The sequence below is a fragment of the Zeus faber genome, assembly GCF_960531495.2.
Source record: "Zeus faber genome assembly, chromosome: 9".
Lineage (NCBI taxonomy): Eukaryota > Metazoa > Chordata > Actinopteri > Zeiformes > Zeidae > Zeus > Zeus faber.
The window spans coordinates 13,168,048-13,240,136 of NC_137197.1; positions in this window are offsets into that span (position 1 = coordinate 13,168,048).

Genomic DNA, 72,089 nt, shown 5'->3' on the forward strand with positions numbered 1-72,089 from the left:
CAACACACTATTTCAATCGGTTTTGTTTGGAGAAACGCACAGCGGATCGCGCGCCACAGCCTACAGTCTACAGTCTATCTACCGCATACCTTTTTTTTTAAGAAAGAAAGACAGAATTGTTTTTTAAATTCTTACATTTCCATTGTCTGCAGTTCCCTCACAGACAGTTGGTATTAATTCCTCTGTCTTTTAAAAGATTTGTGCTGGTCTGTAAGCCAACAGAGCAGTTCCCAGCGGCACTTGTTATTCTGGAGTTACTCATATAGAGGGGATAGTTCTAATTTTACTGAGGCCCTAAATGACATACTAAAGGGCTGCAAATCTGAATGCTTTATTTCATCACAGGTTTGCCGAAATAGACAGCTCACAATAGTGAGTTGTCTCATTTCACAGATTGTATGTTAGACATCACAGACTCGAATGTATCCGCACAAGCACTGAAAAGGTGAATTTTTCACAATAGGTCCCCTTCAAATGAACAATTATAATGACTATGTGATAGTTCTAACATGTACAACAAGTATCAAACACATTTAAGTCTCAAAACCTGCATGTTTGGGAGAGTGGGGTGGTGTGGGATCAAAATAAAATGTCTGCCTTGTGCATTTCCATTTAATCCTGGCACTGCATTTATACACACACACAAGCACACACACAGAAAAGCCCTCAAAACACACACATACACATTAGAACACACAGTGTATTGACATACACAAAGACAGACACACACACTTACAACAAATTGAGTTGCTGGTTTGTGTCCACCTTGGTTGTTTTGCCAGAACTATGTTGGTGCTGATGAAGTGTGTATATGTGTTCGTGTGTGTACTTATGTCTGTGTGCATGTGGATGTGTAGCCTGATTAAAATTATAACAGGTCTCCACAGGTGGGACCCTTGGGGCCAGCATCTGATCCAACAGGGCATAGAAACTTTACCTAAAAGACAGGGGTGTAGAATGTGGTGAGTGAAAATTATGTCTTTTTTGTTTGTTTGTTTGTTTGTTTGTTTGTTTGGTGTGTGTGTGTGAGTGTGTGTGTGTGTGTGTGTGTGTGTGTGTGTGTGTGTGTGTGAGAATGCCCTGCAGTGATACTGTAATGAGGCCCTCATGAGAGGAAATTAACTGGCAGTACGACTAGTGACAGGAGCCACTGTCGCTTCAGACGCCATCGGAATGATCACATAGTGCCATTGTGTGTGTGTGTGTGTGTGTGTGTGTGTGTGTGTGTGTGTGTGTGTGTGTGTGTGTGTGTGTGTGTGAGTGTGGGTGTGTGTGTCACTTTTAATACAGCATCTTTATTTGCCAACAGATCTAAATAAAAATCGTATTACAAAGGGATAGCAGAGTGGCACTACTTCACTAGTAGAGTGACACTACTTCCAAAGACATTCCTCACACACTTTGGAATCTCCAAGGTGAGATATGAATCTGTGTGTGGTTATGTGTAGAGTGACCCTGTAATAGCCTGGCTTTCTAACCATGGTTATCGTCCTGTCTCATACCTCACAGGGACCTGGGGATACCGACAGATGGCAACGGAATGATGACAAGTATGGAATGTGTTTGTGGCAAAGTATGCAAGAACCCATGTGGCCTGAAGATCCACCTGGCCAAGATCAAATGCATGCAAATGGTGGAAACATCACAGCACGCAGAAGTCAGTCTTAGTTATACACAGGAGTAACCTAACAGTGGCCAGAACCTCAAGGTGGCCCAGTCTCCAACAACTTGCAGAGCATTCAAATGACCCAATCTCCAAACAACAACCCCCGTCATCCTCACACTAGTAGCTGAGAAGATTGGTTCTGAGATGAGGCCCCATATGCTGTACCATGAACAACGGATTAACAAAGATCCATTGACTTGATTGGCAGGGGCTGAATACCTTGTGTGGCATTTCAAGGAGGTGAGCAAGGAGGAAAGAGGACATCTCTAAGAGCTGCACAGTATCCTCAGGAATAACCTGAATATGTTGGGGAGGGCAGAGTGTCTTCAAAGTCAAAGGAAGGATATGAGACAAAAGCCCTGGGCAAGGAAGTTACCACTGGCATCATCACCAAGTCCTTAAGGCCATAGCAAATGGGGCTGAACGATTTGGAAAAATAATCAAATTGCGATTTTGTTAGACCAATATTGTGATTGCGATTTAGAATGCAATTCTATTTTAATGTCATTATCTTCTGTATTTTTCACTAAACACATTTATAAATCATTCCTATGCCAGTGGTACTCCTTTCCAGCTCACGAGCCACATTTATAGCCAATAGCCAAATTTCTGAAACGTCCGTTTCATCTATCAAACCATTATGCATTTTGCAATAAGGCCATTAGTTATATCTTATTAAGGAATGAAAAGCATGATGTATGCAATAATTGCAATTTATTATAATAACCATTACCATATTATTATTACCGTGTTTTTATTTTGCCATTACAACCACAACTTTATTATGTATTATTATACACAAATTGTGTACAAATGTATATAGGTAGACAGGAGATGGCAAACCGGAAGTTAGGTAGAGAAAGCGACGAGCCGACTCTCCTGCGCATGTCTGCTGCAGCTGAGTGATGAGTTTTTGCGTTGCAGAGGTAGATGCCATGCTCTCTGGAATAGCACACTTAAATTAAGTTAAATGGCTTAAATAAAAACTGTGGATTGATATAAAAGTTGATTTTTATATTTGTTAATTGCATGGAGGCTGTTGTGGTACTTGAGATGCTTGTGGCTGGCTTTGAACATGGTGGTCTTGCATGGCACAGTTTGTCCAGTGGTAAGTTGTGGCTCCAGGTTATTACTTATAAACGGTAATAATGTAATTTAATATGAATAATTTATAGTAAAATTGTCAGTGGAAACCAGGTGATCAGCCATTGATCACTCGATTGATCACAGTTAACAGATCGTTGATCATTACCAGGAAACAGATCTCTATAGATGTGTTCTTTCTCGAAGCCCTCATAGGTTTATGTGTCTAATGGGAAATTCAGTTTTGAATACTGAATACTGCAGACAATGTCTGTAATATTCAGTATTCATGTCTTTGATTTATTGAAATACGCTTTTGGACACTTAGACACTTTAAAGAGCCACAACTAGTCACAAAAGTGCTGCATGCGAATTTGATTCATCGTTCAGCCCTGATAGCAAATACCATCTGTAGTGGAATTAGCTACTGCAAGTACCTCTATCAAGCAGAGAAGGCCCTTGTCTTTGTCAGAGGTTTGGAGAAACCAACAACTGCTGCTAGGAACAGCACTGGACTGAGATCTAAGAGTTTACCTTAGGAGGCAACTTAAGCTCTCAGTTACTGTCATAGTGACATCCATGAGGCCAGATGAGATGCTGCTGTCTCAACCCACCAAGCAGATCATCCTATTGGAACTCACTGTCCTTTGTAATGCCCACATTGAAGCGGCCAATGGTGAAATTACCCAAGCGGGTGGAGCAGTGCCAACAGTGTAATCATATTGAAGTGCACTTCAGAGGGTTCAATAGGCAGCCCCTCTGCAGGGCCTACAAGCTGGGCATCACAGGGGCCAGAAGACAGAGGGCAACCAAAAGGTCCTCGAGATCGATGTCAATCAAAAGGTGTGACACATGGGGTTGTGGCGCTACTTGTTATAAGCAAGACTTGAATAATCCTGTGGTCTACACTCTATCTCCAAACAAATTCACCGCAATCTAGCACAATCCGGATTTTCTGTTTATAAACAGACAAACCACTTTCGGGTCTTGGAAAGACAAGGAATCAATCATCTGGAGCACATTTTTGAAAACAACTTGCTCATATCCTTCTTAACCTTAACCCAATGATATAATATCGGTGGTCACAGTTTCCTGCAATTCCTTCAATTACAGCAGTCCCTAAAAGTTAAAATCTAATTAACAAACATCCTACAACCACCTCTGATGATTGAACATCTGACTGATATAGGTAATTTAAAAATAAATTTTCCAGAATATACAAACTTTTTTTTAAAAAGATGACACTTTATCTTTACCTACCATAGAATGGGAAACAGACCTTGCAGTTTCCACCAATATCAACCTATAGAAGCTTATTTGCAACGCCTTTTCTATGACCCGCAATTCCAAAATGCAACCCACCCAATGTACGATTTTGCACAGCGCTCATATCATCCAACACAAAATGTTCAAAATGGATTTTGTGGATAGAGACATTTGCTCTCATTGTTCTCTTACCAGAGATATACCAGAGATGACTTCGTTCATGCCATCTGGCTCTACCTACCTATCCCAACATTCCGGACCAAAATCACCAAGAAGCTATCAACCCTTCTGGGTCACAGCCTACAGACTCCCTATCTGTATGTCTGACCTCTCTTCAGTTGAACCACCACTCAGACACCACCAACCCATTTTGATCGCCTTAATTATTGCCAAGAAAATATTATTACTTTCCATATTAAACTGGAAAAACAGAGATAATCTGCTCCTGCGGCTGGCATACGTATGTTTGTTTGATGCCTGGTTGCGGGTTTGGGTCTTGGGTCGGGGGGGGGGGGGGGGGGGGGTGCCGGTTGTGGGTTCAGGTCTTGGCCCCGTGGTTGGCGTGTCTGCGTGGAGGTGGTGGCTCATCGTGCCGGGGCTGGTTAGGCGTACCGTCTGGTCCTTTGTAATGGCCACATTGAAGAGGCCAATGGTGAAATTACCCAAGCGAATGGATCAGTGCCAACAGTGTAATCATATTGAAGTGCACTTCGGAGGGTTTAATCGGCAGCCCTTCTGCAGGGCCTACAAGCTGGGCATCACAGGGGCCAGCAGACAGATGGCAACCAAAAGGTCCTCGAGATCGGTGTCAATCAAGAGGTGTGACACATGGGTTTGTAGTTCCGTCTGGTCCTGTGTGTGGGTGTGTTCGGCATGTGCTCCCCATGTGGTCTCCTTTGGTGGGGGACGGACTCCTGTCGTTGCACCTGGCTGCCTGGGTACCTGTTCTCTAGTGATCTGCACAGGGCACTCGTCGCTGGGGGGTCGGACTTTGGGTAGGGGGCCCTCTGCCGCCCTCTGTTCTGTGGTCCGCATGTGCGACGGCTGGGGGCTGGTCAGGGGCCTGATGGGGGCGTGGCGTTGCCCAGCATTGGCAGAGGTGCATGGCGGGCCGCTGTGTGCCCGTGGCTGGTCGCTGTGGGTTGGGTCCTGACATCTAGGTACCCTGCGCTGAGCACACTAGTCTACGTGGATAGGCGGGTGTCGGTCTGTCGGAGTGAGACCTGGCTCCAGGTCCGCGGTCCGTGCCTGGTGTCCACAGCCCGGGTTTTATGCATGCACCAGCGTGTTGTGCCTGCACATGGGGGTGGGTTGTATGTATGCGCCTCAGTGGTACATGGTCTCCTTGCGCTCCGGGACTGGGCGTGGATGTTGCTCGGCGGTCTTCCGGCTTCTCTGGGGGAGGGGGGTCTTCTGGGGCTGCAGGGCGGGGTGCTCTGGGCTTTCCTGCAGCCGTGGGGTGTTTGTACGGCCACGGGCCTCAGGGGTGACTTCGGGGCCTAAGATATAAAACTGGCCTAACAATATGGAACCGACCTGCGTGTGAAGTGTCCACCGGTGAGTGTATGGGACTTATCACACACACACATCACACACACACACACACACACACACACACACACACACACACACACACACACACACACACACACACACACACACACACACACACACACACACACGCACACACCACCAGCACCTGCTTTGAACATACCCCAAACACCCTCCTGGTTACATCCTTCTCCTTTTTTCCCTCCTTTACTGCCATAACTTTTACAGGAAGAGGCCAAGTGCCAAATTGCTGTTCCAGTTATCCTGGACTTAATTAACTTTGTCTTTTCATACTTTTTGTCATCTGATGTTTATGTTTTTCCATGTACATGTTTTTGTTTGTTTCTATCTTTATGTTTTTCCATGTCCATGTTGTTGTTTGGTTCTTTAGTATGTTTATTTATTTCACCGTGGTGATTGTCACCCACTTGGAGAAGTAATGCGATTAGTTTTTTAAAGACCAAACCATGGTTAGATGGTTCTCCCAAGAGGGGGATTGGTGGTGGTTCTGTGTAACAACAAAAAACTCTGCTGTTGTCTACCTACAGGTCATCCACAGGACAGAGTTATTGCAGCAGTTCTTGATGAGTTCTTGATGAAGAATGAATAAAGAGTTGCATTGCAGGTTGAGAACTTGAACTCCACTTGCAGACTAACTCTGTCCTAGATGCAATAGCACAAATACTCTGTGTTGGATGCCCAGCATGCTGACAGCAAGAGTTGAGAAAATAAAAATAAATTAAATAAAAAGACTTGAATATTCCCGGCCAAGTAATCTATGGGAGGGTGTCTGTTATTGAAAGACTCAAAAATCCCTATGACACTAGGTCCCATCACTGATGATGTGCATGGCAAGATCTATGCTTCTAAAATGATGCTTTTATATATTGACATGTGGGATTTTCCAAGATGCTGCTGCTGCCTTTCGGATTCCTTATTTAAAACATCAACACTGGGGAATGCATTCAAGGCCACTAAGATGGTACATTTAATCACATTCACAAGTTGTCTATGGACATTTACAGTTATCCTTCCCAGTAGTCATTTTTAGAATGTAGAATTTAGTGGTTTTAGGGTGACCGTATCATTGTCAATGATATGTGAATAAGCACAACAGAACAATGTAAAAAAAACAAAAAAACGAAGGTTTTTATTTTGCTTTTCATAATGGAGAAACTAAGGCCCAATCCTTTAGAAAACTATTCATCGAGACAGATTGACCTTTTCATTTCATCCATTGATTAATGTCATCCCGAGAGACTCAACCTCAGACCTTCCAACGAAGGAGGCAGCCAGAGTAGGTGAAAAGTCAAAAGGATAAAGGGCACATGCATTCTTTTTTCTCCCTTTCTTTTCCCTTGTCCTCCCTGTCACTCCCCTTACACTCATCCTCATCCTACCTTCATCAGGCTTAATGTCAGATGAGAAGGGATTAGTTCTGGTAGAGAGAGACGTGACTATTGTCGGCTGGCATGTGCATGTGTCGTGTCTATGTGCACGTGCGTGTGCGTGTGTGTGTGTGTGCGTGCGTGCGTGTGCATTCACTTTCCACGGGTCAATCAGGATTGTATTGAGTGAAACCTGAGCGAGAGATAAAACTACCTTTTGCGTTCATCTAATGTTCCGCTCCCATAAAATATCACAAACAATAAAATAGTTGGAGAGAGGGAGAGGGAGGGAGAGAGAGAGAGAGAGAGAGAGACTACTAGAGACAAACAAATGAGTCGGGGAGTAAGATCCAGAAGGAGCAGAAACGGGAAGAGGCAGATCCTGGTGAGAGTGCCATTAATGGGTGATTTGGACACAGAAGCAGAGCCATTTGTCAAGTCTATCCCCATGGTGAAGTAAAAAAAAGAAAAAGAACAGGTGGGGTGTGGGAGAGGGGGAGAGTGCATTAGAGCTAAACAAAGGAAAAATCCAAAGAAAGGAACAAGGAGAGAAAGCGGGAGAGAGGGAGGCAAAACGAAAGAGAGGCAAATTGAGAAACGTAGACTTTATCCGCTTGTTCTCTGCTGAACAGCAGAACCTGGACCCCAGCTGATCGCAAAGCAGAGCTCCTCTCCGTGAAGCTCTCCTGTTACGTCCTCTCCTTCTCCTCATGCTATTCCTCCGCCTTGGCTTGCTGTGGTTCTCTACGCCCCAATGCAGATGTGGGCATGAAGCTGATGTGAAACACAACCTAACAAAAGACATCGCTTTTAAAACCACAAGTTAAAATGTTTTTCACTCTGGTTGTGAAAGGCAGGAGACATATATATATATATATATTTCTTTTTTATTATTATTTTTTTTTTATTCATGTTGAACCTCTTAGAGACCAAAAAAGCTGACGTTCACTCTGCTTGACTTTAAAGGTTTCCAGCTGGAAAGTTTCTGTTTACATCACGCAAAGTGAGGCACGGATTTTGCTATTGTATATTAGAGACACCCAGGTAGGGTAAACAGTGTGATTTATTTACCCAAATTACTCTAACCAAATGTTTCTGCCCTGTTACTATAGATCATGTCTGAAATGGGAATGTGGACCAGAACATTAAGCCCCCAAGCCCCCTCTGGAAGAGATCTATGCAGAGGTTAACAATATTGCACCAACCCAGCTTATACAAGTGTATTCTGAAATCTGGATTGCATGTTTATAGAAAAACACAATTGCAAATGATCTTATTGTTGTAACTGACCACCTCGGGAAATTATTTTGTAATTGTGGTAATAAATGAACTGATCAAATGGAATTCGTGACCCATGCCGTAATTACACGCATGCTGCGTTCGGATGCAGAAGGAAGATTGAAGGACGGTGAAGGTTTTTCCTCCGCAGTCCTCCGATGTTCCTTCCGCCGCACTCCAAATTCATCATGTCATATAATCATCCTGCAGTCGTGGTATCCCGTCCTTTATTAGTCACCTTGACTTTTAGACAAATTAATATGGCTACTGCTGAAGGACTGGAGAGTGATTATCTTCAGTCTTTAGTATGATGGGAATCTGTGCAATTCTAGCAGCTGTGAAATGGAATGTTGAATAGCACACGTTGTGGAGGCTGAAATATATCTATCCAGGCTCTTGTCATGATATAGAAGAACCAACCCTGATAATCTGAAATGGTTTCTATTCACTGAATTCATACACATAATAATCAATGTGTGGACTTCAGCAATAAAGTCGTAAATGCTGATGGAAACCATTGGGCTGGGGTTGTTTTCGGTTCAAACCATTACCACATCACCTAGTCTAGGCACCTTCATAGTCATGCAGTACCCACACTGATTGTTTTCTGATAAATCTCTATTTCTGCTGAATCCCGCCTTGTATCAATGGTTCAGGCTGCTGCTGGTGGTGGTGTAACGGTGTGGGGAATGCTTTTGTGGCCCCTTCATATCAATTGAGCATGGTTTAAATGCCACAACCTACCTGAGTATTACCGCTGACCATGTGCACCCCTTTATGGCCCCAGTTTACCCCTCTTCGAGCGGCTACTTCCAGCGGGATAACGCACCGTGTCACAAAGCACACATCATCTTGAGATGGATCCACCAAAGTGACATTTAGTTTTCGTGTACTCCAACAGCCGCGGTCTCCAGATCTCAATCCAATAGAACCCCTTTTGGGACGTGTTGTGGAACAGGAGATGAGTATGAATCTGTCAAATGTGCGGCGCTATCATATCAACATGGAAGAGAATCTCCAAGGAATGTTCTCCAGCACTGTGTTGAATTCATGGCACACGTAATTCACACTGTTCTGGGGACATGGGGCGGTGGAGGGGTGTCCTGTTATAAAATTGGACCTAACAAAGTGACCACTTGTGTACAGTGTATATATAGAGTGTAAACATTTCAGAACATTCCGCTCAGTCTCGTGCACAAGCACACACGTGTATAGATACATGCATAGCAATGTATATTAAAATGTTTACATGAATGACATGCACATGGGACAAGGTATTACAGGGAAAAACAAAGAATAGATGCAATCAAAACTCATGTACTTTTATCCATGCTTACTTACGCATGTATACGCTTAATGACAAAAAAGAAAACACACGAAAAAAGCGCGCTTGTCACACACACACACACACACACACACACACACGCAGACACACACGCACACACACAAACGCGCGCTCCTCGTCCCTGCTGATAAGCACTAATCGCCTTAGCTCCTTATTATCAAGCAAACAGCAGAGCCATAAAACGTGAAATTAAATCCTTTACGGTCATTACAAGAATATAAAGCACGCTGTGCATCGGCAAGTATTGAGAGGCAGCACAAGGCACAGACGTACGTTGTCTTTCAGCACAATCGAGGCAGCAGCTGCTTTGCGTCCAAACCTTTTAGTCCAGCATTTATATGGGTCATATTCATGTATGTTCAGCTGAAAATGGAATCCAATGAGGATTTCAATGATTTCATAACTACTCATAATGACAGATATTTCCATCTTTAAACATCTATATTTTTTATCTACATATCTATATTTTATTCATTGTATTATAAACTATGGCAACAGTGTTTTTTATTATGATCAATAAACACCGCCCTTTCTGTCCCTTAGGAAACTCATCATCGTGGAGCTTTTCCAACATCATCTTCCAATCGTTGTTCACATCGCATTGTAATTGCAGCACCTGCAAATACGCCCTATAATAAATCCCCCCAAATCCCCCAGCAATGGATTGAATTCCGACTTGGCTGAAAACTACTTTTGGTGTTTCGGGACATGGAGGAGTGTCCCTTTTCCGACTGGATGCTCTGTAAAGGCTGCGACTTTGCCCTAATTTCCCAAGGTTAAATAGGTTCTTTGACTTGTGGTAGGTTGCTGATTAAACTGTAACAGCTATTGTAAGCCTATTACAGGATTGCTAAAACCGCTGTGTGTTTAACCACTATCTTGTATGTCAGGCACGCAAGCAGTGAGGAATTACAACGGTGCTGAAGCCTCGGGGCCGTGCGCCTCCACAAGTCCCGACTTTTCTGTTATTACTATTAGTGGAGCGTCACGATCCATCACGTGCACACACCATGCATTTTAGGTAAATGGCAGGAGTTCCTAATTGATAATGACATGGAAATTGAGTGATATTATAGTGGCTTCCCACACGGATGTCTTGTGTGTTTGCTGTGCGTTATGTGTGTCAATTTTAAGCAAGTGACCGAGAAGCTTTGTTTAAACAGCCTGCCACCCAATTAATCCCTTTTTTCAGGTAGAGTATCTGTCCTTTGTGTCTCTGTTTCTGTGGGCACGGATGTCCAACACATCACATTAGCGTTGGCTTATTTCTCACTTTGTTTAAATTCTTATGGAAATTTGTAATGGATACGGTGACGGACTAGGATCCAAGGACGGCCCTGGCATTTGCAAAAGAGAGGCTCTATTTTCAAACCCTGCACCAACCCCACCCAAATGTTAACATAAAAAGCTTGAGATAGCGGTTTACCAGATAAAACGGCAAGTGTCGCTCCAGGTTTCATTTGAACATTCGTCTTCTCCCAGGAAATTCTGAGCATCAAACAAGCGTTCATTTCCTGCATTCTGGTGAATTTTTTTTGCACCAATTTGTGCCTTTTCTGAATCAATTTATGGTGGAAATGTCTTTGTATATGTAAAGAAAAGCTTCTTTCAAAATAACACTGCAATGCCTACCTGCCTGCAGAGCACAAATCTTGCACGACAGCCCACACACACACAGCGCCACTGACAGGTTGTGATCGCTGTCACTGCGATCATGTCATTTAGGAACCTGCGTCGACTAATGAGCATCAAGGGCAGGTAGGCTACCTACTGCAAATTATCAATAGTTAAAATGATTAGAGTCTTTGTCACGGCAGCCATCAGTTCATCAAGTGCTCATCGCCGTTTGAAGGGCACTTGGTGAGCTGTGCACTCACAAAGTCACTCACACACAATGCGCACGCGCATGCCCAACATCTTCGCCCAGTCATTTTTAATTGATAAAGTGGCCGATACGCTCAGTCTATCCTGTCCCATTGTGTTCCTCGGATAGTTTTTAATTTGTTTTAATTTGTAGAATCAGCGCTCGCGACGGTGACTGGAAGAGTCAGAACCTATTGACAAGTCATTGATGATGACGTACATTTTTTTTTGGCAGCGTGTATTGCCAATACAGCATACAGATGGAGGCAATTCAATCGTACATCTGCAACGTAAACTGTGAGTCCACAAATAAGACAACTACTCATGCAACACAACATTTCAAAATAATTATTTTAATTGTTTTAGTCGTGTGACCATAATTCCTATGTTACTTAGGTGGTATATACACAATTGAATTGAGTGCACTGACTGAAGATATGGCAATGTGTTAAAGGTGACATCGTATCAGCGCTCAAAACATTTATTGTGTTATGGGCCAGCCCCTTCTGACATGTCAAGGGACCCCACAGTCTACTCTGGCCGGGCCAGCCCATTGTATGGCAGCCCTTCTGGCATTTGCCCAATTGCCAGATTGGCAATCCATTACTGAGTGTATACTGTACATGCTGCAAAGCCATTGGCATAGATGCAAAATGATGAGCATTCTGGCCTTATGACTCCTTCCTGGTGTGTTTGTGTCATTGCGTGTGTTCCTCTCAGTGAGTGTGTGTGTTTGTGTGTGTGTGTGTGTGTGTGTGTGCGTGTGCGCACGTGTATGGTCACACAGGGCCATTTTTCTCATTCTATACAGAGGAAATAAGCATCAGAAATGTCAAGTGGCCTCAAAAGCCCCATTAATCCCTGTGTGGTGGTGGTGGTTGTGGTCTGAAGAGATAATTACCTATGCATGATGAGATGGCCCGATTCTCACACACACACACACATACACACACACATACACACACACACACACGCACGCACGCACGAACACACCAAGGCATTGCATAGTCATACATACAGTACATACATACATTTACACATAGGCACAGAGTAACCGCCTAAGAATCTATAGAGCAGCACATGTAGTTTCCATTCATCCTACATTCATCCATCTCTCCACATTTTCGATACGATGCTGCTACAGTTGTGGTCATCATTGCAGCAGGATTAGCAAACCTCCTGAGCAATGTCTTTCACCAAACTCCTCCAGTTCTTCCCAAGGATAATCCCAAAACTGTCCCCGACGGCTGGAAGAAGTCTCCACAGCAGCATGTCCGTGAAGACCTTGAGAACCTGAAGTCTCCGTCCAGGTAAGCATGTTTGCATGGCTGTTCTGGCCATTGAGAATTGTGGGACTTTTCCAGTATGCCCAAAGTGATCGTATACAAACAAATTATTTTGTGTCTTCTCTGTGTCTCTGTCGCCCTTATAATTGGACAAAATTGGCATTAGCATTGGACAAAAGGCTCTGCACAGCTCCCATTTTTACAGAAGGGCATTGGCTAATTAATGGTACATTCTTTACTTGTATAAACATTGTAGTTACATTCTTTGCTTGTATTAGCCGTTAGTGACATGTAATTCCATTTACAGTTCACTTACGATGCTTTGTGTTTATTTCTTTATCATCAGTTTATCATTAAGTGGTGTCATGTAAAGTTTTCACATGTAAATGTTTAGACCCATGTGTTATTCTTAGGGGTTCCTTAAATATACAATATAGCTCATTCAATTGAAAGTTATTGTGCAAAATACAAAGATAGATGCAGGTCTGGGATAGAGAGGAAAGGTGGTGGCAGTCCATCCCTGGTTCCTGGCATAACTGTATAGTGGTGCAGGTGACACAGCCTCACAATCAAACTGAAACATCTCCTCTATCTCCTCTCTGATCGCCTTCCTCCACTGGGATTGTTAAGCACCTCACCCTTTTCCCTTGAGATTCTCAAAGTAAACACAACCACACTGTGAAGAAACTTTTTTTTTTGTGCCAACACCATCCGTCAACTTAATCTTTTGGTTGGTACCCAATACTGCTGATAGTAAGTTGTCAGGGGTCCAAAATGTTGTACCTGACACAAAAAGGGCCTGTGAATCCCCCTTTTATCCATTTTAAACAAAACACAGAACCAATCCTGAACTGATCTGAGTGCAACTGGACCTGAGTCTGAACCAACTATAAGGAAATGCGGCGATTCCCAAAGAAAGCGTAGCTAATTGGACTCGGTTTTGTTTGGTCCAGTGGTTTGGATGGATCAAAAGAGTTGTAAAAAAGACAAAAGCAGTAAAGGGTTTTGTTGAACCATTTCCTCCAATTTGTTTCAAGCTCCTGTAGAGCAGTTGCAACAAAGCCCATCCACCCATCTGTCTATTTAACCAATTTTCCTGGTCCAGTCTAAGCTATCTTTCTATCTATCTATCTATCTGTCTTATAGACATACATAACAAACTGTGATAATCAAAACATTTGGCACAGTTTGTACATTTTACTTGACAGGTTGTGGCTTTTTGTTTAGAGTATCATGAATATTAAAATAATGTTTATTTTCTCATGCTTCGGTGAAAACAATATTTATTCCTATTGTGAACCAGCATGCAGTCTCTATTTTATGGCATTTCATTTGAGAATTTCTTTTTGGAACAAACACACCTACGTTTATACTTTTATTACTTGTGTGCAAGATGTAATAAAACCACAGTGCTATACAGCTGAGCCCAGAATAATTCTATTTGAGCAGATTGCACACCACTTTTTAAAATGTTGGCATAAAGAAGGTATCTGTCCCCTTCCTGTGTTGTAGAACACTGCTAGTTGCTGTATTCTACAGTTTTGACTGAAACAGTTATGACCAAAGCATTTTTTTTTTTGCTTCTTTAGCTTGTGGACTGGTACTTTTGTGCTTACAATGGGCACTTACCCTATTCTGTTTGAACAGAATGTTAGTGTTGTTACGACCCTTACATGGGTCTGGGAGAAAAAGGGAAGTAACCGAACTGAAGTAACAATACCTTAACCCAAAATAAACGAATAACAAAACCAAACCGCATGCTTTTCAATAGGCGCAGCAGTACCGACAACTATGTCATTCTCTAACATGGTGGAGCGCGATGGAACGCCTGCAAAGAGAGGAGAATTGGACCGAAGTAGATGCTTCACATCCTCCTTTTGCGTTTCCGAGATCTGATAAAGTCTGACACAATTTCAGAATTTTTTCAGCGTGCCACACAGTTGAAGCTTGGTGTGCAGTAGGAGACCATCATCTTCCTCAAGTGCAACCAGGTCGGATACAACAGAAACAGAGGCTCCCTTCACAGCAGCAGGCTCAGTGGGAGTTTGTTTTTCGCATCCTCGAAACAACTCGAGTATATTAATGTGACAAAGAGGCTTTTGGCATTTACGTTCAGGTGTATGGATCTTGTAATAGGTGTCATTTACTTTGCTCTTGACCACATATGGACCCAAGAAATGCACGGTAAGGGCTGAGCCCGGCATACTGTACATAACAGGACCAGGACCTTGTCTCTGGGTTGGAAACTCCGCTCAGGTGCCTTCCTGTCAAAGCGGTGTTTCATTTGGCCCTACGGGGAAGATAGGTTCTCCTTTGCTAGGGAGCAGGCACATTGAAAACACTCCCTACACTCCGTGACAAAATCCAACACATTCGTTTTTGGTGTGGAACTATTAGGCATAAGTTATTCTTTTAGGACTTTTAAGAGACCACAAAGACAAGTCAAAAGACATGTCAAAACATGAGCTCAGCCAGGTTGAAACCAAGAGACTCCAGTTTAGCCTCACAAAAAGTAAATAACACAAAGGGAACACCGTCATCCCAGTCTTTTCCTGTCTCCAAGCACTACTTGGTCCATTTGAACCTTCTAGGGCAGACTGGATGTAGTGAAAAACTTAATAAAAGCTTTTGTAATAGCTGGAGCAGAAATCGCGCAAAAGGGAATCGCTTCAGCAAAATGTGTAGCCACAAACATCATCGTTAATAACAACTGATTACCAGATTTAAATTTTGCAGTGGCCCCACACAATCTATAATTACATGTCTGAATGGCTCAGCCACAGCTGGTATTGGGCAGCGTCAGTCTTCAGTCCTTGCCAAAAGAAATGTTGGAGAACGCGGCCATAGGTTTTGGTGATACCCAGGTGTCCTTTCCATGGGTGGTCATGTTCTTACTCTCGGACATGCTGCCTGTAACCACTGGGAATCACTATCTGATACATTGTACCCGAGTCTGGCTCAGTGTATGCATAAGTCGGGAAATCAGCGTTCCATTTTCAATGTAAAAAAAACTGAAGCTTACTTTTGCTCTCGCTTACGTCCTCAGCTGTCGTAAGACACATTGAGAGCGATTTATCACCTTTCTGGGCACTAATTAGAGGCCCACAAGATACGACCAACTTAATGTCAGAGGGTGGCACGGACTCACTTCACTGGTCAGCTTTACAAGAGCTGCACTCCTGAAAATGGCTGCTAGAGGGAAACTTATCCCCTGCTAAGGCTGAGGCGGGTAGAGAGTCAGCCAGATTCAAGCTTTTCCCTTGTCTACTGGCTTGGGCTCTAGTGAGGACACTAGCTACGAATACATCTGGGAAAGTTTGTGATGGTTCATCTTGCATGGAATCAGGGGCTAGAACGGGGGCTTACTTTGCCTCCCGCAATATCATTTCCCATGATGAATTCAACCCCCTCGATTGGAAATGAGGGCCATGCTGCAACGGTGAAGAACCCCGTAACCAATTTTGACTGAACGTTGATGGTTAATTTCAATGTGGACTGGATGGCTGGTTCGAAGAGACAAAGACAGTGATTAGAAGATGAGTATTTATTAAGTACTGGTACAACATTTTGAGAGAGAGGATTTGATTTGCACAAGGGACACCTTGTTTGGAAGCTCTCATTCTCCACTTTCAAATGATGTGAAGAAAAAAAATCTCAAACCTCCAAATGACCCTAAAGTACACGGTTGGTCACATTTACATTTGTTTTTCTTGTTTTGTTGTTTCATTTGACACGACTGTTTCACATGCCAATAAAGCCCCTTTGAATTGATTTGAATTGAGTGATGGAGAGAGCGGAGAGATGGGGGAGAAAGAGAGAGGGAGAGAAAGAAAGGGAAAGAGAGAGAGAAAGAAAGGGGAGAGCGAGAAAATGAGAGTGATCTCTGGAGGCCGGCTGGTTACAGTATATAGTCTCTGTGGTGAGCACCACTGGCAGATGTCTCAAAAGGTATAAAAGCTGAACATTGCTTCGTAACACAAGTTTGACATTTCAACAAAGACCATTATGTTCAGACATCGTGTGCACCCGCACGTAGGCCACAGCTCTGACTATTAGACTAAATAACATGACCTTATAGTTACATGGAAAGTCAAAAGAAATTGGGGTAAGCATGATGACACATCATCATTTGCAAACAAATTGCATCATTTTACATCAACGCACACTCAGAGGGGCGTCGGCACGAAACCCATTTCAATACCCTGAACTATGGCACTTGCATGACAAGCAGAACCTGAACTCAATGGCAACATGTCTGTTAATATAAAGGATTGGAAACCACCTGTGTCCCGAAGTCCACAAAACCATCAGAAATAAAACGCTTAAAACGGTCTTGGGGAACCATTTGGCTGCATGGAACTGCCGGAACTGCCTCTCGAGCTTCTCAAATAACAGTTTTAATCGATCCAACACATTTGGTTTGCTTAATCTTTGGAGGCTAATGCTGACGCTTGAGCGCCAAGCAGTCAGCAACCGACCTTGGGCTTAGAGGAGATGCAGGCTGCATGGACTGTGCGTCACTTTTCTGAAGAAGTGTCTCGTTTGGTTATAAACACACTCTTATGAGTTAAGGCAAACTTGCCAGGTTTATTCATATATAAATATAATAAAACATTGTGCGCTCTGGCACAAAGTTCTTAAACTATACACGCAACATTAACTCCTGATGTCACATCTGTAGCCTTGCTCGCAAAACACCACCTGTCAAATACTGTTGCTTTTTCTCTAGCAAATTAAACAAAAGTCTAGGCAGGGTTTTTCCTCAATTTACAGAAACGCTGTCCATATCCTTTAGGTACCAACTCATATGCGTGCAGGATGGCACATCCCTCGACCACTGCAATGCAGCCACGATGCGCTCAAATGCGTAAAAAAAGGATTCCACCTCACTTTCCCAGAAAATGCATTTAAACATAAAGCATTACATCTAAACTTTTGTAAGATAAAGTAGTGGAAGCGGGCACAACTGGGGGAGTTTGATTCGGCTGAGATGCACCAGGAACACCCCTCAATTGGGTCTGTAGCTCAAGCTCATTCTAATTGTCGTTTCAGCTGCCAGTCTGCGTAATTCTAACGGGAACTTCATCCCCGCTTTTTTAAGACTGCACCTTTTCATGGGCTTCAAGCTGGAGAACTTTTGAGTGGGCATCAACTATGGATCCCTGGGGAGAGGACTCTAACGACGTTAGATCGTACCATGGCAGTGTAAAGGGCGGCTTTGCATCGACAAACGCTCTCCCATCGGTCAGCCGGGGTCAAGATTACACCATCAACTGGAGTCTGTGGAGGGTGGCTTACCTCCGTAGGTCTACCTTCCTACCTTCAACCTTTAAATCGTACTACTTTTACACACAAAGGGAGACATCATTGTAGAAGGGGCGTGTCCCATTATCTACCATCGAAGAAGAAATCCTGACGTCACTGACGTCACTTCCGTAAACAAGACGAGCATAGGGTTTCACTTGTCTGTGAAAACTTTTGTCTCCTTGTTGTTATGGATTACGAAAACCGGGTGGAGGAAGATCTAAATCATATCGCGGACCTTAATCTGACCAGTGCGATAGATCCAAGTCAGTGGACTTTATTTTCCGCGATGATAGTCAATTCTCCGACAGCGATGCTGAGAACGACAGCGCTGCTGAATCTGATATTATCCCGGACTTGGAGAACATTTCAAACAACGGATTTCAACCTGAATGTGATGATGAAACAGATTATTTTCAAGAAGCACTGGAGGAGACCGGCGAGACACCCGTTGTTGTTACAGCGGAAGAAGTTGATGACGTGATGAAGTCCGTTGAGGTTGGTGATTGCAGATTTTCAGATTTCAGATTCCCGAGACTCATATTATTGAAAGACTCTACATTTTTTTTTTTTGTCCGTACTTTTAGACTCCAAAATAATTCCACTTTTACAAAACATGTATATTCTTACTGTCAAATAAAAGCTTTTTTAAAAACTAAAATAGTTGTGTGTTGATGACGCTGTTCAACATTCCCTCAAAACGCATGAACAAAGCAGTGATTGCCCCATTCGGTAGTATGTTAATTAGCCACGTGGCTTTGTTTGTCTGAAGGAACCAAGTGTGGGTAAAACTTTGAAGGTGATTATCTCAGAATCACAGTTTGCCACACCCTTGTCATTAACAAGTCATAGCTTTAAAAATATTTGCTTGATTTGCACAAGTGACACCTTGTTTGGAAGCTCTGATTCTCCACCTTCAAACGATGCAGGAAAAAATGAAAGTCAAAAGCTGCCAAATGATCCTAAAGTATGAGGTGGGTCAATTATAGGTCTCTGACACCTAAAAATAAATAAATAAATAAATAAATAAATAAATAAGGTCTCTGACACATACAGGTGGTCCCATCACACACTCACACACCAGCACACCTGCTTTGAACGCACCCCAGCACCCTCCTGGTTGCATTCCTCTCCTTTCCTCGCTCATTTACTGCCATAGCTATTACAGGAAGAGGCCACGGGACCATTTGTAGTTCCAGTTTTCCTGGACCTAATTCAATGTTTTTCCAATACATGTTGTTGACCAATGTTTATGTTTTTGTGTAAATGTTGTTTGTTTCTACGTTTATTTGTCCCACCCGTGGTGATTCTCCTCCTCGTGGAGTAGTGATCAGTTGTTTATAGACCCAAACATGATAAATAGTTCTTCAAAGGGGGGGGGGGTCTAATTTAAAATTTTGTTCTAACTCTCACCACGGTGTCCGGTGCAGCGTGGAGCTTGGGGCCCCGCCGGGATGCGGTGCATTTTTATTTTACAATTATTTTTTAAATACTTCCATTTCCCTTGTCTGCAGTTTTGTCACAGACAGTTGGTTTTAATTTCCCTTTCTTTGAATACATTTTTTTGTTGAGTTACTCAGATGAGGGATGAATGCTACGTAGTAGTACCAAGCAGGCACCAAGCTGAACGACTCATTTTAGGACATGATTTCTGAAACAGGCTGCTCACAAAGACTGACTGGGTTGTTTTATTTCACAGCTTGTGTGTTAGTCGGCCCATCAGAGACCCACACTGAAAAAGTGAGTTTTGCATAATAGGTCCCAACTTAAAAACACAGGGGATCTCACACACAAAACAAGCGGACAAAAAACAGAGATAGGTGCTCACAAACCTACAACGAAAGAGGTCCTATGATCACGGACGAGCCCCCAGATATGTTATGGCCCCCAAATGGGTCAAGGGGATAAGGGGAAGTTACAAAGTACCTTAACCCAAACTAAAAGAATAGGAAAACCCAGCAAAGGTGAAAAAGTAAGTTCATTAATTTAGTAGAATATAAACCCATAAAATAAACAATACAACTAATTAGGATGGAAGCCAATTAACTTCGGGGCAACAACCACAGATCCCGACCCTATCTAGAAAATAACCACAATCAAAGTACTCCCAGTTTCCCTGAGTCTGAGTCTGAGTCTGAGTCAAGAGGGTCCTATTCTACCTGCTGCTCCATTCTTAATCATGCAGTTACGTGGCCAGAAATGGTTGCCCAAGGATGAAGAGAAGAAAAGTATGCCACTCCTCTTGCACTAAAACTGATGCACCATTTTTCACTTTGGCACTGGGTGATGAAGGCCACCGTGCTTCTCTGCGTGTTGCGTGGTGTACAGTACATCAGGGATTTCTCTGTACCACTGGATACAATGGAAATGTCCCTGTAGTATCAGACCCTGTGACTATCCCCACTGGACCTGTGGTCAAGTCTGCTATGGCTCCTGTCAAGTCTAGAGCTGAAGGCCCCAACACCACTGCTGTAAGAAGGTCTTGAGGCGCTTGGCTGGAGGACATGCCCGAAATCCTGTCTAACTTTCCAGATCAACTTGGGAGAGCCATAGGATGAAGTGTTCTTTTTCTCCAGGTACACAAAGTCTATGTCTACTCATCACAACACCTCACCACAACTGATAGTCGGCTGTTCTATGGTTTGTCCCATCTCTCTCCTGAACACTCATACCATCAGCTTTCTTGGTGCAGTGCCTCGCGCCACCCGTGTAGAGAGTGCAGGGCGTTTATAGCTGGCACATTCTCCATTGCAGTATTCTCAGAAAGTGACAAAAGCACCGGAAAGGAGGAGAGGAGCTAGTCTAGTTGGCTCGTTCCATGCAGAGACAGGAGAAGGGGTTGAAATGATGTCCTGCTCAGCATTTTATTACAGAGGAACTTATTGAACCATTCTGCTCAGTTCAAGAATGGAGTCACAATGTCTAATTATCCTCCCTCATTGTAAGACTCTCTAAAAATAAACAGCACATGAATACAAATAAAAATTGTACCTTTTATTTGTAGACTGAACTTTACAACGACCCTGTTAATCTACAATGAATTCCCCAAACCTGGGTGAGCTGCTTGCGTGTACTATTTTGAATTTGCATCAAAATGTTATTGGTAGACTATGAATTTCACATCTGACTTGTGCTGCGGATCAACATTGTCCAACATACCTCGCAGCAAATCACAAAATCTTGGAGGTGCACGACCTTGCGCAAGTCCACACACGGCATGGCACCATCCATGGGGACGTCATTGGCGTCACACGCTGCTTCGCGCCCTTGCGCTTGTGACAAGTATAAACCTGGCTTTATCCTTCACGTTGGATTCATTGACATTACATGGCACCAATCATTAATGAGAGAGGATGACTTTACAAATAAACACCGTCCTAGACTCTTTGGAGTTTTTTTATGGAGGCATTAAATTCAGTAGGACCTTTGAATAAGGGACTACTGCTGTGCCCTGGGTTTGCCTTTTGTAGACAAAGTTGTGGTATTTTTTTGCCCCACCGACCTTTCTGCACTGAAGGACCACCCCAACAGGCCGGGCACAACTCCATTACACCTGTTATACTCTAACTTCTCACTGTCTTTTGCAATCTATGTCTGCCCAGGAAGAATTCTTTAAGATAATCTTAAAATTTATGTCTTCAATCTAGATCCCGAAACCATTTCCTCTGCTAACACATCCAAAATGAATGAAACTGAAACTCCCCTCGAATTTCAAGACTCACCACCTAATTTAAATATAAAGACTATTACCTGAACCGTTTTATGGTCATGTTTTATTAAGTGAGACTAAGACAGTCTTGCACATAGAAATCAGTCTCACTGCCAAATTTATATAGAACTCTTGCTGTTATGTCAGAAAGAAGTAAAGGAGGTGGCGTTTTGATTTGTGTAAACAACTGTTTCACTTTACATATACTTGGTCCAGTGACAAGGTCAATGCCAATTGCTATCTGCATTTACTGCAATAACTGGGGGGGGCGCAGAAGCCATCGTCAGTGTATGCAACTTCACTTCACTCAGTTTCGCCTCATGCCAAATGTTTTTTTGAAGAAAAGGTGGAAGATGTCTGCATCTTTTTACCTCTTATTACCATCTTTTTTCACCTCTAGACAAGTAAACCTGAGCACGCTGACCGTATTCTATATTTACTAACTAATTAGTCGTTCGATTTTGATTATTGGATACATTTTATGAATTTCTCTTTTAATTCCCTGAATTATGATGCAGTGTCAGCCACTTATAAAGTACCTCCGCCCCCCCCCAGCCCAGAGGCAGTGGAAGAGTTCATGTACTGTTCAAGGAATCTTTCACTAGGGAACCCAACATCTCCTATCCCCAGCCTCCCTCCCTAGGTCCCTCCTTATCACACCGAGGACTGAACTACACATGAATTCTTTAATCCCAAAATCTGTGCTCCCAGTTCCATAGCGCCACACCTTGAGGCGCTTTCGATGAAATAAACCACTTACAATGCCTTTCAGTACGATTTAAAAGCTACTGGCACATTCCCCCTTTAGCCCCGAGGTGAATCTGTATTCAGGTCTTATTGTAGAAAAGTGAACGGTAGAAGTTTGGCCTGCTTAAGTGCAGCAGAAAGGGAAAGATACAGGGAGAGATTGAGGGAACAACTGGCCATGCACAAAATGAAGGACATAGAAACAAGTGTGGGTGCGTGCATGCGATGGAGAGAGAGATGGAGAGATCCATATTAATGCATAACAAACTCGATGGTGTCAGTAGCCGAAGTGGAGACTTGTGCTGACTCAGCAGGGATGATCAAGGCTTCCCAGGCCTTCTCCTCTCCTTCCTCCCATTTCATTACCCATGCACACTATGTCTTTATCTCCTCCTCCTTTCCATCCCTTTATCTCTCCCTAGACCTTCTTCTTTCTCTCTGTTTTCTACTTCCTCTTTTATCCACTCATTTTACCATGGATGAGGAGAAGAATTCCAATAAATCTTTTTTTACTTTACTGTGAGTGCCACACCAACGTTTTGAGTCATACAGAAGCGGGAAGGAGTAACGTGTAAAAAATGTGTTTTAAATTCTATTATATTCAAAACAATATTATATATTGAGATTAAAGTCAGAATTCTGACTTCTTGACACATGGATCTAAGAGCTGGTTTATGCGCTAAAACGTTTTGTGAAATACTCTTACACCAAAGAATTCTGAGTCTTCAAAAATTAGGACTGACAGGGCCATTATTATTTTTTTTATATTTTCTTAATCTGCCAGTTATGGCAGTTTTAGCCTGAAGATGTTTTGTGAATATGGTAGATGAATAGTCAAGAATGTGAGCTTTACAATACGGCTGTCATAGTTTCTCATGTCGTCAAAAGCTTAAACCCATTAAGTCGCTCACAAATTTTCATGGAAACAATTTTAACTGCGTGATTCAACTGCTTATCCCATTTCCACTGCCAGGGAACAGAGCGGATTACTTTGGGAAAGAGTTGGACAAAACCTCAAAGAAAACGTTATTTTTATTGTAGAGTCATTAGACACACTGATGCACAGATATGGGCAAATTTTCTATGTATGTATGTATGTATGTATGTATGTATGTATGTATGTATGTATGTATGTATGTATGTATGTATGTATGTATGTATGTATGTATGTATGCATGTATGTATGTATGTATGTATGTATGTATGTATGTATGTATGTATGTATGTATGTGTCTGTCTGTTTGTCTGTCTGTCTGTCTGTCTGTCTGTCTGTCTGTCTATCGCCTCTTCACCCTCTTTTTACTCTGTAGATCAGCTTTGATTTTGGACAATTTGGATTTTTTTCCCCCATCTGTTTATGCATTAATTGGCCTCCTTATCAGGCCTCCCTTTTGTCAATTGAATTTATTTATGGTTAATTTGATAACATTTCTCATCTTCCCTTACCTCCCACACACACACCGTCCACTGTCACCCTTGTATTCTCTCCAAACCTGTCCTTCTCTTTGCCTTTCACCTGTTTTCATGCAACCCTTGCATTTGCCATTTTCTCCCCATCTGGCACTGATTGCTGCTTGGCGCTTGTCTTCCTTTCTTCCTTGGCCTTTCTCTTCCTCCCTTCCCCTGGCTTTGTCATCCTTCTCTACTTTCTCACATCGTCCCCTCGCTCTCACTCTCTGTTATTCCGTCCCCTAATCATCTCGATTGTGGGGTTTTTTTTCTCTCATTTGCCTGGCAGACAGCTCCGGTGCTGGTCCATTTAGTCACAGGCTTTTAATTAGGAAAAAGCAGATTACAAAGACCACCCTCTAGCCTTCTAATGGCGTGCACGCACACACCAACACGTGCATGTACGCACAAAGTTGCACGTGATATTATAGGCATGCAAGGACACACACAAAAGAAAGTATTACTTAATGATTAGTCTGCGCATAATTACACAAGCATTAACAGATTTACAAAAAAGTCAATTTGTGATGTGATTGTCTTTTTAAATACACACACACACACACACACACACACACACACACACACACACACACACACACACACACACACACACACACTTTGCAAAAGGACTGAAATGACATCACGAACATACCCTCAAACACCTTCCTGATTAAATTTTTCTCCTTTTCTCCCTCCTTTACTGCCATGGCGTTCACAGGAAGAGGCCACTTACCAAATTTCTGTTCCAATTTTTCTGGACTAAATTAATAATTTTTTGTTGATACGTACATGTCGCCTGATGTTTTTCCAGGTACATTTTGTTGTTTGTTTCTATGTTTTCTATGTTTGGTGCTTCTCCCCCTCTTGGAGTAGTAATGATGATTAGTTGTTTTTAGACCAAAGCATGGTAAGATGGTTCTTCAAAGAGGGGGGTTGGTGGTTCGGTCTAACAAAAAGTTGAGAACTTGGAATCCACTTGCAGACTAACTCTGTCCTAGATGCAATGGCACAAATACTCTGTGTGGTATGGCCAGCATGCTGACAGCACAGGTAAAAAATAAATAAAATAAAATGAATTGGTCTCAACTTCAACTAATTCCCACGTGTTTGTCACAGACTAATTCCCCATGTTAAACGTAACTCATGACAACCAAAAGTCTGCCTTTGATATTTTTGGTACAATTGTCTCCCCTAACAATTGTTTTTCACTTTCTATTTTGTCTATGTTCTTTGAAGCCTGGAAGAGGTTAAAGCACCATTATCCGTTAGCGGACTCCAAATCTGCACAATTTCATCGACAAAAGTTCAGTACTAAGCGCTACGCACTTCAAAAAAAATGTACTCTCACTTACTCTGTAATTACAATGTGGACATTTTGTCTCAATCTATCCCACTACCTGCAGCATGTAGAAGTAAAGCACCTACAGAGTGGGTGTAACATTGTGTATCATTCTATTTAAATGTAAAGTGAAGTTAGAGGTGACAAAATTAACTAATGAGCAACTAACACACTCTGTATGGATGAAGTCGTCATTCATGTTCAAATGCACATTCTACATCCTCACCACGTCGATAACAAACACCAGCTTAAATAAAAGAGACATCGCAAGTGCCGTTGTGTCTGTTTTGAATCTCACATTATTTCACCTGCTATTTCGACTCCTTCACTCTTATTTCGATTAGCGGAAGAGTGAATGATTTATGTTGCCTGCTTCCCAGTCCCTAAACCCTGAATTGAATAATCTAAACACACAACTGTTGAGGGGTTAAACTTACACGTGTGTTTATGTTTATTTGTGTAGAATATCCTTTATACGCCAATGAGATGGTTTTCAAGCTCTCCTATCAATGTGTTTATCTGCTTTCTCCTTCAGCATTTACGCTTGATATCTCTTAATGTGTCATTTTACGCGTGTTTACTTTTATTAAGTGCATGAAGGTATTCTGTTTGCACACATTAATTCTAATGGTGGTTTAAATGAGGACTAATTTGCCCTTTTCAATGCCCTACTGCTGCTGTTGCCTCATGCAACGGTAGCAGCTGTTTCCTTAACCAGGTAAACAAAAAGCTGATGAGTTTGGGATTGGGACGTTCAAGGTGTTCCGTGTCGGCAGTGGCGCTCCCTGTCTGGGGCAATAAAGGGAATTGTCTCGGGCAGCACCTGGGGGGCACAGGTCCTGGCCACTGTATGCAGTCGTTTTTCCGCTCCACCTGTGGTGCGTTGTGCCGGGCCCATTATGCTCTGACATTACGGTGGAAGCTTCCTGCAGCCTGGCCCTTTCTTCTCTCGCCATTTACTATTTGACAGCATGCGGGAAATAATACACAATGTAATCATATGTTATATGAGTTTCAATTGCAAATTGGCCAGGGTTGCCACTGGCTGCAGAATTATGCCCCTAATTTATTCTATTAAAGAAAGTATGGTGAAGTCAAAGAAGGGATCCTTTTAAAACAAGAGACTCTGTGGGCGGCTTGGCTTCCCCTGCTGGGGTTCCTCAATGAATATCAAGGAAAAGGTTGCAACACTTTTTGGATTTCGTTTGGAGTCTCAAGGTTTCACCGCCACCGTCATTCTTTAATGTTGGAATGTTGTTATCCAGCGTGTATTTCATGAATTTCGCGAATTCCCCACAACCCCAAACCTGGCCGGGTGCCGGAATATCAATTTAAAAAAAGTTGTCTCTCTGCTACTGTAAGTGTAAGGCAGACGAGAAAATGTTTATTTTGGGTTGCCATAAACCTACCAGCATTTGTTAAGACAGTTGAATAAATTCTCAGTGTCGTGAAGCTTTAAATACCTACTGCCTCACATATGTGATTATTTTAATTAGTTGCCTGCCATTTAGAACGGTTGAAGGAAAGGAGAAATAACATGTTTTCATTTGCACATTCTATTCTGACACTTTAAAGAGCTCAGAGTGACCTTTATCTCAAGTTCATTTCGACGCAAAGAAAATTGTCAGTTTCAATGTTTTTTACAAGCCTTGGACACCGATTTAAAAATAAGGTCATTTGAGCTGTTACTTAATTTGCTTAAGTAAGCTCATTTTTCATGATTATCCCCATCCACACGTGGTGTTTGGTAATCACCTCTCTGTTTCCTTCCTCCGCTCATTGTCCATTTTCCCGTCCTCATTTATCTCCCTCAATAAATTTGTGGCTGATTAGGCGATCCTGCCGAGTAAATTAGTGGCACATTAATTTCAGCATTTGAGAACAAGAGCCTCCATCTGTCTGGGTCCAAGATGCCTGAGTGTAAGACTCCACGTGCACCTGTTTTGGTCCCATGTTTCCATGTTTTTGTCCTAAATTTTCACTTTTCTTTGTCCAATTTTCTCCCGATTTTGTCCCATTTTTATTATTATTATTATTATTATTATTATTTTACTTTTTTTTTACTGTTTTAGTCCTGTACCTACTCTTTTGGTCCGATGTTTTTTTCTGTTGCTGTCCTTTCTTTCTACTGTTTTACTCCAAATTAACATGTCCATTAAAATCAAGCACAGTTGTGGTCAGCAGTTTAATCACCGTTAATCCGTATTTATTCAATATTTAACTCATAATTCTATATTCAACTATAAACTGTAGTCAAACCAATACCAATTTAAGACGAAGTAATTAATTAAATTTGGTGTCTGTTATGGTTAAAGAACATAGCTTTTCTTGTATTTCTTTGGAAAATTGAATTCACTCCGAGCACACAAACAAATGGCATATTTCTTTGTGATTTCAAAAACTGGCCGGACTATGAATCACCTGTGATGAATAATTATTTCAAACTCAAACTAATGGCTTGACTAAGGTATGATAACAAAATGGAAAAAGCATTCCACCAATGTTTTATTCATCAACGTCGCAAGCCTCATGAAATGAGCCATAAAATAAGCGTTTATGAGCATAAGCTTTCAAATTACGCATGTTGATCCGCCCACACTGGGGAGTCCTGTACATGATAAGCAATGAAGTAGACACTTCATCACGGAAGCAAAACTCTAAGTAGAAGAGAATAAATACAATTCATCACGTTTTTTTTTACAAGCTGTGTGGATGACTTTAATGCTGTGTTGTTAAGTTCTGGGAAGTTCTGGGACACTTGTAAAATAAGTGTCCCTTTCATTTCAAACATATTTATCTCCTGTTATCTCCCGCTATAAATAATGACACTGGCTGTCATTGTTCTCCATTGGTCTTGTGACGCTGTTGCTGAAACCGCTCTAGCAATTAGCCCGAAGTGGGAATTCGTGGCCCCGCATACACTTTGTGGCAGGCTGAGCCTTTTTGGTGATATGTTCCTTTCGAGTCCGTACATACAAAAGGAAATTAACTTTTCAATTATTTTCTTGTTTGATGTTTTAGGATCGAGCTGTGAGTCAGCGGTACATAGTATATGTGTTTCCACCAGTACATCATAGATTTGTTCATTATATCAAAGTACATAATGAACACGTAAACCACAAATTGTCACTTAATGGATTCTCAAACTGAATTTAATCAAATTGAACTGAGTTGAGCTGAGATGAGTTTGATATTTCTATCCTAGTTCCATTCTGATCTGATAGAACACACAATTATCACAGTGAAAGACTTGGCACTCCACAGGGATCAGTTTGGGGCCCCCTATTATTTATCTTCTATATGCATACACTGGATGATATATTTCATAAATTTGACATTTGCTTTAACTTCTACATGGGTTCACCCTCTGTGTCTGATTGAGAGGCCTGTTGAGCCGCGAAAATAATTTCATTAAATCTTGAATTTTTGCAAAGATTTTGCTTTTCAATGCTGATTAAACTGACATGTTCACTACTCCACATTTTTTTGTTGTATTCTCTTCTTTGAAATGTTTCATTTTCTTTTGAAGTGCATTGAGACATTGTGATGAAGCTGTTCAGATACACGTGCGTCCTGAAATGGCTCATTCACAGTTAAACGGCCATTTATTTAGTAGGCCAAATTAGTATGTGAACATTTTTAGGATGTCCGAACCATGGTGTTCATAAATATTGTATTGTGAAAAGTACCAGGGTGACTACTACATCCAGTGAAATATGGCAGTATGCAAACAGTGCATGCTACGCTGGCGTGAATACCCCACGAAAGAGCATAGAGCAGTATTTCTGCAGTGACGTCATCAACCTGCGACGTGCCTAAAGGAAGCGGAGCGGTGATGTGGTGTGGCGTGTGAGAAAGTATGTCGAAGAAGCCGTTGGTCGTTTTACTCACATACTAAGCTACAGTATGCTGGACAATGGTACGCACATTGTAGTATGTACAGTACCAGGTGGTACAGCGTTTTCAGACGCAGGGCTTGAAAATGGACTTGACTCCCTTGAAAAGAGTCACACCTAGTGCTTCCCTATTGCTGAAATTGGCTCTAGTTGGATGTATATTTCCTCCTGCAGCCCTAGTGGTTATGTTGCTACAGCTCCCTTTCTATAAACTGTCTTTTACATGCCATTTTCCACCATACACACACACACACACACACACACACACACACACACACACACACACACACACACACACACACACACACACACACACACACACACACACACACACACACACACACACACACACACAAACACACAAATGCCACTGTACCATGCAGCCCAGTCCTGCACCACATATTCCTGTGTGTGTGTCTAGGTGTGTCCTTAGTTTTACATAAAAGGCAAAAACACATATCAATGTGTGTTGGGTACGTGTGTGTGTGTGTGTGTGTGTGTGTGTGTGTGTGTGTGTGTGTGTGTGCGTGTGTGCGTGTGTGCGTGTGTGTGTGTGTCTGTGTGTGTGTGTGTGTGTGTTTGTCGTTACAACAGCCGGAATGCAGGAGGCGAGAGCGGGGAAAGCCGGAGAGATGGAGACACTCATTTTTTCTACGCGACGTGGAGGTCATCGTTTCCATTTGGAATTCGCTGAGGCCTTTTCTTTGTCGGAACAAACACACACACACACACACACACACACACACACACACACACACACACAAACACACTCATAACAATGAGAATAAATGCCAAGGTTACATTTTTCTCCAACTAGACGTTTCCATGACCCCAGTCTTTCTGTATTGGGTTTAAAAGTGATGGGTGATAGTGTGTCCAACCATATGAAAGCAATCTTTGTACTTTCACTGTGGCATTAGAGATCTGTGTGTATTTGACCAGAGAAACAATGTGTTAATTGTCTTATTATTACGTAAAACGTGTCTCCTGGTTATGTGTAGGCATGTTCCATTGAAAATATTCCCTGATGGGCCAGTAGAGTACCTGCCATTCCTACCTGCAACACAGGCCTGTCTCGACGGCCTCCACACCACCTGTACTGTAGCGCTGGTGGTAATAAGCCATGATGTTAACACCCTGCCTCTGCTGTCTGCTGCTGATACAGCTTATTAGCTGCTGCATTTGAAATAACTCAGTGTGCGCTGATAGGCCTGTTAGCCATTATTTAAGCCCAACAGCCCGCAATAAGCTGTGTTCAACTTAATTGCCTACAAAGCCCCTCTTGGCACAGAGAGAGAGGGGGAACGTTCACTCATTGCACTTTTGATATCACACGTCTTTTTGTGTCCTACGCTGCTGTTTGGACAGGGAGGGAATGAGCGCCGCCGGCACAGGCTGGTTTTGCAAACCTTACATTTATTGCAGACATGAATGAATAACATGTTTAACTATCAAATGATATTAAATTGTGTTCTGACTAAGGGGACATTTACAGTGGACTACATCAAAACGAAATAGCACATTTATCAGCCTGGTTAAACTCTTACATTGGATTAAAAATAACACATTTGGAACCTCAACCGACCCACATGTTAAACTGTTTGGTGTTGGTCCTGTGACAACATCTTGGACTTGGACTTGTGCTTTCTGGACTCAAGGTAGATTTTCACTGTCTTGGAAGTGTTTAATTAGCTGGACAATCATGATAACTGATCTTTTTAATTTCATCTGTTTTTATTAAGGCCATTACAAGATTGATAACATGATTGATTTTCTGTCTCGGCTTTTTATGATGCATAATTCTTTCCCAAAACACAGGGGCTATGCGTGGTCCAGTGATAAGATTGTTTTGTGTGAGTGTGTGTGTGTGTGTGTGTGTGTGTGTGTGTGTGTGTGTGTGTGTGTGTGTGTGTGTGTGTGCCTGTGTGTGAGTATTCGTCTAGTGTGTGTTTATGTGAGCATGAGTTCACTAACCAGTAAAATTGAAACAGCAGTAAAACAATCAATTTGTTCCTGTAGCATCTCTTGAGTCAGGGGAGCAGAAGAGGAGTGTGAGAGTGGGTGTGGAAGAAGGAGGAAAGCATCTAGAAAGAAGTAACTTGAGAGACTCATTCAGACTTATTGTTGTGGATTTGGAACCATTAACACATTTTTTATTTTTATTTTTATTTTTTTTTTAAGAAGAACAATCTTTAATCGTCACACAGCACACCACACTACAACACATGCACGCACACACACACACACATGCTTTGGATGGTGGCCGGCGAAATGAGGCCTCTGCGTTTAACCCATCCTGGCTTGTCCTTCCTCCGGGGGCACAGCCAGAGCAGTGGGCAGCATTTGTGGACGCGCCCGGGGACCTGGTGATGAGTGTCCATCGCTGGTCAGACGATGATGTGTGCATGTTTTTTGGGTGGGGTCCTTACTGACGTTAGGTGAAGGAAACCCCATGTGAGCACAGGGAGAACATGCAAACTCCACACAGAAAAGCCGCTATTTGGGAGATAACCCGCCGGAGCACGGTGCCAACAGCACCCCAGGCGGGAATCAAATGTATTTATAATAATAATAATACATATCCTTATTATTTATTTATTTATTTATTTTGTTATTTTACATCCATCTTTACCTTTGGAGTTGACATGAAACCGCCACAGAATTCCGATAAATGGGTGAATAGGTTGAGGTTGAGGTTGATGAGGTTTATAATAGCTGTCGTACATATTTGTCCTCGCATCTTGGTATCTCATCTTCATTTGTTGGTGGCAAACAGTGAGGTTCAACTGAAGCCATTTTCTGTGGAAAACTGCGCTTCTATGATCCAAATAGAATTATGAAAAATAGAATCCTTACTTAGTCGGCAAACTCTCTGAGTAAAATCAAACACTGATGCTGTCTGCAGCATTTATGCTGTCTGTAGGTTTGAATGTGTGTGTGTGTGTGTGTGTGTGTGTGTGTGTGTGTGTGTACTTTTTGCGCTCACAGATATGTGCTGTTGTTGTTGTTGTGTTGGTCTGTGTGCCCGGGCCTCCTCCCCTGTCACGCATTTTGAGTGTTTGCCCCGCAGCCATTCCACTGAACAGCTGCTCGCTCCTCAAAGGCTCGCCCTCCTCGGGCTGCCGCTCCTCTCAAGACCCATGTCACGGTCCCTGTTTTGTCCTCCTCAATCCCCTTCCTCTCCCTCTCTCTCTCTCTCTCTCTCTCTCTCTCTCTCTCTCTCGCTCTCTCTCTCTCTCTCTCTCTCTCTCTCTCTCTCTCTCCCTCTCTCTCTCTCCCTCACTCTCCCTCTCTCTCTCACTCTCTTTCTCTCTCTCTCGCTCTCTCTCTCTGTCCTTTTTTTTCTGTTCCCTGTTCATCCATCACTCTGTCTGTCCTGGGATGACATGCTTAAAAATAAAATAATAAAAAAATAATGTGAAAAAAATACACAAATAATAATATTAGTAATGAATATAGCTGCAGGCAGCAATACACGGGCTTCAGGTTAGTGGCGTTAGATACGAATGACAGTTTTTCGAGTTCCCGTAAAACACACTGTCACTTTGTACAAATTGCAAATTTTCAAGTCCCCATGGAACGTACCATCAGTTCGTGCTGTCGCTCATCTTTACATCAGCCTTACTACTAAAACGAGTAACAGTTTCCAGGTTTCCATTGAACGCAGCATCGGCTCCGGCTGTCTGTCGTCTCGAACCAGCGTGAATCCTGCGCAAAGCAACCACTTCACACCAATGGAGTCTGCACCACACACCTCACCAGCTGCGAACCCTCAGGGACGCAACCTGCACATATATAATATAATATTGCCAAGCCAACGTTCTGCGACTTCCGGTAAATTTGCAATGTTTTTTTCCACTAATACCTGCTCCAAATGTCAATCGATGTGTATCAAACTTCAACCACAATATGTCTGAAACCCAGGTTCCAATGAGACCTCAACAGTAGGTTCGGCAGTTGCACCAGACACTATAATAAATAATAATACAACAATAATAATAAAACTCGAAGGCTGAAACCCTAATAATAATAATAATAATAATAGTAATATTAATAATAAAAATTATAATAATAATACAAATATATACTACCACTATGTTACTAAGCAGCTATAGTAGTGGTCGTTCGATCAATTAAAAAAAAAAAAATCTTGAAATTGTAAAATATTTTACTGAGGCGTTCTCGTCTTGAAATACGGAAATTAAAACTCACCTTTAAGATGAGAAAACCTGAGAAAAGTTTGACAAATTCAAGTCTTTTCTTTTTAAAATGATGATCCAATTCCTAGCCTGGCACCGCCCAGCACAATTTGCAGAGCAAATGAATCATGAGCTCGCAGATTGGTCTTGTTCCCAGGCTACTCAGTTCCACCAATCCAATCCAATTTTGGAACACTAGCAGCCTTCCTAAACACTGCTTCCCAACTGTGTAGTGAATGAAATTACAAATGTGTTCAAATTGAATATAATGCGTTGAAAATAATGATGTGTGATAGTCATGTGAAAAAGTGATGTGTAATGATCACACATTTTGTTATTACAGTGTTATTACACATCTGGCTCCCACCTTCTTAGTAGCAGGATCGTAGCCTCATATTGCCAGAAGATGGAGTGAAAACAGAGGAAAGTTTGGAACCGTGCAACGAAACCGCGCCCTCTTTCCCGTGCAGACCCCGCGCCCTTTTCTTCATCATCTCGCTCTCGATCTCAACTTTATTTTTATTCACTCCCCCGCCCCCCCCCACCCCTCCCATCCCCTGCACCACTTTTCAATTAACGCAGGAATGGATTTTTAGAAAAAGGGACAATGAAGCGTCTTTTCTCTTTTCTCTTCATTTTACGTTTCTATTGGATGCGATGGCTATTCAGCGGTGAGGCGCGTATAGAAGTGACTCGTTCCATTCCATATGCGATACCAGAACACAAACTCTCTCTCTCTCTCTCTCTCTCTCTCTTCTTTATGTCCTTCATTACTGCAGCTCTGTGTCTAAGTATCTCTCTCTCCTCATCTCTCTCCCATGTCTTTCACCTGTCTCTCTCTCTCTCTCGCCCTCTCTCTTCTCTCTCCCTCTCTCTCTGTATCTGAGAAACTGTCTCCTTATCTGCGGCCCCCCACCCTCGCAGGCTCTTTAGATTTTTAATGAGCCTATATTTAGCCATGCTGGATAAGAGGAATGTTTCTAAAGCTCTTTACCCTGAACAGCATTTCTCTTGTCACCTGTGACATTTCCCTCCATCCTCCTCCTCTCAGTCTCAGTCTACATCCTTCCTTCCTGGATCACCTCGTGCTTTTCCATCCATCTGTCTTTCTCAGAGATTCATTATGACATTAAGGTGTATTAGATGCATTAGCAGGGAGAATGAGTGCCAAATAGGCTTGTATCCCAAAAAATAACCTGTTTTTTCCATTAAGAACCTCTCTATACCATTACCTAGCCCTCACACATTTACAGTGGCCCTCTGCATGTGTGTGTGCGTGCATGTGTGTGTGTGTGAGTGTGTGCGTGTGTGTGTTTGTGTGTGTGTGTGTGTGTGTGTGTGTGTGTGACTGTGTGTGTCTGTGTGTGTGTGTGTGTGTGTCTGTGTGTGTGTGTGTGTGTGTGTGTGTGTGTCCGATGCACCTGCGTAAAGTGCCAAGAAGCATATTTTCAGATCTGAGAATCTCTAAAATGTCACCCACGCAGTATGGCAGGGAGGCTGGAGGCAGCCCGAGCACTAAGCCCCTGTGACAGCAGCCGCCTGCCCTTGAAGAGTCCTTGAGCAAGGCACTGCATCCTTAACATGCTCCATAAGTGCTGTTTCCAAACTGGACACGAGGCACGTTATTGGCATTGTTTTGTTTTTAACCATCAGAATTGAATCATTGTGCATCCCAGAAGGCAACACTCTATAAGACCAGGAAGAAGGAAATAATAAAAACAAAATAAATGTTCCAGCTAAATGCAAGTGTGTGTGTGTGTGTGTGTGTGTGTGTGTGTGTGTGTGTGTGTGTGTGTGTGTGTGTGTGTGTGTGTGTGTGTGCGTGTGTGTGTGTATTTCGCATGTTCCTTGTGACTGCTCTTTCCCATGCCCTGAGGAATTTCCTGGAGTTCCCGGGTTTCCTGATCACCTTTAAGGCTGCTGCTTTATCATTCTCCATCACACAGCCACATGAATATGCACACACACATACACACACACACACACACACACACACACACACACACACACTCACACACATACAAACCTACAGACAGCATAAATGCAATCAAAATCAAAATCCATTTTAGCAAAAGAGCAATTTTTGGCTTTTGGAGTTCAATCACATGAACAAAAAATCTAATTGGAATATTTTTGTTGTAATTGGATTCAGAAATTCCCTTTCCTTACCAGCTGTCAAGTCATCAGTATTCAACAGGCGTCCCCAGTGTGTGTGTGTTTGTGTGTGTGTGTGTGTGTGTGTGTGTGTGTGTGTGTGTGTGTGTGTGTGTGCGTGCGTGCGTGCATGCGTGTTCGTGTGCACCCGCATGCTTTGCAGCGGTCGTGGGCAGGAGGTCACTAATCTGTCCTTCACGGCCACTGACCACCACTGAACCAACAACAAGGAAACAGGATGATTAAATGAACGAAAGAGGGGTGAGGGAAAAACACAGCGGGAAGAAGGGAGGAAGGAGAGAAAAGGAAAAAAAAAAAAAGATAGAACCGAGGGAATGTGGGAAGGGAAAAAGTAAAGACAAGTTGAGTTGAGAAGAAAACCCGAAAAGTAGCATCCCAATTGAAAGGCCTTTAAATGTAACAGAAAACAGAAAGAAACTATGCAACATTAAATGATCTACACTGTGGCCAAACTTGATTCACATGTTTTTTGTCAATCTGTTTCCATTATGTTTCACTGCCGTGGTCCCCTCCATATTAAATAATAAAAATGAAAATGAAGCAATGTAGAACCAATGCTCTTTTACCCGTAGAGGTCTAAAGTGTGTGTGTCTGTGTGTGTGTGCGTGTGTGTAAGTTGGTGCATGCGTGCATGTGTGCGTGTGTGTGTGTGTGTGTGTGTGTGTGTCCTGTATCTCCAGTGACACCCACCTCAAGCTCACACCGATTTATGTACATGTCAATACATGTTCAATATTTGTCGCAATAAATCTCATGGCGATTAAGGGTGTGTTGAGTGTCATCTGTCGTTTAGTGAGTCACTCGCATATTTGTGCGGAAGACTCTGTTCCGCTTTGCGAAGATACGTGTTTGATTGTTAATAAATCCCAGTTAATCGTAAATTACTGTAGAAGCGCGTGCCCACAACTTTGGGATTTGCATATATTGAGGCTAAATGTGTCACGCTGCTAATGACATTTGTTCGGAAATGAGAAACAACAAGAAGCAGAGATGGAGGTAAAAAAAAAACAAATAGCAAGTCTGGAAGAGAAAACAAATATTCCAGGCAGAGAAGTTTGTATTGAATGGAGCGGAGTAAGAAATGTCACATTTAGCGTGAACAGTGGTCTAAAGGAGACAATGTGGAAGTAGATAGCGGGATAGGGACACACACACACGTTCTGGATGTGGAGTACACCTCCTCCCGGCTGGGAGAAGGCCGGAACCTGCTGCACGTTCATTCATCACGGTTGATGATTCCCTCACGTGAGCGGGACCCGTTTTCCTCCGACACTCATCCCCCTTTCCAAGTTTGTGTCCGCGCCGCCGGCCTCTCAGAGGACGCCAACGGAGCGTTTGGCTGTGGGAGGGGATCAGCCCACTCCACAGCCGAAGAAAGTCCCTGGTCGGGCCTTGGGAACCGCACAAATTGACTCCCATTAAACTCCTACTCATCTAAATATATATTTAACTAAAAGTTGCATACTTCTATATTTTCACATCTTCTCCGACTGGGAGTGATCGCAAGATGAAGAAGGAGAACCAAGTGAGTAAATGACTGAGAAGCCCAAGATGGAGACATGGGATCGTTGCGCCGCGCAAGCGATGGAATTGTGCGAGCGATGTAATATGAGGTGACGGCGGACATATGCCGGCTTTCTAACAACACCCGCCGAGCCCACTCCCAAGAAAAAGGAGAGGGCCAGGAAAAAAAAGTGACCTAATTGTGTGGAGAAGATGTGAGAGAGCGAGAGGAGGGTGAGAATATGGAAACCATGAGGGTTATGGTGAAATGTCCTTTCTCTTTTAAATGTCTGGCCATGGTTCCAAACAGCTGCGTTTTTTCATGTATAGATATCTTATGGTAAAAAATACTAAAAACAAAGTTAGCCAGTTTAAACAACGTTGTAAATCGTCTCGACGAGGCACTGAAAAGAAGGTAACTTTATAGTATATTGTTAAATGAATGTCTGAAGGCTTTAGGATGAGAAAACATTTCATTTCATTTGCTTAAATGACATGGTAAGTCCTTCAGCTGATTGTATGGAACTGTGCTGATTGGGCATCAACTAAATATGACTCAGCATTGCAGCTGCATTTGTAAGTATGCAGAGAGAGACCATTTCTGATAATTTCTGCTAGTATCAAAAATAGATTTTCACTGCTCTAAAAATGATAAAATGAAAACGGCTTTTATTGACTTTTTTGCACATAGGAAGAAAAAATACAACTGCTTTTGAGAGATTGAGGTTGGACTAAATACAGCAGGGGGAGAGTGGGGTAAGATAAGCCAATTTTTTTATTTATGTTGTCCTCTAGACAAGCAAAAATGAGACAGAAGTACAAATACCCTTGTTTCAGAATCTGTCCTATCAATTGAAATTATAAGGCATCTACGACAAAGGGCCCTGAAAATATAACTTCCAAAAAAAAAAGTGTTCCCTGTGGCTAAACTTGCCCCAGGCTAGGAGTAAGTTGATCTGAGTAAGTGGGTAAGTTGAGCAATCTGGGGGTAAATTGTAAATTGACCATCTGAGGTTTAAATCTGGGCATAATAAAATAAATACATAAATTACTAGTTAAAAAAAAAGTTATTTAATAATACATTTTCCGTTTCTAAATTGTGTTATTTATTTTCTTAAAGCCGACTTAAACAACATAAAACCAACCAAATAAAGTTTAAAATTCAGAACCTTTCAGTGCTTCGCCACTAATGAAACAATTTGAAACATTTCTATGAAAGGAGGGTACTAAATCAATGCCCTCTGGGAAATGTGGGCCTCATGGTTATCAAGGATTAGCAGCATGGGATGGTCGGAGGAGAAGTAAGTAGGCTGAAGCAGATGTTCAAGGAACACAGTCTTCATTGACACAGAAAAGTCTGGTGGAGGTACCAACTGATCCTGGAGGTGCTCCTGTAATCAAATGATCTTTGTATCCAACCCTTGGGAAGATAAAACATGGGAGGGACAGCCTTCCCAGTTACATTGACTGCCCAGACCACAGTCACAAGCATTCCTCTTTCAGCCGACGTGATGGAACCCACTTTCCTTTTTCTGCCACCACCTGCTTTGGTGTCTGCACTGTTGTGACACCTGTCAAACATTATCAATCATGTTTGGAGGGAATTTATGCCTGTAAACCAAAGACAAGACAGAGCCATGATGAGAATTACAATATTAAACCTTACCAGTAATGCAAAAAAAAGAATTTGCAACTAAACATCCCTGATTAGATATCCTGGTAGATGTAGCTGATCTCTAAACACATCTGCCAGTATGTTGTAAATAAACTTATTGTTAAAAATTCGAGTGGGACCCAAAGGCAGGACACAGACTCAGAGACGTAGAAAGAAGGGAAAAAGTTTATTAATGGACGAGGGTATGGTGGTGAGGGGGAGTCTGGGGAGCAGGATCCAGTTGCAGCAGGAGAGAGGAGTGGAATGGAGGTGTGTAGCCGGTGGGTAGTCTGGAAGGGGCGGCAGAAAGTCAGGCAAGGGGAAAGCCCCCTAGGGCATGGAGACACAGGGTAGCGAGTAACAAACAGGATCCAACGCAACTTGGATCTAAGTTGGTTAACATGTAATACCATGGAAACTGCAATATGGCGAAGAGCAAGTGAAGAGCCGGGGTTTAAATGCTGTCGAGGAGATGAGGCGCCGATTGCCTGCAGGTGTGCTGACAGAGCAGGGAGCCAGGGGAGTGGAGACAGGAAGCCACGCCCACATACACACACAGACTTACAGGGAAAGACAGGAGACACAAGGAAAGGGGGACAAATAGAAACACAAGGGAAACCAACAGTAAAATATTAATTCTGTCAGCTGTCCATCACTTTAGTCAGATTGTCAAAGAACTCCCCGACTGTAGTTTAATTGAAGGATGTAGCTTTTCCCAAAGATGTCGCTTCAGGCATATAGCAGGAGAGTTGGTGGCTTGCCATAACATTCTTGAACTAATCTCAACCCATGTTAACCTTTTCTGACTTATTAAACCATGTAATTTCCTGGACACCCTACCTGCTAAACCCTTCTCTTTCCAGTTGTTGGGGCAAGGAATGTTGTTTCTTTCTGCCAATTCTAATGCCAGCTCAAAGCATTTCTTTGGAGTAAGGCCATGGAACTGGTTTGCCAGCATTTTGATGTGGTCTCCAAGGTCTTTACCTCCTCTGTGAAGACCCTTTTTGCTCCTATTCCACTGTACCCTTCTATTTTTTAATTACTTTACCTCCTTTTTTATGTACCTCCACAATGTTGACCTGTCAATATTTCTGTTTTGTTTTTTTTACACTAATCTGATGGATTTTCCACCCTTGACATCAAGGGCTGCTCTCTCCATCTCTTTAAGGGGTGTTGAGCCCCAGTTGGTTCGTCACTTGTAGGTTCTCGGCATGATAGATTTTCTACAATGTTAAACATATGATAATCCAAACCAATTACCACGTTAAAATACAATTTTATGCTTCAGAGACTAAACTTAACTTCAATGCCTCATGGCAGGGTAAGTTGAACCACTGGCTGAATTTATCTCACAGCATTTGGCTCACTTTGGCCCATAGTCACCTTAAAAATAACTGCCTAGTTTAGCAATTCAGGCTAATCTTTTGCTAAATGATTCACATGCTTGTATACGTTTGCAAATCACCACCATGTACTATACACATTTGTAGACCTGTCATCATACCAGACATGCAGAACATTTACTTTGACAATATTTGTCATGTTACGTACAACAATCCCTTATGGAGGACTCTGATGCTGTGGAATGGGGCTAACGTTGCTAACATAGGGCTAAAACCAGCCAGCTGCATCATTTTCTGCATTCAAACCGTAGTTCACTTTGCACATTATATGTATGCAGTATTACTGGTACTCGCTCTAGGACTTCACTGTGGTCTTTGCACCGAGCTCAAAATAGTTTCCACCTGTTGGCATACAGTGAACAGGTAGAGTGGCCCGAGAGCTAAGTATGTTCTGAACAACTGCCTGATCACATAATGTAAGTAGTGGGTCTGGGTCCTGAGAGGCCAGACCCAAAGCTGTGGGTGACTCAGAATCAGATGCCATATTTCACCTTCCAGCTGTGAGAAGAGATCCTTCCTTCTCGGAAGTTGCTATGGCTTCCCATTGAGGAGTCTGAGCAGCACAGGAAACCATAATCTTCTCGGCCAGCTTGGAGCCACCAGCAGGAGTCTTTGGTTGCTCTGCCGAACCTAGTCTCGGGTTGCCAGAATTAGGGGAGTTGGAGGAAACGCATATAGAAGCCTGTCTGACCATGCATGCATGGAGTCGGCTGGATGTGTCTGTCAGAGAACACCAAAAGGTCAGTGTGTCGTCCTCTCGGAGGCAAACACGTCCAGCTCTGCTCTGCAGAATCTGTGCCAGATCTTTTCTACCACCTGTGGGAGGAGTCTCCCTCCCTGGGGGAGGCTTCGAGTGGAACAGAAAGTCTGCCACGTAATTGCCAGGCAAATGCATGGCTCTGAGGCTCAGAAGATGGGGTAAAGCCCAGGTGCGAAGCTGCTACACAACCTGAAAAGCTCCTGCTGACCGGGAACCCCCCTGGTGGTTGATCTGCTCGACCGTGGAGGTTCGTACAAGACATGCAAAATGATTTAGAACCACGTAACCTGCCCTGAGGTCCAGTATGTTTATGTGATCCCTTCCCTGCTGCCTGTTACACAGTCCCCTGACAGAGCTGTGTTGCCAAACTGCTCCCCACCCCAAAAGGAAACATCCATTGTCACCAGCTCCAGGCAGGATGGAACGATCAACCAATCATCCAGATATGGCATGATTGACACTGCCCCAAACATTATTGATGAAAAAGGGGCTGCCATACCATCTGGTGAAAACTAGCAGAGACAGCGGCAGTCTGAACAGAAGGACCCTATACTGATAGGCTTTGCTCTTGAAGGCAAATCACAGGAACTCTTCTGTGATGCATGGCAATTTGTACAGGAAACTACGCATCTTCTAGGTCTATGGATGTGAACCAGTTCCCTTGTGAAACCCTCTGTAGCATCACGGAGGAGAGGGAGGAGCACAGTTTTGTGGCTCCTGAAAAGCTAAGCCTACTCATGGTGTGACCTGGTCCTGTTACCTCACCCATGAATATTGAGGCCATACTTGCCCACCTGGGCGTGCAGGTGCATAGGAGTGCTTAGAGCTGCATACAGAAGGACTACCTTGCCTGGCCTCTGGTGTCGAGCTTGACCCACTTGCACACTGTGTACGGCCTGCTCTGCAGCTGGTCTGTATACCTGGCCTGGCACCACAGGGATGGAGCGAAAGACATGCTGCATAGCCTCTGACAAAGGGGGACTCTTGCCGACGTGCATATGTCACTGTTGACATTAGTCTGCCAAGCTCCCGGATTGCCAAGCTCTCTATGGACTGCGATGTCATAAGTCCTTATAAGGACATCATCTTTCAACATTGGGGCCCTGGGACAACGGGCTTCTGCCCGAGGGGCTAACTCAGGAGAGACTATGAGGTAGGCAATATTTGGGTTGATGGGCAGTACTACCGGAGAGATTTTGGGTCTGCCCAACATCTCTGAAGCTCTTTAATAAACGGCTTTGAGGAGGGCACACTGAGGACTGTAGGCTGCTGGTTCTGCCTAAAGGATGTGCTGGAGCATTCTGTAGAGGAATCCTTAGCCATGGCCATGTTGACAGCAGACGTAATAGTGGCTCGCTCCAGTTTTGACTCCCTATATTTTGCTTCCACGGACGTTATATGTGACTCAAAAAAAGCTGTCTAGTGCTCCTCCTGATCATAAAACTGGCTACAAGAGGCTGCTGTAGACAGCACCTCCTCATCCTGGTAGGTGGAGCTCCCAGCTGCCCTGTCCTCTGCTGGAACTAATGTGTTAGGCGGCTTGAGGTTCAATAGGAGGGCTTTAATTTGAGAGAACTCAGAAGCCAGAGCATCGTCCTTTGCTGCCATTGCACCTTCCTTAGGTCTCTTCAGGGACCCCCGATCGTCCAAGGTGGTTGCTGTCGGCCCACTGTGGTGTCTGCGTTACCTGCTTCTGGTAGTGCTGTGCCACAGAGACCACTGGGCCCTCCACGCCAGCTAACCTCGCTACTCTAACCGAAAGCAGTAGTATAGCGCAGTTCATGAAAGCAGTGTCTAATAACGCAGCTCTCAGGTGGTCTACCATGAGACACGCAGGGCACTCATCATGACCATCTTCTACTTGAACAGCATCCATGCATGTGTTACAATTATGGGAGTCCATTACATCCCAACCGGTTACCAGATGCTACCCCACATAAATACATAAATGCTTACTTGCTAACTGTGGGAGTCTCTGCCCACAGGTAGGGTTTTAGTGAGGGAGACGGAGTCTTTCTTGCCGTGGCAAACATTAAGAAAGCGCTCTGCCTTGAGTCCGACCAATCAGTGCCACGCGGGTGCTGATTCCGACGATTCGAGGCAGCTTGGCGGCTGCGGGAAAGGGAACCGTGCTGTCGTCTGTAGCCGGTGCTTGACCACGCCCCTTGGTCTACCACACTAACCAATACTCAGCGAAAGCACAGAATAATTGGCCGTAACACCCGCTGAGACTGCCGCTGGTCAACAGTGAAAACACTGACCCAACAACAATCATCGCTTACCTGCATACTCACAGCAAAATCACCACCACATTAGGGAACTCTGATTAGTCAGGCTAACCACAACAGTATGCCAAGTACTACCATTGGCAGTACCACAAAGTAAACAAAGTAAACAAAGTTTCAGTGACTGAAACAATTTAACAACTTAATGTCAGAGAGTAGAGACCGAAAACAATGCTATTTACTGTATCTCCAGAATTAAGGAGTCAGTAACACTGTTGCTCTACTTACCGCTAGCTGTAGACGCGTTGTGGATACGGTCAGCCAGGTAAATTAAGACTTTACTTGACAGTCCATGATGTGATTGTGGATAAGCTTACCACAGCCTCTAGGGGATGAAAACCCATAGTTCCAACCAAACTTACGGGGCTACCCGCAGATAAACTCACCCATAAGAATCAAACATCTTTTGTTTATATTTTCCAAATATGCTTCTTTCAAGCATATCGTGATAAGATGCAAAGGGGTGTCCTCCGCAATGACACAGGCTTATATAGATGTGCTGGCCCTGCATCACCTGACACAACAGGTGACTTTGTTGGTATGCATACTCGATTGGTAGACTGTTTAGATGCGAGATGGAGAAGATCCAGTGACTTAAGGCACCATCTCTGACGGTCAGTTGGAATGAAATAGAACCACTCAACAGCTTAATATCCATTCCAGAACCCGCCATAGAGCCCTTTAACATGCATCCTTGTTTGTTTGAGAGGGTTAATGCAAAAGTTTGATGCAAAAGCAAATGCTTGTCTTGTAGGGCAGAACTATGATAACGTATGGATCAGAGCTCCCCAGTACATAAACATGCTGCACATCACAAGTAACTAGGCTTTAAGGGGCAGGGGTGAAAAGGATGTTCCTAGAGAATAAACAAGTGAACACACTTGCATGGAAGTGAAAGCTCACATGTAAAGACGCTTAATTGCATTTGCTGCATTTGCTGCATTGTGTGTGTGTCGTTTCCATTTTGCTTCCAAAACAGATCCACTCCTATATCTTTCTGGAATGCCCATCTTTTCATCTGTGTACATGGATTCTCATTATGTCTTTTTGTGTGTGTGTGTGTGTGTGTGTGTGTGTGTGTGTGTGTGTGTGTGTGTGTGTGTGTGTGTGTGTGTGTGTGTGTGTGTGTGTGTGTGTGTGTATGACTGTGTACTGTATTTGTGTGTATGCCTCTAGCAGTAGAAATGCCTGTGCATGAATGAACAAATGGGACTGTGAGCATGTGTGTGTGTGTGTGTGTGTGTGTGTGTGTGTGTGTGTGTGTGTGTGTGTGTGTGTGTGTGTGTGTGTGTGTGTGTGGTTCGTATTTACACAGCTTCATGAGTGCCGTGCGATACAGCCCTTGGGGGTTTAGATCACTCTGAGAGAGACAGAGAATGATGGAATGAGAGAGTGACATAAGGAGAGATAAAGATAAGTGTGGCAACAGAAAGAGCATGTGAGGAGGAGCGACAGATACTGTATGAGCAAACACACACACACACACACACACACACACACACACACACACACACACACACACACACACACACACTGACTGGAGTCATGGAGTATCATTGTTTGTTCAGATTTCTCAATCACACCAATTTTATTCATAGAGTTTATAAAAAGTGCTTGAATAACGGCAATAATAAGAGAAAATATAACATATACAGGTACTTAAAAATCTAAAAACACATGCATTCTTTGGAGACCTAAACATACATACTGTATACAGTATATGAATTAGAACACATACACAGTGCTTACAGATAAGAAATGGGTAAGAGAGGTAATACAACATGAGTAGGTTAGTTATCACATACGCAAGCAGTATTTAGAGTATATTTTTACAAATTAATATTGTATTAACACTCATAAAGGCTTTATGTTTATAATGTAAAAGAAAAAAAAAGTTAAATACCAGTCAGAAATATACACATTGTTGTGCCTAAAGAAATGCTAGAATGAAATTACAAAGCTTCTTTCCGATTCAATTTTTGGTCATAGATGACATTGGTGATTTTTGACATTATTCTATCAATGCTTTCATCATGAATAAATGTATTCACTATATTCTTTGCTCATTTTAAAGAAAATAAAAATCATAACTATTCTACTTTATTTTTTGTAATGGTTGTTATTGGTACTAATTGTCATTAAAATAAAATAAATTTAAATTAAAATACATACATCATTAAGACATCTTAAGAGCAAAAAACTGAATGAACATTGTCAATGTAGCAGGAGATGAGAATGAATGCCTGAATAGTGCAAATATGGGAGCAGAGACAATATTTGTACTAAACTTAAACATGGGGAGGACACACACTCACAAAATAAAAGAGATGATGAGGGATGAAGTGGAGGAAGTTGAAGTAAAAGTTGAAGTACCATCCTCTCTCTCTTCTCTGTCTCTTCCTTATTCTCCATCTGTATTTTCCTCCTATCTCTTGGTGCCGCCAAATGGTGAGAGATGTGTTCCCTGTGTAGCCCTTGTAGCATTGGAATTTTAATGAGCAGATGTTGGTCGAGGGGATTGTCACTGCCCTCAGATGAGGCAGGGAGACTGACTGGATGTGGTTGACATGCCACTGTTAGCGCACATCAGTTAGAGCACACCCCGTGAGTTCCAAAAAGAACCATCCATTCATTTAAATCATTACGGGCAGAACCAATTACATATTGACTCCGTTGGTTGTTGTTGTTGTTAGGAGGAGCACACATGGATGCAGTATGGTCACTTTTCAAATAACAGTTTTTGACTGGTATACATGGCAGCCTTCAACATACAGAGTAGAGTCACCAACATTTTGAGAAGCATGAGAAGCATAGACTGACAATGGAGATGATAAAATACCTGGAATAGTGAAAGCTAGAGGAGATAAGAGAGACGGAAAGGCAGTATGTGCAGTACGGTATGTGTGTCTGTGGGTGTTTACGTTCTTCCAGTGCTCCAATGTCTGTAAAAGAGAATGGCCCAAGGCCGCTTCTGTGCAGTCCTCTTCGAATGGAGAAATGTGAAAGCTCACTGACATTTCTTCCATGTTAACTGATAACGGTATGGCTCTGTATAGACAGAAACACACGGCACTCCAACAACAGAGGTGTAAGAAAGGGCTGCAGATATTCCTCTATGATCCCATTCGAATTTGTAAGCTTTATCATTTTAAGAATTCAAATATGTTAGAATTTTTAATGTTCAAATTTTGTACTGGGGCGGGGGTTTTGCACGGTTCTGCAGCGCCGCAGCTAAGATCAGAGCGATCTTTTCTCCAAACCAAGCAAATTAAACTCTAGATGCGCTCGTGGTTCTCTGGCGACTTTGCCCACTGTTACAGGGAATATTTCTCTCTAATGTGTGTTCACTGTGCAACAAACTGGATGAACTTATATTGAACTTTATAGTTCATCACATGTGGATTGATTCGCTAACGTTAGCCAAAACATTTGTAATCAATTAATTATTTATCAGAAAAAATAAATAAAATACACAATCTTATGGCAATTTTAGCATTCAAATTGTGTTATTTTAATACTCAAATTCAAATTGAACTTGAAATTCTGCTCCTGCAGCCCCAGTGTAGGGGAGTACTTTGATATGTGGGTTCTAAAAGCAAAATGTAACAACAATCAGTTTTAAAGAGGCCAAATCGTTGTCAACCTAAATGTAGGTAAATTGATCACAACAGCAAGGGGACCAGTCTCAAAAATCATGTCATATTATGCCAAATGTGGATCAACTGCATCTCAGTGGTCGCAGTCTCAACAAATATATCCGTTGTGAGCTTCAAAAATGTGAAATTTATGACTGGGCCATTGGGGCCATTCAGGTACGACTATAAACAAGGTCAACGCACAAAGACACATAACCTAATGTAACTCTCACAAATATAATAGATACAATACACAATAAATAGAAAAAGTAATGTGCTCTTATGAATCTTTCTCCTTATTTTCTGTCTGGACACATTTACGTTTGAAAAAAGTGAGCCAAAGAAAGGGATGCCTTTAACCCACAATGTATTTTTCCAACTATTAAACATGGTGGATGTTCCACGATTGTATAGGAAGCCATCTCGTGGGACTTATTGGGTCCAATACTTCCACTGCATGGTCATTAACTGCAAAGGACAATGAGGCCATTTTACAAGGTCTATGTACCCTCATGCTCCCATGTTCCTGTATGATGCTGCCATAGACCCGGCTAAACAGAATTAATAGTGGTTTCATGAACACCGGGATGCAGTCAAACCCCTACCATGACCTCCACAATCACCTGAGCTCAAAACCATTAAATTTTTATGGTAAGTCCTTGAATGAGGCAGATTTCAACCTCCTTAATGCCTCAAAGACCTGGTGCTGTATCCCGCCACTCACAGTTCAAGACTTGTGACAGCATTCTGAGAAGGATTATTAACATTCTAAGAAGGATTATTAATTTAAAGATTATTGAAATTAATCTATCACTAGGTCTTATTTTCAACCGGCTGTATAAACTCCCTGCATACCATGAGCTCTCGTCACAGAATATGTTTTCCTCAGAATCCTGTAATTGATGTGTTTCCCTTGAAGACTTTCCACACACTAACTAGTTGTGCAGTCCGTTTGAAGCCCCGCTGGAAGTCTGCTTAACGGGCTTCTTCCTCTTTCTATCTTGATCTGTTTTATGTGGCAATCGCACTGACGAGGACCGAAGGTGCTAGTGATGCTGCTCATTTTCACACCTTTTCTGTGATTTGAGAACACAAACACAACTCATAACAAGTATTAGGAATACTGTGGGAGAAGTGTATGCTTGAAGTTAAAACTGACTTTCATATACACAGCAGTTTTTGGCTTGTTTTTTTTTTTTTATGGAAAGCACAGCAATAATTGATAAGTAGTTTTCTTTAGAAAAAAAACACTCTGGAAGGGCGAGCTATACACTTTCAATTCTTCCATATGAATCTTTATGTGGGTCTGTCTGCAGGGATACATTTTTTGATTACCGAATTAGGAGGACAAACAGCTCTCTCTCTCTCGCTCTCTCTATTTCGCTTTCTCTCTCTCTCTCTCTCTCTCTCTCTCTCTCTCTCTCTATATATATATATATATATATATATATATATATATATATATATATAGAGAGACTAACTATAGACTTACCTATTGTGACTTCTCTCATCCCTTTTACTTCTTCTCCTTCTACACCTATCAGCCACAATATTACAACCACCTGCTTTACATTGTGTAGGTCCACCTCGTACCATCAAAACAGCTCTGACCTTTCAATGCATGGACTCCACAAGACCTCTGAAGGTGTCCTGTGGTATCTGGTACCAAGACGTTAGCAGCAGATCCTTTAAGTCCTGTAAGTTGCGAGGTGGGGCCACCATGGATTGGGCTTGTTGTTCCAGCACATGCCACAGATGCTCGATCGGATTCAGATCTGAGGAATTTAGAGGCCAAGTCAAAACCTTGAACTCTTTGTCATGTTCCTCAAACCATTCCAGAACATTTTTTTCTGTGTGGCAGGACGCATTATCCTGTTCAGAGAGGCCACTGCCATCGAGGAATACCGTTGCCATGAAGGGGTGTACTTGGTCTGAAACAATGTTTCTTGTGTATATGTGTATATGTGTATATGTATGTGACAAATAAAAATCTTGAATCTTGAATCTTGAATCTTGTTGTTGTTATTGGCAATTGTTAAGGCGATCAAAATGGGTTGGGGGTGTTTAAGTGGTGGGTCAACTGAGGAGAGGTCACTGAGGAGAAATATAGTCGGGGAGACTGGAATACTGTGACCCAGAAGGGTTGATAGCTTCTTGGTGATGTTGGTGCAGAATGCTAGGATTGGTTTGCAGAGCCAGGAGGCATGAAAGTAGTCAGCTCTAGTATTAAGGGAACAGTGAGAGAAAATGTATTTTTCTGTGATATGAGCTCTGTGCGGAATCTTATATTGGATGAGTTGTATTTTGGAGTTTGGAGTCATAGAAAAGTTGTTGTTGCAAATAAGCTTCCACAGGTTTATATCGGTTGGAACAGCAAGGTCTCGATCCCATTCCATTGTAGGTAAAGATAAAGTGCCATCTGTTTTTAATAAAGATTTGTATATTCTGGAAAAGGGATTTCTTAAATGACCGATATGAGTAAGATGTTCATTGGAGGTGGTTGTAGGATGTTGTTCCTCAATTTGATTTAAATTTTTTAGAGACTGCTGTAGTTGAAGGAGTTGAAGGAAGCCGTGGCCACCAATATACCTTTGGGTTAAGGTTGGGAAGGGTATAAGCTAATTATTTTTCAAAAATGTGTTCCAGATGAGGAATTCCTTGTCTTTTCCAAGACCTGAAGATTATTGGTCTGTTTTTAACCAGAAAATCTCAGTTGTGCCAGACTGGCGTTAATTTGTTTGGAGATAGAGTGTGACCCCTGAGTTTCAGGAATCTCCACCAGGCTGACAGAGTTGTCTGAGAGATGAATGGGTTTTTGAAGCAATTATCTTTCCTCATTGATTCAGTAAGGAGATCAGATAATGATAACTCCTGACATTCTGTGTGTTCAATGTCTCGCCATCCACGCCCCAATTGTTGTTCTGGTTGTAACCATTATATTATAAATTGAAGATGGCTACGTAGTAGTATCTGAAGTTTAGGGCTGCCAGGCCTCCACAGTCTTTGTTTTTCTGTAGTGTTGCTAGTTTAATTCTCAATTTCTTGTATTTCCAATGAAATTTATTGACTTTTGAGTCTAGAGTATTAAACCAATGTACTGTTGGTTGCAATGGGGTCATTGAAAATATATAATAATATAGTTTATTTTTGGTAGTATATTAATTTTCACTGCTGCTATCCTACCAATAAGTGAGATGGGTAGGTTGTTCTATCGGATTAGGTTCCATTCTCTTCAATGGATTTGAGCAATGGAGTAAAGTTAAGGGTAAACAAATCTGACGGATTGGCGGAGATATGAATACCAAGGTATCTACTATTGCCCGTTGTAATGGTTAAGGGAAGTTTCTGGGTTACAGCATTGCAGTCCCCTGCACTGAGTCGTATGACCATGGTTTTAGTCGAATTTATTGAATAGTCTGAGATAGCTTAGAATTTAGATATAAGATTGAACACCTCTGGTAGGGATGATATTGGGTTCTGTACGTACAGCAAGATATCGTCTGCATACAAACTGATTTTGTGAACCGAGTTTACTGTTTATATGTGTACAGTATTACTATTTTGAAGGATGGCCACCACGAGGGGTTCAATAAAGATGGCGAATAGTAAAGGGGAGAGCGGACATCCTTATCTTGGGCTGCGTTGTAGAGTGAAATGCTGTGAAGTGTAACCATTGGTGATGACAGAAGCAGATGGGGAGATGGAGAGAATTCTGATCTATTGAATGAATAGTTCGGGGATGGTAGCTCAGGCGGTAGAGCTTGTGGTCTAGTAATCTAAAGGTTGCTGGTTCGATCCCAGGCTCCTCTTGCTAGCATGCTGTAGTGTCCTTGAGCAAGACACTTAACCCCTAATTGCTCCTGATGGCTGCGTCCGTCGGTGATTGAACAATTGTAAGTTGCTTTGGATAAAAGCGTCTGCTAAATGAAAATGAAATGAGTGACTCTCCAAAGCCAACTTTGTTGAGGATTTGAAAAGTGATATGTCCAATTAATTCTGTCAAATGCTTTTTCAGCATCTAAAGAAGCAATAGCAGTATTTAAGTTTCTCCTTTGAGATACTGTATGCTGATCAGACTGAATAAATGGTGCATATAGCTGGATGAGTTTCTGCCTTTGACAATGCCTGTTTGGTCTGGGTGAATTATAAATGGAATAACTTTTTTCAATTCTGTTGATTGGTGTTTTACTAATGGCCCCCGAAAGATTGCCACCTTACCGCAGTGGAGGGGTTTGTGTGTCCCTGTGACACTGGGAGCTGTGTTTTTGGGGGCACTAGCCCCTGTTAGGGTCTCCCAAGGCAGAGTGGTCCCAGGGGAGGGACCAGACAAAGAGTGATTCAAAGGACCCCAATGAAAAACCATCAACGGCAAAATGGTACCTCCCTCAGACTAGGGAAACCGGGGCCCCCTCCTGGAGCCAGACCTGGGAGGGGAGGGTGGCCAGGACTTGACCCATGGGGCTCGGCCGGGCATAGCCTGAATATATATCATGGAGCCCCCACCCTGTGGGCCCACCACCTGCAGGGATAGTTGTTGGGGTCGGGTGCAATGCCAGCCGGGCGGCGGGCAAAGGCGGGGGCCTGGGCCTGCTGATCCTAGGCATCGCCGACTAGTTCTAGGGATGTGGAATGTCACCTCTCTGGCGGGGATGGAGCCGGAGCTGGTGCGGAAGGTGGAGCGGTACCAAGTACTGTAGATATAGTTGGGCTCACCTCAGCACAGCACTGGCTCTGAAACCAAACTCCTGGAGAGGGGCTTGACTCGGTGAGAGGCGCCGGGCGGGTGTGGGGATAATCACGAGCCCCCGGCTGTTGGCCGCTGTGTTGGAGTTCTCCCCAGTGAACGAGAGGGTCGCCTCTATGCGACTTCAAGTTGCTAATGGGAAAGCTCTGACTTTTGTGCGTGCTTATGCACCAAACACCAGTTCAGAGTATTCAGCCTTCTTGGAGTCTCTGGGTGGCGTCCTGGAAGGGGCTCCGCTTAGGGACTATAGTTCTACTGGGAGACTTCAACGCTCACGTGGGCAACGATGGAGAAAACTGGAAGGGGGTGATTGGGAGGAACGGGCTGCCTGATCTGAATCCAAGTGGTGCTTTGTTATTGCACTTCTGTGCTAGTCATGGATTGGCCATAACGAACACCATGTTCGAGCATAGGGTGACTGGGAACGCCAATTGGATGCCCCTGTCCGCGAGGTCTTCAACTCCCACCTCCGGAATAATTTTTTGGAGGTTGGGGACATGGAATCCGAGTGGGTCATGTTCAAAACCTCCATTGCAGAGGTGGCTGCTAGGAGCTGTGGTCGGAAGGCAGTCGGTGAGGGATTACACTTGCCCATTTTTCCTGCTTCTAACACATCGACTTCAAGAACTGACTGTTCACTTCCTGCCTAATACATCCCAACCCTTGACAGGTGCCATTAGAATGAGATGAGCAATGTTATTAATTTCATCTGTCAGTGGTTTTACTGTTGTTGTTGATTAGTGTATGTTCCATCTTCTATATTCGTCTCTCCCTCTGTGCCCGGAGGTCAAAATTTAGTGATAGTGAATGAGCCCAGTGGAGGATCCCATCTGAGATGCTAAGTCCTTCTCAGTTATTAATTAGCTGAGATATTTATATCGGTGTAAGCTGCGGGAAGGGAGAACGTGCACGCGCAGACACACACACGACCCCACGTTCAAATGTGTGTACGAGGGTCCAGACAGGGACCATGATTAATATAATCTTATCTTGTGCAATACGATACACAGTCGCCCAGGGAACCAGAGGAATCAAAGAAAACAGTGAAGGAAAAGAGTTAAACAGGGAACATGAAGACATGGACCCCTCCTAGAAGAGAGTGTTTGATGGTTTGCTGTGAGGAGATCCTGTCTTTTAGGGAATAAACTGTGGGAATACTACTTTCATCCCCGTGAAGAGAAATTGGGGAGCTTGGCTCTGCTCCTCTACCGTAGCAGACATTTGAAGAGTTTTGCATTGACAGGTTAATATTTTCACCTGAACTATCATCCCCGGAGCAAGATAATAATATATAATACAATTTTTTCTGAAGTACTTTTCTGCCTTCCAAAGACATTCTTTATCAAAAGGTTGAATTATTTCTCTTTAAAAGTGACTGCCAACTGTGCCCCGCAAGGTTCAAATCTTGAGATATTTGCTCGATCAAAAGGTTGCCTCATGGTTGATAAAAAAGGAGATTTTGGCAAAACAAGAAAGGCTCGGAGCTTCCCGTAGCATGTCTGTGGTGAATGTTTTGCATTGAAACAGCAGGCGAATTTCTCTCTTACAGCATCCTACCAACCTCCCACCCACAACAAACTCTCCATCAATTTCAAAGCTAGTGCTAATGAATTATATCCCATTTCAGGGCGTTAAGACACTCAAATTATACCTCCCCAGATTTTCCTATTCCCTCTTTGTGCTTAATTTTTCCTGCTTCATAGCCTGCCTTTTTCGCCACGTAACTGATACCGACTGAAATGTTAGGAACCTTATTTGATTCTCCGTCTTCCCTCTCACTTATTGCGCCTCACCTCTCACCTCTCCCCCTGCCGAGCACTCTCAAACCTGCCCTTACACAACCGCCACCTTCTGCTTTCTCCTGCTTCCGTTTGTCCCACTCAACCCCGTCCACACCCCAAGCGCTGCTCCTTTTGCTCCCCGATCTGCTGGCACACATTCCAATCACCTCTGCTCCCCCTCACCTCCCCTCACCTCCACACCGAACCCCCCCCCCCCCCACCCCCACCCCTCACCCCCTAGTTGCCCAGTAACCAGGTGCTTCTTCTAGATCTAATGGAGAAGCCACAACCTGACCCTGACCCCAACATGCAGAACACACACACACACACACAGACGTGCACGCGCACGCACACACACACACACACACACACACACACACACACACACACACACACACGCACACGCGCGCACACACACACACACACACACACACACACACACACACACACACACACACACCTTTTAGATGCAAGCAGATTTGTATACATACATATGATGCTGTAAAGCACAAACGTGAGAACTTAGGTTTTTATTTATTTCTATTTTAGTGATGAAAGGTTTGTCTCGTTTTGGACATTTGGCTCCTAACGAGTGACTCAATAAAGAGATTTGTTAAATTTTTCAGCTCTTTGATTTTTGATGCACAAACAAACACCAACACATTTGACTTTATATATATTTATTTATTATTTAATTGAGATGTGCGGGTGCAATTATTTAATTAATTTATTTATTTTTATTAATTCATCTCGTTCCCTGAGGAGTGGGTTTGAAGTTTTCTTTATTCTGTCTGATTATTTTGTAACAAATGTGGAATGGATTAGTCTGCATGTGCACGTGTTAATGATATTACTGATAATGTTACCATGATTGAATCCTTCCGAGAATGTGCAAGAATATGCCCGCAAATTTTAACTTTTTCTCATTGTTTGATTGACTGACTGTTTGAAAATCCTTGATAGTAAACCTTGTGAAAAGCCAGCTGACCCACAACCGTTATTTAGGAACATTAAAAAAAATAAAATAAGAACCCCCACTTTTGGGACATTCGGCTCTCACTCTTTATGAGTGACTCACTAAAAAGATTTGTTCAATTTTCTTTGTTCATTTGAATCAGTGGGTGTAACGGGAGTCAGAAGAGTACGTTCGGCTCTGAGTTTTGAATGGAATTGTCACAAGAATCATTTATTTCTGTAAAAAAATATATTTTGATGAAATGCGAAGTGTAAATCCCCCACATTCAACACGGATTATGACAGATGCTTTCACCTCTGACTCACGACTGGCGACTTTCTGCTATTTTCGTTCACGAATGGAGAGTCCAGCCTGTGTGCTTGGCTGCAGTTAATTGACTCCTGAGTCAATTAAAAGATTGTTTTTTCGCTACAAACGAATAGTTTGCGAGTCTTGCATCACTAGTTTTATTTGCTGTCAGGGGAAATATTGATATGGGGAGGTTGAGTAATGACTTATGTGGTTCCCCCATTTAAATGGCTTGAAAGAACCTTTGTATCCAGCACTGCATCTCTACAGTATCTGTGTTTGTCCCTCTCTACACTCACTAATTTCCAGGACTCTTTTCTTCCCATCACTTCAACAGCCCTCCCCTCGCCTGCAGACACACCGGCGTGTGGAAAGTCCATTTGTGTTGCGGGTGAATGGTCGTCGGTACGAAGAGGTGGTATTGACGGGCTGAGCAGTCTGTATTGATAAGGCCATAAAGGACCAGGCAGCTTAGTATTAATAACTCTGCACACAGCCCTCCTCTGTTTATAACAAAGATATCATTAACTGTGGCACTGCTGTCACGCTGGTAATGGCTATAATCAAGCTCCCTGCAGCACAGAGAAGTTTGTGTGGGCATGTGCGTGTGTGTTCAATAAAGTAATATAAAGGACTGCATGCATGACGGGGGGGGGGGGGGGGGGGGTAATTGTATCTGATATTGCACTTGACATCTTCAGATGTCAAGAAGATAGAAAATCAAAAGATGCAAATTTCATCAACAACTATTCCGCATCATCCTTAATCAGTAATGCATAAACCAAAGCCAACATATTTGAGTTTCTATGTTTATTTTTTTAATTAATTGAGATGTGTAGGTGGAATTAATGACTTCATTCATTTTTTTTGATTTATTTATCTGGCTCCCTGAGGAGGAAGTCTGCTGGGTTTTTTTGCTGTCTTTATTGCTGCTCCATGATTAAAATGCAGCAAACACCTTCAGGTACGACAAACATTACAGATGGATTAGTCTGCATGTGCACATGTCCATGATATTACCGATAATGTTTCCACCCTAAATCGAGGTGTTCCCATGACTGAGCACTGAGCCCCGCTCCCGCGCCCCCCACTCAGGGGTGTTATATCAGGTAATGGGCCAGATTTGTTCAAATGACTCCTCATGGGGCTGGATTATTTTTTTGCTAAAATCACTTTGACTCAACACATGAATAATTAGGCTACTTGCGGATTTATTATTTGAAATCATTCATGAAGATTTCCTACAACAATTTACACCAAGCATGACATATTGTGTTTGAATTTATGAGTAATTCATTAATTCTACATTTGTCCACAATAGCTGTTTCAGATACTGCGGTTAGGCCAGCTGCCCTGTAATCAGCAGAGTTAGAATCCAGTGCACTGTAGTAGGGAGGGAGTGAGTGAGTGGCTCTGCTGATGGGCTTAGTGGCCTGTAATATAAGTGCAATTGGGTGTGGAAAAGGAAGAGGCTACTTACATTTTCACTTGATGGTTGACACCGGACACTTTGGATTTTACCAGCCTGTCGTCACCATGGACCAGTTTCGGGGCAGTTGCAATTTTCATTATGTCATTTATATGTCCATCTGGAGCGATTGTGCAGTGTGGACCCGTTACGGTATCTTCATCACCGAGAAAGCCTGCTCACATAGATAGGTTGTCCTGAAAATACAGAGTATCTTGGATGCAAAGGCTGTCGTCTTTGTGTAATTTGGGGTCAGGCATTGATAGAAGGATTCCAAACCAACAGATGCAAATGTATCCTTCCACGGTGAGCTACGCTGCAGTTCCATCAGCTCCATTTGGAGTTCCACTCGCACGTGTGATGTGTTGATGGTGAATGGAGAGCGAAAAAGTGCAAAGTCCTTCTCCAGTTGAGTGAAGACAATGAAGACAGGTAGAGATTTTAGACAGGGCAAGTGGACTGGGCTGTGCTGGGATAGCTGCGTCTCACATTCGAGTGTTCTGTCATGTCCACTAAAAAGGCAAGATCCGTGAGACAGTCCGGGTCATCCAACTCTGTCACCAGCTCTCCTTTCTCCATGTATTGGGCAATCTCGGTGCGTAATCTGAAGAAGTGTTTGAGCCCTGCTCCTCGGCTCAACCGGCGGGCCCCGGTGTTGTCGGGCAATATTGTGTTGTGATAAAAAAAGCAAAAAAAAAAAGCCTCAAATTGCCAATAGTTAAGTCATTTGGCTCAGATAAAATTCACAGTTTGGATAACGACATGCATGACGTTTTCCATTTTCAGGCTCTTGAAGCGTAAGGCTTCTTGATGTAATATCCGGTAAAGGTTCCAGAACATTTGCTCTGGGTTAACAGCCTGAACCGTCTCTCTGCGCTTTACAACCAAAGCTGCCTCTTTCGCGACCGCCGATGGTGCCCCGTCGGTTGCCACAGTGACTGCGCGACTCCAGTCCACCTCCAGTCTGTCCAGGGCCCCCGACAAGGCTGGGAACCCCCCTCAGTCGCCGTGGTAGTGTCTGTCATTGGCACCAGCGCTATAAACTCCTCAGTGAGAGTCAAAGATGCATCAACACCGCAACTAAATATTCCTAATTAGGCTTCATCAGTCGTGTCGGTGCTTTCGTCAGTAGCAATAGAGAGTGCAATGAACCCCCTCTCGGGTTCGCAGTCGCCCTGTGTACGTTTTTTGGTGACGTGGGTCTCTTAGTGGCATTTCATGTCATCCTCCTTTGCTTACAACAGCCACTTGTTGTGAGCAAATAAGGCATACTGTATAGGTTTTCCAACTGCCTCCCAGAAGAAATACTACTGGAAATTGTCTACATTCCGTGTCGACCTTTCTCAGCTTTTTGAAAAGCCGACTTCCTGCGGATGGAGATAATGATAATGATAATGATAACGGAGAGTTTGTAGTGCGTGGTTAAATTCATTTATCATGTCATAGAAACCTCTTACTTTGCTTATTACACATAGTTGTATAGACATATATACACATATGTAGATATATATATATATATCCTATATATACTGTGTATATCCTATATATACTGTGTATATACAAACATATATAGGATATATATGATATATATGATATACAGTATATACCTATATACTAAATTGATCTTTTCCAGTTGTAATGTAATTGACTTCTCAGTATGCACCACCTACTCATTAGAGTCTGGATGCAACATCATGGAATGATCACCATGACGACAGCCCAGGGGACCGACCGGGTCTTTTAATAATGCTGACTCACTATTGTATTATATATTCCTGGCCATAGTGTGCAGGATCACAGCTAAAGTTATGTATTTAATAATTGATTTGATTATTTTGCCTATAGAAATGCCCGTTAAGCCTTTGAATTGATTATTAACCTTGAGGAGCATGGGAAGAGAAAATAATTGGGGAAGGGGAAAATAATTACACAAACATTAATATATTTGGATGAATAAAAATGTGTTTTTGAGGACATTTTGCTGTTATTGTTTGATATGCATATTTCAATTGTTTGACATTTTGACTTCTTTCATTACAGGGATTTTAAATGAGTCAAAGTCCCTCGCACAGTTATTCAAGTAAACACATTTCTTAATCAGAAGGCATTGTCAATTTTTGTAGTTTTCCATATTGAATCATGCTAAAAGTTAAGTATAGTGTACACACACACACATGCACGCATGCACGCACGTACGCGCGCGCACACACACACACACACACATACACACACACACACACACACACACACACACACACAGATACTTGGCATCCTAAGGCACTTTAAATCTCAAGTTCTCCCGATGCTCTTTAAAGTCCAGTTAAACATGAGCTTTGCCGGAAACAAAAACAGGGCTGAACATAACAATTCCTTTGCTATTACGAAAAAAGTTAATTCTTTACCACAGCAAACAGAACGCTTTACCTTGCTGCATTATTGATTCATCCGTATGTTTCATTCTGTTGTGCCTGTGACTTTGTGCAGGAGTGCGCGCACACACACACACACACCCACACACACACACACACACACACACACACACACACGAGAGGAAGGGGGTATGAGGAAGTAATGATGCCTTTCTCCATCTCAAGGTTCTTACTTCATCCTTATATTCCAGCCCCCCTCCCACCCCCCACCCCCACCACCGGGGGCGGGAGCGACCGAGAGAAATTGCTATTGTCCTTTGATAATAGCAAGAAAATTCACTGAGAAGACAAGCAATACCTCTGGTGACTGATGAATAGCAGTGATTGTTCGCCTGTGTTTGCATCCCAAAGAGACGAGAGAGAAGCCGGTGTTTTAGTCTTTTTCACGCCTGACAAAATGTATATTATTTCCAAGTCGTGGCGGGTGGGTAAGGTGCTTTAATTTAAACGGCGCCCGCAAATGCACTCTGACAGCTCTGCATGTGGACAACGTTACAACGCTTTTTCATACTGCGGTTTGTAGTGCACATTGATTTCAGCTCAATAAACGGCATAAATAAATGTTTTTATTTTCTCGGTTCCACCCTCGACCTTGCATCGGCAGCTGGCTGTGAAAGGAAAAGGCCTTCGTCGGTGTCGGTCCTCGTGGTCCTTATTAAAATGAGAGAAAGTTAAACTAAAATGCATCCACGCTGCTGTCTTCTTCCCTCCGCAAAAGGCAACAACATTTCATTAATCTTTTATTTTTTTCCTATTATAAGGCTTAATGAAATTTGAAAATGACAAGATAAAAAGTAATATTTTTTATTCTTAATTTGGGGTTCTGGGTAGCATTTTGGACAAATAGTCTGCTTAATGAATTACTGTTTAATACATAATGTGTTTTATGAATGTATAATCACGGACATAAAAGTATATATATCATTAATGTGTGAACTTTCATGTTGGTTTGTTAACTGTTTGGCTTGAGGATTGCTGATATTCTGCTGGAACATTCCCATGGAGATGGAGAAAATACAGAATTCTACCATCTACAAAATAGTAATATATTCTATAATTATAGTATTAAAAGGCAAAATGGAACAATTTAGTAGTTCTGGATGATGCACAGACAATTCATAAGTTAAGGTGGCTGTAAAAATCGGTATTTTATCATTTTCTTGGGCTAAAGATTAAAGGGGCTGGCAGGTCTCTGTGAGTGTCTGCGTGTGTGTGTGTGTGCTTGAGTGTGTGTGTGTGCGTGCGTGAGTGTGTGTGTGTGTGTGTGTGAGTGTGTGTGTGTGTGTGTGTGTGTGTGTGTGTCTGTGTGTGTGTGTGTGTGTGTGTGTGTGTGTGTGTGTGTGTGTGTGTGTTTTCTAAAAAATGTTGGTGGGTGTGAAATGGCAGCTATTAATAGACGGGATGTCACGCAGGTTAAGGGGAAGTGAACTTGCGGTTATTCATTATGAATGACATCGCCGGACCACCCATGGTGATGGCGACCAGCATCACAAATGAGCAACAGAGTGACTGAGAAAAGTGAGGCAGAAATCTATCTATCATCTGTCTATCTATCGCTCTATCTGTCTATCTGTCTGTCAGTCTGTCTGTCTGGATAGATCAGCAGAAGTTGACAAAACAGTGCAAAGTCAAAGGAAAGCGATAAAAATAAAAATGAAATAAAATGGAGATTATCCGTTGACATCTTCATGAGAGGGGAAGACATTCAAGAAACACAGTTCGGTGTCAGATCAACTTCTCTCTCTTAAATGATCCGTCTCCTGCTCTTTTGACTGATTCTTCCAGGATCCAGTGATCTTCAGTCCAGAGTCACAGATTCTTCCATTTCCTCTCACAAGGTAACAATGAACCTATATCCCGGGATCAATACTTCTTTTAACCCCAGGATATGAGGATGGATAGGATATGAAAATGCACCATGGCAATAACTATGACTTTATATTTAACTACTGTATTGTATGTATTTTTTAATAGTGTCGTGTAATAATGTCATGACATCATTTGACATTTCGACAGGCGACGTGAGTACTACCGACATGATGTCATGCAGTAGCTGAAGAAATAATTTGCAAACCCCCGTTTGGACGGCAGTGTTAAACTACATGTCAACGCATGTACATAGATAAACTTTCCACAATGTGTCATGAGTGGGTTGTGGATTTGTTTTGCGGGAATGCGGTTTGATGAATGTTACCGAGGTCGGAGTAGCACACCAACCCAAAGCAGCACAAACTACCTCTACTGAAATGCCGACGCCCTGTTACACAGGTATGAGCGCTTCACGCGTATCACAGGGGTCCCGCCCCTCTGTGGTTTCCATTTACCACGTAGATATGGAATAAATGTTGAGCGGTTTTCAGAGTTTAATCAGCTCCCGAGTCAAATCTCAGACCTCAAATACGCCACAGGCCGTGCTTTTCACATAAAAAGATATGGAACTGCTCGGCATCAGCGTTTGTAAAATTGATTTTCTTGTCAGAACGGGGGAAAACATGAGCCAAGATGCCATGGCCTGCGAGAATATCTGATGTTGATTGGCTGGAGAGCATCAATTACTTTGCATCAACATACAACAAAACTGGATACCTGAAAAAACTGTTTGATCAAATTCTGCATTAATGCCAGAGCCAAAATATGATCATTTGATTTTAGCCACGCGTTGGCATATAATCAATACGTTGAGGGGGGAAACGTTTATTTTTTCTGAAATTGCCCTTAGCTTTCCACATTGGCAATCATATCTCCTGAAATCAGTTGTTATTTCCCCATGTCAATATGAAGAATTATGGGTTTTGTGTCACATCCTCTTTTTTGCTGGTAAACAGTGGGAGCCTTGAGGGTTTTTAACATTGTTATTAGAAAAAAAAAAAAAAAAGGTAAAAGGCTTATTGTGTTTCGATGGAATGCTATTTAGAATTTCAGTTTGGGAAACAGGCCCGGGTCTGGGTACTATTATTATTATTTTTGTTTATCTTGTTTACTTTACAGCCTTGTTAAATTCAACGTCATGAAATTTCATTGGGGAAGACTACTTCTCATCATTTGGGATTCAAAACCCTCTAACGATCAGTCCCGTCGCAGCCTGACAATATTCATACCGGTGGACATTCTCATTTCAGACGTCGCTGTCATTAGGGAGTCATTAGGGATTAATAGTCATTTGTTATTAGAAGTGTGCACTGCCACTGCACACTTATAATCCCTGATTGTGACTGTCATTCACTGCCTTTCATTTCATTACCAATCCTTCTGATCGCCGTGTTTGTCTTTGGAAGCGGGTTCCCAGTGGAAGCGTCTGCTGAGTCGTTTCCAAAAGTGTATTTTTGATCGCGTTCCGGCGCCGGCGCCGCGGCCCCGGCGGAAGGGAAACGCCGCCTCAGAATAAATCCGGATTGATCTCCCCTCGGATGTTGGAACGAACCGTCGAAGCCTCCTCAGAACTTCCGCCGGGGCCGAGATCACACAGGACACATTTCTCAGACGTGATGTGCGGCCGGAGCGGCTTGCTGTGCCTTCATGACCTGTCGGTATGAGATGAAAGAGCCATGTTAAATAAATAGACGATATAGCCCGTGTGAGTATGTCTATCGTAAGGTTTTTCGTTCCCAACGAACGACCGGTTCGATTTCGCTACCGTCAGACTGAACAATGCCACCGAACACCAATTACGCGGGGGGGCGCTTTTCTGCTTTTAGTTGCATTCTTTTTTTTTTTTTTTAACTCTGGGCGACCAGCGAGCGCCTTCAACAGCTTGAGGCGCCCGGCGATGCAAAAATAACGAGCTTAATGCTTCTCTCTCGTTGACAATTACAAAAAGCCAAAAACCCCTGCTGCTAGAAGTTACGGTGCCCTGTCGACGGCAAACCCTCAATCAACTTTCCCACCTCAACGGACTGTCTCTTCTAATGATGCCTGCGAGGGGCTGACATTTCTTCCCTGGTCGCGCGGAGCCTCCTCCTCCTCTCTCACCGCTGCACAGCGACCGGCCCCCTGTCAGAATGTGAGTGAGAATGATGATTGTGTTTCTCCTTCAGTTCCCCATATTTCAGTTTGATCCGCCTTACTTCCCTGGTCAAGCCCGACCATTCTATCAGTTTAAACCCCCCCGTGCACAATATGACTCATTGGGCCATATTACTTTTCCATGGCTGGGGGGGTCCAGGTTTTGTGCTCTCGACAACCAAGTTCTGACTTTGTGTGGGGGCCTCGCACACCAGCGGTTTGCAGAAGGTAGCCCTGCTATAAATTCCAGCTTTGCAAAGCCCACAACATGCCGTTTTTTGTTGACACCGGGTCACAGAGGGGCTGATGCAATTATGGATGTGGTATGTTTCGAGTCGTTTTGTTGCATTTATCGACCAACCCTGTTAAGCGCCCGTGTAGCTGGTGCACTTTGACTTGGGACCAATGAGCCTCTTTGCTAATGCAGTTCGTCCACATTTGGTATCGGATGTTACCACTTTGAAGAATGTTCCCCTTGACAAAATAAATCTTTCCGCAGTTTTTGGGACCAACTTACCTCTGGGGGTGCACTACTTAGTCTCTTTGGAACTCTGTTAGCTGGTTTATGTTGCCTATAGGCTCATGTAGCCAATTCTTAAATCTCTTTTATAGCTGCCACCTACTGGTAATTGGCAATCAACCAAATATGACTCATCGTTGCAGCGTATATTATCCACTGCCACTATTTATAGAAACTAAATACAGTAAGGTGCGTGCAATTTGCTTGTAGAATACAGTATGACATCAACCTGGCCAAAATGAATACGTAATAAATCAAATTGAGAGAGGTTTATGGGGTAGATCACTGGCTAGTGCCCCTACTTAGCATGTGGGTGGAGGCAGTTGGAGGTACTCTCCGCCATTCTGGAAAACTGCCCAGACAGCGGGACACCGTGTCCCAGCCCTTGGAAGTGCCATGGAACCACTGGGTTATCCTGTTGTCCTTCATCCTCCCCTTCCATCTGAGAGCCTGTTTCTAGGGTGGAGGAGATGGCGATTGTATTTCAAAACCCAGTTGGGGGTCAGGCATTCCCTTTCCACAACCTACGGTAAGTAGCAGGGGTCATCTGAAAGTATTTTCAACTGGTGTACTGTCGACTGCCATTGAAGGACCTGTATCACACACACATCAAAATGAATGTTGCTTGGTCTGGACATATTGAAGAGCTGGCAACACAGTTATTCCGACTTTCAGCGACTGGCAGAATATAAAGGCTATTATCATCGAAAGGACTTTTTATCCGCCATGAAAGCAACTCGGTGAATAAAGGTGCATGTATTTTTAAGGTATGAGGGACATTCCATTCTAGTGACGACAGACAAGGCTGTCTAGCTCTTTGTTGAAACGCTGTAGCAGATCCGCAGCGCCATTACGACCATGTTTTTGCCTCTTTTATATTGATTGTTACGACTAAGGGACGTGTCGCGGAAATTCATGGTCACCTATCAGACCATTTCCCGCACACGCGCGCACGCACACACACACACACACAGACACACACACACATACACACACACAAATAACACACACACACACACACACACACACATACACAAAGCAGTGACAAGAGACAACATCTCTGTCTTAATTGAAAGATGTAATCTTGCAAATGGAGACATGAAACATTCAGAGTGTGTGTGTGTGTGTATGTGTGTGTGTGTGTGTGTGTGTGTGTGTGTGTGTGTGTGCAGTTCTACACACTGTTACTGTTTTTTCATTCACTTTGAAAACAAACAAACAGAGTAGTGACCTCTTCCCTTCTTCTCATCTCCTTTCATCTTGTTCCATTCCCTCTTGGTCTCCGGTCCTCTATCCCCCCTGCCCCACCCGCCTTCCTTCTTGCCATTTCCTCATTAATCTTTCCCTGTCATGAACGAGGCGGATTAGACCCGGACGCAGCACACAGTACGGGGAAAAGCATAGAAGGTTTATTTACAAAGATGATGTGGGAATGGAATAAAGGGCAGGTGGGTCGTTCGGGAGTCGGGACGGCTGAAGGCGCGGGGCTCCGAGTGTGGACAGGCTGGAGGTGAGGCGTAGGCAGACAGGAAGGCAGGCAGGCAGTCAGGCAGGCAGGCAGACAGGAGCTTTTCTGGAGACGAGGGGCGAACAGGGTCAGACAAGGCGAGGAGCAACAAATACATAGGAATTCACGGCGAACATTCTGGAGAATACCACACTAGGTGACGGTACCATCAGGTCTGGATGAGGAGACGGGGGTTATTATCAGCTGTGAGCAGCCAGGCCTGGAACCAGGAGCCACACCCACGCTGCACTGACAGGCGTCGACATGGACATACGTGACACGTGAGGAGACAGAAAAGGCGCGGCCGGGGCTGTGACATCCCTTCCGTCCTTCTCCTCGTCGTCTCCCTGCCAATCCTTCTTTCTTCCACCGCTGTCACTCCTTACCTGCCTCCCTCGCGCTCGTCTTCTCGACTCCTCCCGCGCGATCGTTCTCCGCCGCCTTCCTCCACTTTCGTCTCTTGCCGTCAGTGTTGAATGCTGGCGATGGGGCTGCACTGTGAAGCTGAGCAGCTCTCGTCTTGTCGCCGCACGGTCACGCCACCGGCGACGGGGCTTCTGTGCACCTGCCGTCGGTGGGCGTGTCGGCTCAAAATCGACGGGCTGTTGTGGGCGCGTCAAACATCTCAAAGCTCTCTTCCATTCCATATTTAGTGTACATTATAGAGATAGATCGTGCATTCTCATGTGTACTTTTAAAAAATTTAAACGGTTGAGCTGTTTACTTCGCAAATTAAATTACCCCTCGCAAAAATACATAAATAATCTTGCCCTCCCTCCCTTAAAATAAGGAGTTCAATGTGTTCCTTATTTTATCGATAGTTTGAGAGACGTTTTTCATAAAAAAGAGAAAAATTGCCTAATCAAGAACAACACGCTGTGCTCCGAGCGTGCATTTCCGAGGCTCAGCACCATTGAGAGCGTCTCCTCCCTCCTATTGGCCGTCGGCCGTCGCTGCCCTGCTCCGCTTCCCTTGTTGCCACTAAGCCGTGAACTCGTCGCCGGTCGTCGCTCCGCCCCCCCCGGCAGCCGGATGAAGCCGCGCTCCACCCGCTTTGAAACGCACGCGGCCTGTCGCTTTGCGGCGCCCCGTTGCCGGCGGTGTGCCATTAGCGATGGCTCACAAACTCTTAACTCTGTCGCTCTGTCAGATTTTCCCTCCTGCTGTTCACACTTTTGATTTCCGTTTGGTGCAACAGCTCATTCTTTCAGACCGCCCCGTATTTTTTTTTCTTTGTCTTTTTTTTTTCTTTTTTCCCATTTTCTTCATCATACACAGTATATCAGCGCCCCGCTGCCCTCACAGCAGACAGCTTCTTGCAATTGCTCTGTCACTGACAGTAATATCTAGTTCTCACTCACTGTGCGTGACTGTAGTGTGGGCTACCGAGGGTCATTCTCATGAAAGCCCGGCGCTTTCTACCCTCTAACTGTGTATAAATGCATTTTGAAGGTACCTTTTGAAAACGGGTCGCTACGGGGTCAGGGCAATTGGAGCTTTCAGATTTAAACTGATCTTTTCAATTAGAGGACACCACCATTGAATCAAAATGCCTTTAGAAATAGTTTCCATAGAAACGGTGCCTGTATATGTGTGGTTTCGGAAAGTTTGCGCTGTTCCAGTACTTTTGAACCTCAAATGTAATTGCCTATTAACAGAGCCTAGACAGACTAGTAGACATATCTAATAAATTATTACACAGTGAAAATTGACCATGCCTCTATTTATTTTAAAGTATTTATTTTGGTAAATATATAGATACTACACCATAGAAGATAATGAATCATATTAAAGACAATCGTATGGTCGAGGGCTCAAATTTTCAAGGACCAAAACCATTTTTGTGATTTCATGCTTGACTCCAGAAAATTGACTATTTAATTCCATACGTCTATTGTTCCGTCTGCTTGGTTCTGTTCAGGGTTGAGGTGGCAAAATGGCCAACAGAACGAACCACAGCGATTTACTCTCAGCAACTCAGTTGGAACTCTGTCTGGGTGGGGAATTCCTGGGTGAACCACACTAGCCGAGAGATAACATCCCTCTAGTATGTTCTGGCACAGCCACAGGGTCTCTACCCAGTGGGACATGACCGGTGTACCGGGTCCCTTCCAGGGGCATCATTTAATAAAATATACCAGCTCATCTGGCTACTCTCAATCCAGAGGAGGAAAGATGGAGGAGTAGGCACCTAAGCTACAGCGGAGTTCACTCTTGTAGAAACATTACGCAACCTCATCAATATGTGCAGGACCTCATCCCGGTGTGAGCCTGTACTACTGCAATAAAGAGTCCACTGTCACAGTGACCGTTGCCACTATGATAATAAGAAAACTCCCACTTTCTAATGAAATGAGTAATTTAGTCATTTACATTTCCTTAATACCCTGAGACTCTTAAGGAGAAACTCTCCAGAGAAACCCTGTTTCCATGGGTTATCCTGGAAGTTTCATGACCTTAGGTGAGGGCTGGGATATGCACTGACCTGTAAGCAGAGTGATTTGATCAACACCCCTACATCAACAGAAACTACACCAATCCACCAGTATATCTTCTTATCTGCAAACCAGAACCCTGAGCTACCAGACAAGTTTATTGTCTCCCCAACCTGGAGCAACCATGGAATGCTCTGAGCCACGTCCCAGCCTCTTCCCACTCTGATGCCAACTGCTCCAGTCAGCGGGGGAGATCTTGAATAGTGAATCGGACGAGGACGGAAAAAAAAAAGCACCTTATTGAGCCCAAACCAGAGCCTCTCTCTGCTCTGAAGCTGCGCCTCAATTGGCACGGGTAGCAGCCAAACGTGAATATGCAAATCCAGGGTGAAAGACGAAAGCACCGATTTCAATCACGCTGCTGTCGAAATTATAAAAATGATCAAACATATTAATAAGTTAATGAAGGGATTTATTTTTTATTAACTTTTTAGTCTTAACTATTACAATGCGTTATTATATAATGCATTGTGGAAATGAGATGACAGGGAAACTACCAGGTTTTCATTGATGCAGTTTAGAAGAAAGATGGATGGATAGTTGGTAAGACTCGAATAGCATGAGAATAGCATGCCTTCACTCTGCAAGATCATTTTGGGAGAAAGTGGTGATTTTCTCATTTGGAATGAAGCTCTCATTGTGCACAGGTGTTTCAAACTTGCTGTAAACAAAATCTAACATCGCCACACACACACATGCAGTCAGACACACACACACACACACACACACACACCCACCCAATATAAAATACACACGTGCACTATACAAAAGAGTAAAGCGGCTGAAAAGTTGTAATGTTAATAAAATGAGAAATATGTGAAAAAGGGAACATATGCATTGCAAGTAAATATAGAGGAAGATGAGCAATTTGTAGGATAGTGAAAAGCAAACTCAAATTAGTTTCACACACACACACACACACACACACACACACACACACACACACACACACACACACACACACACACACACACACACACACACACACACACACACACACACATTCACACACATTCACAGGCCAGTGAGTTCATTTGGAGAGGCGGAGTCCCAGCTGTGTGTGTGGGTCTAGGAAAAAAGGGCAACTTTGATGGCCCTGCAGGATCACAGACACAAACAGACACACAGACGCTTTCTGTGGAGGGGGGAGCTCCAAAAGTGTGTTAGAGTGAGGATGGATAGACCAAGAGCACGTGTGTGTGTGTGCGTGCGTGTGCGTGTGCGTGTGCGTGTGTGTGTGTGTGTGTGTGTGTGTATGTGTGTGTGTGTGGGGTAGTTTTGTATGTAACGCATGTGAACGCTTGTTTCCTCAGTGTCTTCCTGGGTTTATCAGCTCTGAAAAGGGTACGGAGACAGACACTGCCTGGGAAGGAATACCAATGAGTGTCTGCACACATGGACATACATTGATTCTCCACACACACACACACTCACACACACACACACACACACACACACACACACACACACACACACATACACATACACATACACACACACATACACACATACACATACACACATATATACACACATTTTCTTGTTTTCCCACTTGTTGTTTGGCAATGCACGCATCCTTACCACAACAAATCCCTTGTGTATATGTACTTGCCAAAATAAACTGATTCTGATTCTGATTCTAAAATACGTGTGAAGGCAAGAGGGCCAGGATGGCAGGGACAGAAAAGAAAAGAGAAAGAGGGCTGAGCGAGACATGGGCCTGGTTGTTATGATGAGGGCGGGGTAGCACAGACGCTAAGAAGAGAGGAGGGAATGACTGTACCAGAGGGTGAGAAGGTTTACGGTGCGTGGATGGAGATAAAGAAGATAGGGAAGCCTCTGGGTGGGTGGGGCTATGGAGAGCGACGGAGAAAGTGTCCCCGTTACGCGCAGCGCTTGTTTCGTTCCATAAGGAAACGGAGTGAAATAAAACAACCTACATCTAAAATACACACGACAAAAAAAACAACCCCGCCGTTTTGGCACACCGCTCACACCAGGGTCAGCACCGTCGGTGCCGTCGGAGCCAGGCCGCCCCATCGCTGGCACACCGTCGGTACTGTCGCCTCTCTGCGCCCCCCCTCGGGACGGCGCCCTAGGCCTATGTCGCCCGTAGGAAGAGCCGGCCTTGCTTGCAGGTACTACAGAGGGAGTAAAAGAAGATCAAATGGGGATTTGGTGGAGTTGAGGACACCACACAGAGGGAAATCTCTTTGCCGACACGAAGAAAAGCAAAGGGGGAAGAGGAAAAAAAAAAAAAAAGGGCGAGCGCTAACAGTGACAGACAGGTGGAGATCAGAGCACGGCAGATTTAAGAGGTGAGAAAGGCACGCTGAGAGAACAAGGCATAGAGAGAGAGAGAGAGGGAGAGGGAGAGAGGGAAGGAGGATGGGATGGAGACAAGCTCAGAGAGAGAGAGAGAGAGTGGGGGGGTGGGGGGGTGGGGGTTATCTTCCGCTCAGCTGTGTGTCTTGGCCGGCCGTGAAAAACGTCTCTCTCTTCCGGCTGTCGCTGAAAGCCACAGGATGGCATTATCTAAACAGAGAGGGAGCGAGAGAGATGGAGAGGGTAACAACTAGAGAATTTAAGGATGGAACGCATTGAATTTAAATGTTGGTGGTCACCTGATTGACATTGATCACTTTTATTCTTATCTCGAGGTTCTGTTCCTTTCATCGTTGAGTGGTCGATGTCAGGACTCAGTGGCTCAGTAGACGTCGTTGAATTGTATTTGGCAAGATAGATGACAGACAGACAGACAGACAGACAGACGGACAGCCACACAGATAGATAGATGATAGATAGATGGAATGATAAAGTGACGAGAATAAGCATTTGAAAAATGGCGACAGGTTTCCGTTGATTGTTCATCATTAGGTTAATACTTAAAAATAAACAGAAACGCTAGAAATGAACAAAAGATAAATAATAACCAAAGTACTCGTAAAATAAACAAGAAAAAAAGAAAAAACTTTGGAAAGAAAAGTTTAATCCGCAGAACTTAGATCTCTTGATTCCTCTCTCTCTTCAGAAGCCCCCGATCGTCCCGATGGTTAAAACCATTTATGTTAATTCAGCATCACTCCACTGGAGAGAGACCCAGTGCCGGGGAAAGTGCTTTCCTCTGTCTGGTTTGGAATCAGTCAAATATACCGATTGCAGGACGCTTGCCAAGAGTCTGTGGTGGCGGCGGCGGCGGCGACCATTGGTTTCCCTCCAAGGGTCCGGGGTCTTTCAGGCTCGCTCAGTGAAATGAACAAATTGTTCATCTCATTTAATTTGGTCTCGCAAGTCATTTAACGAATCTGATGGAGCCGCACACGCCGGCCGGCTGCACCACACAGCTGTGTGCACGGCTGCAGGACAAAAAACAAAAACAAACGGTGAATCATCGTCCCTGACTCCCCCAAACGCCGGCTCAAAAAGGGATAAATTGATTACGAATTGCACATTTTGAACAAAAAAAAAAAAAAAGTGAAAAGTGAAACCTATAACCCCGTAACCCCTGCTGAGATTATTATGATGACACATATTTTCCCCATAGGCAACGTTAAAATTCCATCTCATCTGATCCGGCATTTCCACTTCTGAGCCAAGTCTCAAACTCAATTCATGAGCTTTGCTTTTTTTTTTTTTTTTTTTATCATAACCAATATCTACTTGGGGATATAAGAGTTTGTTTTAATCATGATCCATTTCAGACTTTTGCGTCATTCAGAAAATGTGCTGCTTTCTCAAAATAGATGGAGTCATAGTCAAGACTGTTGCTCTGTCGCGTTTCATAATAAAGCATATTAATTATGACACTTTTTTTTCAAAAGCGAATCAAATAAATGTTTTTTTTTGAAAGACAGAACACCTGCAAAACGATTAAGATCATCCACACCTAACACTTGTAATTCAGCTTGATACACCTTAAAGTAGCGTGAAAAACCTACTCCCTTCTGCCAGAACTCTTCTAGCAGCAGGAGCCAATGAAAAGACAGAACATGAAACTAAATTAACCCGAAACCACGGGCGAATTAATAATCGACGGAATAGCGTTTGAAAAATTACTTTATTTTTTTATGCTGTTGCTCAGATCTGAAGTTTTAATTGATTTATGTTGGCAAGTGCACAATAAACACCAGCTTCAGAAATGGACTTCATGGCCACAATGGGATTTTAAGAAAATAGGATAACTTTACACCAAAAATGAAAAAAGGAGCATAACGGACATGCCATCATGCCAACAATATAGTGAGAAGCCTTCCTGCAAAATGATCCCCTGGCCCCACTGACATGTACGGTAACACATATAGTTCTTCAAGTTACCTAATTTTGCCATGTTTTGCATCCGTCCCTTACCTTTGTTTAATCATACTTTTTATTAATTGAAATGCTCTATTATGATTCATCATGCCATCTTGGACACGCTTATGATGTATAATCTGGGAAACGGAGGAAAAAAAGCGAGATGGACAAAGAGCCACAGGGTGACAGAGAGTTAAGGAAAGAGAGAGAGTGACGAAAAGAGATAATAATCTGATGTTTCTGTGTTTTTATGTTTGTGTTTGCATTTGATCCCTCCATTAGCGGCTCCTCCACGCCTGGACCCCCGTACGTTTGATGCATGGGGCCGTGGCGTGACCCCGGAAACGAGAGTAATCGGTAGTGATGGCGACAGGGTATGGAACGGCGAATAAACAAACTTCGGTGTGTGTGTGTGTGTGTGTGTGTGTGTGTGTGTGTGTATGTGTGCTGACACTGACGCAGAAAGAGAAGGAATGGAAAACGACAAACCTCCGAACAAGCCGGTGTACGGAGAGGAGAGCTGTTGCCCAGGGGCCTGGGAGCACGCCTTGGGAGGGAGGGAGAAGGTAAACCAGTGGGGGTGAGAGCGAGCGAGCGAGAGAGAGAGAGAGAGAGAGAGAGAGAGAGAGCAAAAGGGGGGTCGTGAGGGAGGGCTGGAACTTGAAGGACAGGATTAATTAAATATGTTTCTGCCAAAGAAACACCGCTCGGAAGTGGGGCAGCGCGATCCCGGGGAAGTCGTTCCTTCTTTTTCTCCCTCCTTTCCGTTTCTCTTTCCCTCCGTAATCCTCCTCTTCTCCTC